This window comes from Papio anubis, chromosome 14 (assembly GCF_008728515.1).
Source record: "Papio anubis isolate 15944 chromosome 14, Panubis1.0, whole genome shotgun sequence".
Lineage (NCBI taxonomy): Eukaryota > Metazoa > Chordata > Mammalia > Primates > Cercopithecidae > Papio > Papio anubis.
In genome coordinates this window covers 35,984,686-36,056,774 of record NC_044989.1, presented here as the reverse complement: position 1 = coordinate 36,056,774, position 72,089 = coordinate 35,984,686, and positions in this window count along the sequence as shown.

Sequence of the window (72,089 nt, the reverse complement as noted above, 5' to 3'; positions counted from 1 at the left end):
AAAATAGGTGGAATAAATGATTTGTGGGCACCAAGGGTTAGAAGCAGGAGTAACTCTACTTACCATCCTTCCAATGGCCCACTTAGGAAATTTGTGCTCCCCATCCTGAAACTCTGAGCTATGCAGGTTTATAAGTGAATATTCATAGAGAGAGGAAAGAATTCTGCCAGCAGTCATAGCAAGGGTTCCATCAAACTATAACTATGGCTGCTACCTATGTACATTGCACTTCTCATGCCAAAGGAGCAGTGACAAAACCGGAGTCCCCATGCTGTAGGAGCAACTGATTGTGATCATTATGGGAAACAGGGCTGCTGTTACTCAGTGGGACAGGGAAGATTACCTCTAGAATCCAAGTGACCACTTGGACATCTCTTGGTAAAACTGACCAATTTTGATGGAAGGACAAATTTAGTAACCATGACCTGAGAAAACATAGTTATTAGGGGCTTAGCAAACCCCATCAGGGATGAAGGTCTAGGTCATGCAGCTACATCAATAAGATCAGCCTTGTGCAGGATGAGAGTGAAGGGAATTTAGACTGGGAGGAAAAGGAAGACAATGTTAGTAGCTGTGGCTCTAAGACCAGATACAGCAACAGGGGCTATAGGCCATTCCACTAAATTTCTCCTTCTACATTTCCCCCAGGAAGGTAAGAGCACTGGAGCCCTGCAGGAGCTGCTCTCAGAAAAGAAGATATGAAAGAAAAGTATCCAGGTAGCACATGGTACGAAGTGTTGTGATTGTGGTGCACTGCCTTGACCTCCCCTCTTTAGAAATTAAGGATCTTTTTAATCAGTTCCTGAGAGTTACTAAAAGACAGCAATCAGTTATCAGACCTCTTTGAGAATTTCTTTTGGAATATTGAGCCAGGAAAAACACTCTCTCACTGAAGGTCTGTGATGGTTAATATTAAGTGTCAACTTAATTGGATTGAAGGATGCAAAGTATTATTTCCAGATATGTCTGTGAGGGTGTTGCCAGAGAAGATTAACATTTGAGTCAGTGGGCTGGGAGAGGAAGACCCACCTTCAATGTGGGTGACCACCATCCAACTGATTGCCAACATGGCTGGAAAAAGCAGGTGGAAGAAGGTGGAATAAGCTGGCTTGCTGAATCTTCCAGCATTCATCTTTCTCCCATGCTGGATGCTTCCCACCCTTCAACATCAGACTCCAGGTTCTTTGGCCTTTGGACTCTTGGACTTTCGTTTTCCAGAAGATCTCAGGCTCTTGGCCACAGACTGAAGGCTACACTGTCGATTTCCCTACTTTTGAGGCTTTGGGACTTTGACTGAGCCACTACTGGCTGCTGTGCTCCTCAGCTTGAAGACAGCCTATCGTGGGACTTCACCTTATGATCATGTGATTCAATTCTCCTTAACAAACTTCCTTGTATGTATACATATATCCTCTTAGTCCTGTCCCTCTGGAGAACACTGATTAATACAGGTTCCTTCCAAGGGCAACTTGTGTCCATTGTCTAAGCAACATGGAGGTATGAGAGTCTGACCCCTTCACCCCTACTGAAGATAACTCTGAAGGAGCATCCTGCACTGGAGTTTTCTATGAGGTTGGCTGAGATTTTAGTGGGGCTGCATTGCCTCTCCACTTCCTTCTGCCCAATTTCTCTTCCTTTTATCTGTACGTTTTAAAAAATTGCCCTCTAGTTAGTAGATAACATTTTCTTAAATTTCTCAGCATTTTCTTAAATATCACACCACTGAAGTCAGAAAACTTATCTTAATATTATCTAGTAAAGTCTGAGACAGCATAAGTCTGTGTTCTCCTATGAGAGAAGGTTCAGGCAATGTTAGGCTGTGCAGGAAGGCAGGAGATGGATGTGCATGAATCTGGCAACAGGTTATACAAGGGCTTCTACATTCCGTTATGTTAGCCAATGCACACTCCTGGTGTGGATAAGTAGTTTTTGGGAATGTTAGGAGTATCTTCTATTGTAACTTGATAGTTTTTTGGGATTTGAAAACTCAACCTCCTACACTGCCAAGCTAAGTGCTTTGTGGAGGTAGGTAACGGATGGAGAAGAAATTTGGGCTTTGGAGGGGGTTACCCAATATCCTTTGGAGAATAAATGCTGAAGGACCAGAAGGGTGTCTTGTTGAGAAGATTCAAAGGAGGGGCTACAAAGAAGAAGGTCACCAATATATTGAGTAAGGTGAGAAGCAGAGGGGTGGAAAGAAAGTAAATCATGAGAAAGAGCTTGGCTAAACGAATGAGGGCTGTTCCTGAAAGCTTGCAGCAGCACAGCCCAGGTAAACTGCTGGGACTGATGGGTGTCAGGGTCAGTCGAGGTGAAAGCAAAGAGAGGCTGGGACGAGGGGTGCAGTGGAATAGTGAAAGAAGCATCTTTATGATCAAGAATGGAATAGTGAGTTATGGAGGAAAGTATTGAGGACAAAGGAGTATATGGGTTGGGCACCACAGGGTGGATAGGCAAAACGAGTTGGCTGATAAGTCGCAGATCCTGAACTAATCTGTAAGACTTGTCTGGTTTTTGTACAGGTAAAATGGAGGAATTGTAAGGAGAGTTTATAGGTTTTAGAAGCCCATGCTGTAGCAGGTGAGTGATAACGGGCTTTAATCCTTTGAAAGCGTGCTGTGGGATGGGATATTGGCGTTGAGCAGGGTAAGGGTGATTAGGTTTTAATGGGATGCTAATGGGCATGTGATCAGCTGCCAGGGAGGGAGTAGAGATGTCTTATACTTGTGGGTTAAGGTCGGGGGATACCAGAGGAAGACGCAAAGGAGGCTTTGGGTTGGGAAGAAGGGCGGCAATGAGATGTGGCTATAGTCCAGGAATAATCAGGGAAGCGGAAAATTTGGTTAAAATATCTCAGCCTAATAAGGGAACTGGGCAGGTGGGGATAACTAAAAAAGAGTGCATAAAAGAATGTTGTCCAAGTTGGCACTAGAGTGGGGGAGTTTTAAGGGGTTTTGAAGCTTGGCTGTCGATACCCACAACAGTTATTGGGGCAAGGGAAACAGGCCCTTGAAAAGAAGGTAATATGGAGTGGGTAGTCCTCGTGTCAATTAAACAGGGGATGGACTTACCCTCCACTGTGAGGGTTACCTGAAGCTTGGCATCTGTGATGGTCCAGGGGGCTTCCGAGGTGATCAGCCAGCATCAATCTTCAGTCGCTAAGCTGAGCAGATCTGGGAAGGAGTCAGTCAGAGAGCCTTGGGCTAGAGCTTTAGGGGCTCTAGGAGTAGCTGCTGGGTGAACGGGGCAATCTGATTTCTACTGGGTCCTTGCACAGATGGGACATGGCTTGGGAGGAATCCCGGGCTATGGGCATTCCTTGGCCTAGTGGCCAGATTTCTGGCACTTGAAGCAAGATCCTGATGGAGGAAGTCTTGTAGGAATGCTTGACTGCTGCTGCTTAGGCATGTGCGGCTTAGGCATTTTGAAGTTCTTGTATGCTGGAGGTGTGGCTGGGTTTTGTCTCACAGCAAAGGCAAGTAATTGTAACTCAGAAATGCGTTGCTGTCTGGCTGCCTCCTCTCTATTATTGTACACCTTGAAGGCGAGGTTGATTAATTCCTGTTGTGGGGTTTGATGGCCAGATTCTAATTTTTGAAGTTTTTTCCTATGTCAGGAGTGGTTTGGGTGATAAAATGCATATTAAGAGTAGGGCGGCCTTCTGGCCTTTCTGGGTCTAGGGCGGTAAAGCGTCTAAGGGTTGCTGCTAAGCGGCCCATGAACTGGGCTGGGTTTTCGTCTTTACCTTGGGTAGTTTGTTTAAGCTTGTCATAATTAACAGCTTTGTAAGCTGCCTTTTTAAGCCCTTCAGCTAGGCAGGAAATCATGTAATCTCGCCTAGCTATACCTGGGGAATCTGCCTGATAGTTCCACTGGGGATCCTCTCGGGGAACTGCTCTAATGCCTTCCTGGAGGTCTGGCTCGTGAAGCTGGTGGTTATCAGCGTGAAATTGGGCTAGAGAAAAAACTCTTTCCCGTTCATCTGGGGAGAGGGTAGAAGTCAGGATGACATTTAAGTTACTCCAGGTTAAATTGTAGGACAGAGTTAGATATTGGAATTCCTGTATATATTTAGTGGGGACTGATGAGAAAGAGCCTAAACGCTGACTGATCTGAGAGAGGTCTGATAGAGAAAAAGGTACATGTACCCTGACTATGCCTTCAGCTCCAGCCACTTCTCTAAGAGGAAATTGTTGGGCAGGTGGGGAAGAGCTAGTTGTGGAACTAAACTGTAAGCCGGACCGGATGTGAGGAGGGGAGGTGATAGAAGGATTATAGAGTGGAGGAGTGGAGGCTGAGGAAGAATTGGGACTTAGCTCGGCCTGGCGACGAGCAGCCTGGGGAGGAGGGGAGAGGTCAGATGGGTCTGTAGAAAAGGAAGACTGGAAAGACTCAGCGATGCTTGGGGTTGGGACTGAGGGGACAGATGGGAAGGAAAGGAGGAGGATTTGGGAGGAATTGCATTGGGAACAGAAACTAGGGAGGGAACGAAGTGTGAAAAATGCCTGGATGTAAGGCACCTCAGACCATTTGTCCATTTTTCGACAAAAATTATTAGGTCTTGTAGGATGGAGAAATCAAAAGTGCTGTTTTCTGGCCATTTAGAGCCATTGTCAAGTTTGTATTGGGGCCAAGCGGTATTGCAGAAGAAAATAAGGCATTTAGGTTTTAGGTCAGGTGTGAGTTGAAGAGATTTTAAGTTTTTGAGAACACAGGTTAAGGGAGAAGAGAGAGGAATAGAGGGTGGAAGGTTGTCCATAGTGAAGGAAGCAAGCCCAGAAAAAAGAGAGTAGAGACACGGAGAAAAAGGGTCAGGGGGTTCTTGCCCTGCAGAAAAGCGGGAAAGCGGTAGAGACGTGGAGATAAGGAGTCGGGGGGTCTTGCCTTCCAGAAAAGTGGGAAAGGGGTAGAGACGTGGAGATAAGGAGTTGGGGGGGTTCTTGCCCCCCAGAAAAGCGGAGAGAAGGGGTCAGGGGGTTCTTGCCCCCCAGTAAAGCAGAAAAGGGGTAGAGACAGGGAGAAAGGGGGTTGGGGGATTCTTGCCCTCCAGAAAAGCGGTACATGCTGCTAAGGGTGAAGGACTAAGGTGTCCCCGCGTGGTCAGACAGGTCTGAAATGTGGGTGAATAATCAGGCAGGCATCCCCATGTGATTAAACACCAAGGGAAGACTGTCTTCCCGAGTCCGTGACTGGCGCCGGAGTTTTGAGTCCATGGATGAAACGTGTCTCTTTTATCTCTACCAGAAAAGGAAAGGAACTGAAATTAAGAGAAGGGAGAGATTGAAGTGTGGTGCCAAGATGGAAAGGAGAAAGAGGTTGAGGGATAGTGAGAGAGGTTGGGGAAGAGAGTAAAAAGAGGCCACCTACTGGATTTAAAATTGGTCAGATGTTCCTTGGGCTGGTCAGTCTGAGGACCTGAGGTCGTAGGTGGATCTTTGTCATGGAGCAAAGAGCAGGAGGACGGGATTGATCTTCTAAGGGCGCTCCTCTGATCCGAGTTATGGCACTAAAATGTCATGTCTATATGAAGAGACTACTAAACAGGCTTTGCGTGAGCAATAAAGCTTTTTAATCACCTGGGTGCAGACGGGCTGAGTCCAAAAAGAGAGTCAGCAAAGGGAGATGGGGTGGGGCTGTTTTATAGGATTTGGGTAGGTATAGGAAAATTACAGGCAAAGGGGGGTCGTTCTCTGGCAGGCAGGAGTTGGGGTCACAAGGTGCTCAGTGGGGGAGCTTTTTTGAGCCAGGATGAGCCAGGAAAAAGGAATTTCACAAGGTAATGTCATCACTTAAGGCAAGGACTGGCCATTTTCACTTCTTTTGTGGTGGAACATCGGTTAAGGCAAGGACTGGCCATTTTCACTTCTTTTGTGATTCTTAGGTTACTTGAGGCCATCTAGGCGATATATGTGCAAGTCACAGGGGATGCGATGGCTTAGGTTAGGCTCAGAAGCCTGACACTTTGTATTTAGTAGCCCCTTTGAAAATGTTGGCTAAATGCATACATGCATGATTGTAAGTGAGTAATTAAATGATTATAAAGAAATTGTGTTAAAATCAGTGTCACAATATACTTTCTTCCTTGAAAAATGATTCATGCTAATTAAATAAAAAATAATTAATTTTGTTTAATTCAATTTGGTGACTTGCTTCTCAAGAATTCATTATTTAGTTCCTAGCAACTCCACTTATTAGTTTTATATTCTTGAGAAAATAGTCTAACCTCCCTGAGCTTCACTACTCTCATCTAGAAATTAGAATAACAATAGGATCTTCCTTAATAATGTGAGATTTGAATGCAATAAAGCCATCAGCACAATGCCCCTTGTGGAGCAGGCATTTTATAAGGGCTTACTATTGATTTTATTAGTGTTAAAACAGTGTTAAGTGCTTACTCTTGCTACGATTAGTGTTAAACAGAGGTAGAGGCCACTGTAAGGCCAGTGACTCCTTCAATGGCACCCTTCTGTCATGACCTCATCCCCATGTCTCTTGCTCTTTCTCTGCCCTTGAGCTGGTAGCTCAACACCCTGTCCAGTGTGTGGTTCCTCTGAGATGATTGGTCTTGCCCTTTTCTAAGGATTGCTTTTCTCTTAGTGTGACATATTAAGCTCTTCTCTGAGGGCAATGGGTTCTTCCCAAAGGGCTCAGTCTGCTTTATTTTTATATCCTATAATGTCATAATACCAGTTTCTAAACTGTACTGTTGTTTTCATAAGAGCCTTTTGTCATTAAAAAAAAGAAAAAAAAAAAGGCCGGCTGGGCGCAGTGGCTCACGCCTGTAATCCCAGCACTTTGGGAGGCCCAGGAGGGTGGATCACATGAGGTTGGGAGTTCGAGACCAGCCTGACCAACATGGAGAAACCACATCGCTACTAAAAATACAAAATTAGCTGGGCATGGTGTAATCCCAGCTATGCGGGAGGCTGAGGCAGGAGAATCACTTGAACCTGGGAGGCAGAGGTTGCGGTGAGCCGAGATTGTGCCATTGCACTCCAGCCTGGGCAACAAGAGTGAAACTCTGTCTCAAGAAAAAAAAAAAAAGGTGCCAAAGTGCCAGGATAAGTGACACTCAGCTCAAAGTTTTTGCATTGTCCCAAGGGGACTAAGTTGAATTGGGTTATTTGGACTAACGGATTCAGACACTTTTTCTTTTTTTTTTTTTTTTTTTTTTTTTTTTGAGACGGAGTCTCGCTCTGTCACCCATTTTTCTAAGGAGGCAGCACAAGTAGAACTGAAAAGTTCTGGAGTCGGAATTACCTGAGTTCAAGTTATAGTTGACTTGTAATGATTTCTAAATGATGATTCTTTTCTTCTTTATATCTTCACAACTGCATGTGTGTGCACACGCTTCAGGGAGGGAATTAGGAGTACTCCTATTATGTCCATTTAAAAAATAAGGAAATAAAGGTTCAGTGATCAGTCACCATTGTTATTATGATTATTATAGCTATATTATAAAGGGTTTATTGATTTGAATTAACTGTAACAAGGAAATGTGAGTGTAGGGATTACTGAGCACTTTTTACATACCTGACACTATTCTCAGCCCTTTTTTACCATATATATTATTTAATCCCAACAACAACTCCCTAAGGTAAATCCTATCACAGTCTTTATTACACAGACAAGAAAACTGAGGGCCACAGAAGTTCAGGAATTTGCTTGAGGTCCTATAGCTAGTATCTCTGACTGATGAATTTAGGGTTCCAAGCCAGATGCCCTGATCCCACACCTCTCATTCTTAACTAATATACTGCTTTCTCTCATGGTCACTTCTACTTCTCACCAGTAAAGTGCAGTTGCTGAGAGATCTTATTCTTAACACCTTAAGAATCAAAGTTAGAAATAAAGAAAAAAGAAAAAGGAAACAAAGAGCTCTTATTGGTTGGGAAGCTTTCCCTGCAGCCTTGCTTTTCTTTGCAACACAACATGGGGGCAAGGCTTCAAGTAGAAGAGACGATAAGCTTACTTTAGAATATAGGCACTATGAAAGCAGATATTAGAGTCTGTTTTGTTCCCTTTTATCCCTGGCACTAGAAAGTGCCTGGCATGCTGTATCTCGTAAGTGAGTAAATGAATGAAGTCATGTAGTATATGCGTCTGTTAAAGCCCGCCACTACAACCTGGGGGATACTTCTGGGATATTTCCCACGGAAATATTGCAACCACAAGTGCATTAAAGCGTAACTAAAGAAGGCCCTTGACTGACATGTCTTGAGGTAGAGAAGGAAATGGCTAAGTGAGCCAATCCTCAGTTATCCTCAGAAGCTGGAAACCTGATCTCCTCTCTGAATTTGTAAAAAGTTCTTCTGTATTTGAGGCACACACTCCAGAGCGTGAACCGTGAATCTGAAGTCCTTACCAATTTTTTACTTTCATGTCTTTAGTGTTTTAATTTTTTTCTATTTCAAAGAACAGAATGTGTTTCCTAAACTCAGACTTATGCCAACATCTTCTTAAAAGTTTGTCACTGGATTTTAAGCCTCCGTTTTCTTCTTGAGCTACTTTAAAAAATGTGTTTTTCTATCATCTAAGTACATCTTCAGATATTTGTATCCTGGAAGGGTAAGCAGTTAGTGTACTATTGGGTCGTTAAACATTGGCAACTCTTTCTGTTTCTCTGACCTGCAAGGCATGGCTTAGCTAGATCCCCAACTTGTAAAAATGGAGATATTGCTCTATCGTCCTCTGGTAATTAATATAACAAAAAATAAGTCTTATGTGAATATCATTTCTATTTTTCTTTAGGATGTAAACATTTTTTTCCTCTGAATGTTTAAAAAAGAAGAAGCAGAAACAGCAGCAGCAGTAGCAACAGAGACTGTTGCATAGAATCCACAGTTTAAAATATTTACTAGCTTATCCCTTATAGGCAAAGTTTGATTATTCCTGTTTCTGAATCAAATATTTGTTTTGCTACAGTATCCACTGTGTTCTTTACTGCCTCAACTCAAGTTTTTAGTTTAGTTATCATATTTTTTTCATCTGAAAAACTTCTTTCCTTGTCTTTGGTTTATCTTTTTTATGGATGCAATAATTGTTATATTTTTCTAGATGTAGTTCTTCTTTCCCTGGGTACAATACAAACTAGATGGCCAGTTTTAGGTAGAAAATAAAATAAGCTTATTTTAGAATACAAGCATGAAAGAGTGGGAATTTGTATCTATTTTGTTTCCTGTATTATCCTTAGTGCCAGAAACTGGGAATTAGGATGTTGGCTACAAGAAAGGAACTTTTTTATTTTGGCAGGAAAATTAGCTTTGCTGCAAAGGTTGTGTGTATGTGTCCATATTCATACTTGCAGTTCCTGAAGTTGTTTCAGTGATTTGTTTCCTGCCACCTGATCTATGGCCTATCTCCACCCACTACCCTAAGAAATGGAAGGTTGGGATGCCTGTAATCCATCAAAAAGTCTTGTTCAAGGGAAGAATGGAAAGAGCTATCAGAGAAGCTGGAATTTGGCCTAACTCCCCTACCATTTATGCGTGTGTGTGAGATCTCACACCTTCTCTAACTGGCATGGCTGTGTTTGTATGAGTCTGGAGTGTCAAGGCCCAGTGCTTTCCTGTGGGCTGGCCACATTAGTTGGAAGGATGACAGTGAGTGCTGCAGTCAGTTTCTATATATCTGGGTGGGCACTGGGACAGTTTCTGAAATCTTTTCATTTCTTGAATTCGCACAGCTCCTGGCAGTTTTAGCTCAGTAGTTTCCAGAGCTCTGTTGGAAAGCCCTGCCCACTTAGTACCCAATAGGGTCCCTTCTTTACCTCCATCACTTTGATCGATTTGACAAATGGTTATTATTTTCCATAACCTGATCTTACCTTTACTACATCTTAAATAAATCCTTTAAAAATATTTATATTAAAGACAACTATCTTTCCTGTTTTTCAGCACTAATAAGGTTTTAAAATACAATTTAAGTTTTTATTTTAGTCATTTCAGAGAAATTTGGGGAGGAAGAAGAATTGGTTGATTGGCTTTAAATGGCCATCCTTAGACATACACATTTCAGTGTATTTTTGCAGAATTAATTCTTTCAACCCTCAGACAACCTTGTATTATATTTATTTACATTTTTACATTCCTTTGATATGGCTTTGTCAGGTTCACATGGCTGTAAATGACCTTGGCTCACACTCTGTCCTCTACTCAGATTTATGCAGAGGTGGCGCAGGTCCACCCACCTGCTGTATTGGGACTCATCCTAGGAATGTCCCTTACCTGAAGCATCCACTGCATGACCTTTCCTTACACTATCATTATAAAACCATTGGATATGAGAATCCAGTTCTTACAATTTAGTGAGAACATTAATTTTCTTTACTGCAACCAATTTAAGAAAATTGATACAGACTACATTGGGGTATGTACCTTCTATTCTGCTGGTATCCAACATTCATCCGTTTGATCCCCCTACAGCTCAAATGCATCCTAGTTTTGCAACTTGGAGTTTAAAAGGTGAGTGATTTGTATCCATCAGCTCAGCAGTGACAACAGGGCTAAATCCATCACTTGGTATTACTTGGTCTTCCTGCACAGGCTGCCAAATGCCTTCCAAAGTCACTGAAATGGATGGTGACAATTTTCCACATCCTTCATTTGTGGTTTACACTGTGACTCTCTTCAACTTCAATCTCTCAAGGGACTAAATTCTGTCTGTTTTGTGTTAGATTTTGCAATTATAACCTATTTCATCATTTGAAGTTGCACCTTCAAAGAGTCTTTTCTTGTATCTGAGAATTGGCCAAACCATTTCCATAGAGTAATACTTTCTTTTTAGATTCTGTTGCTGTCTATTGTTTTCTTTAAACCGACCAGGCGGGGTGTATGATAATTTGGTAGTGTCAAATGCTTTCAGTGTGTCTGCTTTGATTTGATCATCTCCCCATTTGTTTGGGTTTTATTTTACAGTGACTTACGTTTCCAATAAGTTGCTACATGTATATAAAATCCTGGGCCAACACTGCTCTTTTGGATTGGTTATGTTGAAAGCATGTCTGGCAGTAGGACATCAAGTAGCACCTGCCTGGTTAACAGGAGTAGGTTGGTCACAAAGAGAGGAAGCAGAGATGCCTGAGTACAAGACACTAAGGAGAATGTTAGCCTTTAATATCGATGCAGGCAGCTATTGTCTGTGGCACTAATGAGAGATGCACTGTTTATTTTCAGCAAAAACCTCACACAGTTCATGAAGCAAAGAGGGAAGAAACTCCAAAAAGGCAGAAGCTACTGAGACTAGTTAAGGTTTTCAGCTAAAAGCATGTCCTTAGTGTGAGATGCCTTCAGTTTACTTATCCAGTACCATACAGAATAAGACCTTTCGTTTTGTTTTTAACTTATACACATTAAAGTGGCCCTGAAGTTGTATGGTTGAATGTGGAAAATATTTTTAAACTTGCCATTATTTTTCATAAGATTTTTGATTGCTTTTGAATTTGTTGTATAAGGTTAATTCATAACTAGGGTTTTAAACTTTAAAATCTGTGAAGCTTTTTCTATTCTATTTACCTTATTGATGCCCCATTTCTCTGACTATACATAGGAGTAATGAAGGTAATATAGTAGGTAAAACTATGCATGTCAAATTCCAATAGCATCAATTAGAATTTTTACTATCTATGTTACTGGAAGCACGTATCTTTTATTAAAAGTCTTCTTTATCCAAAATTCTTAGAAATCCACTTCCTGGTCAAGGTGATACTAACATGAATAAAATCTGTGCCTAACTATGAGGGACAGTTCTTCTTAAAGGGGGAAATGTGTATAAATGATCAAAGCATGAAATCCAGTGTTTCATAACATTTTAGTTTGAATATATTTTATAGATAAAATTTATAGAGACATATAGGGAGAGAAGACAGACTATAATGGGATGATTGTGTAGAAAGTGAACTTCACTCAATGAACAAAAAAGCATCTTAGGTATGTTTCTCATTTGTGACAGTGGAGTTGGCTTCAGGCAACAGACCCACAAACCCTATGGACACTTATTTCATGCCAAGTTTTTATTCTGTCTCCATTCTCCTCCCTGTCTCCAAGTCCAGCTCCTGAGGTAAGTTGTACCAGGCACATAACATCCCATAAAAGCAGTGATCAAGAAGAAGTTTTCAGCTCACAGATAGCCTTGTATCTGCAGCTATTGCTGCTTCACACTGACTCTGGTGGTAATTTCTTATGAATTTCATCAGAGTTGCTTAGGAACCCTTATTGGGAGGTTGATTCTGAAGCTACTTGCTTCGCTGGCTATATCTTTGTTATTCTCCACTTGAAAATATCTGGCACAAATAAAGCATTTGACAGTGATAGAAGAGGAAGCCTTTTTTCACCCGCACATCTACATTGCTATTGCTAATCCTAAATTCCTCCCTTGTAGTTTTTCATACAGCTTTTTATTGTTTAATTATTTTTTTTGAGATGAGGTCTCATTCTGTTATCCAGGATGGAGTGCAGTGGCACAATTGTAGTTCACTGCAGCCTCAAACTCTTGGACTCAAAGTGTCCTCCTGCCTCAGCCTCTCGAGGAGTAGCTGTACAGATAAGCACCACACTATCCAGCTAATTAACAATTTTTTTTTTTTTTTTAACAATGAGGGGTCTTACTGTATTGCCTCATGCAATCCTCGTGCCTCAGCCTCCCAAGTAGCTAGGATTATAGGTGTGATTATAGGTGTGAGCGGTCACACCTGGCTCATATCTTATTTTTTGTATGAGAATTTTCTCACTGAATACTTTTCATTACTCAGTAAGGTGTGATGCTTGGGGTGATTTTTCCCATTATGGCTCCTTCTGCAGACACATTTGCTTTGGACTACTCCAAATTTAAAAAATCTCTGAGCAGCTTCTGTGGAAGGAGAAGCAATTCTAATTTTTAAAATATCAAGACATCAAAATTGAAACCCTGTGTGGTTAATGGAAGTGGAGTGGCTACACATAGAGCATGTAGAAAGTTCTTAGTAAGAACTCACTGAGGACAAATTTCAAGTCATATACTATATATGTTGATAGTGATCCATGCTCAGGCTCTGGGTACAATCTTTCAGTGGTTCCAGGCATCTTGCAGAGTAAAGGTAAGGTTTCTTGTTGTGACATTTAAGAGCCTCCACGATGCAGCTCTGGCCATCCCTTCTGCCAACACATTTGAGAACTAGTTTCCTACATGCCAGGCTATTTCATATTTTTGTATCTTTCCCTATGTTGTCCCTTTACCTGGGAATATACCTTTCTTCCATATTTTGCATTCATCAAATCAGCTTAGGTATGATCTTTTTAGAAAGAAACATTCGCCAGACATCCTCTGGACCAAGACGGACTAAGTAACCCTTGTTTCTATCCCCCACCCCAGACAGCATCCGATTTCTCCTTCTTAAATGGGAATCATGCACAGTATTACATAAGAATTGTTTGCACTGTTTGTTTCCATTCCTCCTTTGTGTTTCTGGAAATCAACCCCATGTCTGACACAGGGTACGTTTAGATATGCATTTGTTGCAACAGCACACACAGAGCAACAAACAGATGAACAACAGCCACAAATAGACAAATGCCAGTGTAATCAGAAAGAGTGCAAGGATTGAAAACTCATTTCAACTTTAGTGTAGATAAAAATTCCATCATGCCTACCACTACAAGACTTCTCTTCCATACACATGGATTTTGGCCATTTCTCTCCTCAAAAGTGGCATTTCTGTGCTCTTCTTTGCCTACTGGATAAAATCAAAATGCTTTAGGAAGGCACAGAAAATCTTCTGAGTTACAGCCTTTCATCTTCCTGTCTCGTTTTCTTCTACTTATTCTGTGCCTTCAAGTTTTAACCGCTTCCTAGCTGTGTGATTTTGAGGTAATTACTTCTTTCGGTGTCTCAGTTTTTCATTTATAAAATGGGAATAAATTGTATCTATTTTGTAATATTAAGTGATATTATTATATAAAATACTTGCTCCAGAACCTTTGTTCAAAATGTTAACTATTATTAGTGTTAAGATTATATATATAAGTAAATATACATTAAAAACATAAATAAATATTTAATATATAAATACATATTTATAAATAAATATTTATAAATAAAAATACATAATATATAAATATATATTATATATTTATCTGTGTGTATAATATATATTTATTAAAAATGCATATAATATATATGTTTATGAATAAATATATATAGTACTTCCAAAACATTTTACTTCATGCAAACATATTTATAAGCAGTTCTTGGATGTATTTGTGCTTTTATGCCTCTACATTTCAATTATTTTTATTTTCCTATTCAAATAATAATTAGCATTCAAGATTCAGGCCTCTAGACTTAATTTAGAATCTAACTGCTTTGTAATGTATTCTCTGACCATCCAACCTGATATAATCTTTCTCTCATTTTTAAAGAAATTATGTTTACAATAGATATAAAAATTATTAAACTCATTCATGTACTTATCCAAAAATATTCACTGAGCACTTGTTGTGTATAAGTCACTGGATTAGCAGTAGAGATAGGTGGAAAATAAAATACCACCATTGCTGTTTCTAGGGAATTCGTGGTATAGTGGTGTATAGAATGGAATCTGGAACCAGACTGCTTAGATCGTGTCTAGGCTTCACCACTTACTAACTATATGACCTGGGGCAGGTTATTTAGGCTCTCTGAGTCTTACAAATAGAAATTGCTTAGAAGATTGTCTAGTTCAGGGTAAGCATAAATAAATGTTAATTATTGTCAGTATATTACTGTTGTGGTTATCTAATGGCTTTAAACAATTATACAATTCATTTTGATTACAATTGTGATTATAAAACTATATTTTAGTATTTAAAAGAGAATTCAAAAAATCTGAGAATATGCCTGAGACTCAACTGACAGCTCAGAGAAGGTGGTTGGAGAATATACATGATGATGAAATATTTTCAGTGGTCTTGGAGAAAAACTGGAGACTTTAAGTTATTGAAATAAAAGCTGACTATAAGAGTTTCATTTCCAGTAATGACTAACTAGATATTGGAGTAATCCTTACAATAATGAAAACTAAAAGACTTGATTAAAAATAAAAAAAAATTCTTTGTATTAAAAAAATCTGCAAGATAGTAAGGTATTACCAGGCCAAGAAAAGAGGGTTAATAATAGCCAACAAATTAAAGCAGAGCTGCTTTTCTCCAGGGGGCATTTTTCCAATGCAGGTTAGTACTAGGGTTTCATGAGAGATAACTAAGGAACTAAGGAGTCATAGTCCTGGGGCCACCAGGAGCAAAGGTTCCAGAAAATCACCTGTTCCCTCTCTTCATCTGCCATTCTTAGGAAAGTTGCTAACAGGCACCAGAACTTTGAGACAAACTCTTAGAACTGAAAGAAAGGGATCACATTTTAGTCCCTTCAAAAGTTTGACATCTTATGTTAGAGGGCCCCTGTTCTGGGTAAGGACCTAAAATGTTATGCCATAGAGTGGGAATAGGAATGGTGTCCTGGTCATCGAGGTATCCCATAAAATTATGATGTCTTGAGCTTGGGTAGTTAGCTTCCCAGGAATCTAGACAAAAAATAGCTAAAATGGTTTCTGATACAAGATAATACTCTAGGCCTTAAATTAACTTTCAATATAACTTATCAAATCCAGCATCCAGCAACCAGTTAAACTTTATGAGGCACAGAAGGCAATGAAATATCAACTAAAATCAGCAGAAACAATCACCAACAGAAACTCACAAGAACAAAAACATGGAAATTATCCACACAGAATGTAACAGCACTATGTTTATTATATTCTTGGAAATAAAAACTAAATACGAAAAGTTTCTGCAAGGCATTGGAAACAACGAAACATGACATTGCAGATTTGAAAAGAATCTAACTGGAAATGATGTAACTGAAAAATATGACTGATATTAACCTCTCAGAGATGACCCTTGTGGCAAATGAGACACAGGTGAAAAGAGTATTAATGAATGAGAAAATAGGTAAGAAATTCAGAATGAAACATGGAGAATTAAAAAGACATAAATACAGCTGAGGAGGTACTTATAATGGATAAAGTAAGACTGTCTAAAATGTATTCATTAGTTAGATTCCCAGAGTAGAGGAGAAGGAAGGTGAGGAAGAAGCAACAGATGATGAGATGGTAGTGGCCAAGCTTTGAAAAGTGATTAATAAGCCCCCAAAAGTCAAATGGGATAATACAATTTCTACATCTGGATACATATAGTATGAGTGCAGAAAACAAAACAAAGATAACAATCTTTAAAAAAACATACAACAGAGAGAAATGTAGACTATTTTCATGGGGATAACAATTAGACCAAGTTTGACTAATTTATCAACATTTTTAAAAAGTGAAATTATAATTTCTCTCATGAATTACATAGAAAGAAAATCTTTATCAAGAAAAACTGCAAAAATTCATAATTTGCAAACTCACATTAAAATAAATTCTAAAGAGTGTTCTTCAGATAGAAAGAAAATATTCCCAGATAGGAACTTAGGATGCAGGGAGAAATGAAGAGGAACAAAATGGTAAATTTTAGTGAAATCTAATCTAGCACTGACTTACTTGTGAATTTTAATAGAGAGAGAATGAAAATGTACCACAACAATAGCATACATGTTGGAGGGGGTAAATGGAGTTAAAATATGGAGCATTAACTGGGATCAGCGTACAAGTAAAAATAATATTAGCCTTTCAAAATAAAGTAGTCATCCAAACTACTTTATTTTAATTGTTAGGGTAGTCATTAAAGACATATACATGTGTGTGTAATTCCAAAATATAGAATACATGAAATAATATAAAACAGTTGTGGTGACTTTGCAATGTGTCACTTGGCCAGGGTAAACTACATTTCCCAGTGTTCCTATGAGTTTCTGGTTAGGATATCCCATAAGAGAAATTCTGGTGAGGGATTTGGAAGGGGGAGCAAAGCACCAGACTTTATGTAGCTCACACATGTTGCCCTTTACCTGTTGTTCTACCCCATTGGTTTTACTCAGTGATCAGGCCTGAAATTGCTCCAGCTTTCTTTGGATCCTCCTTCAGCTTCTCTGACTCTTGAGCAAGGAGTGTGTGTAGTTAGCTCCATAATGAAGGTCCCTGGCTTCTGCAGGACACTATCAAGGCTCTAGACAACGAGAATTGAGAGAGGTTTCAGTCTTTGCTGTGGACTCTAGCTTATGATTGTTGGCCCTAACTTGTTCTTGCTCTCTCTACTTTACTTCCGTATTTCCTTCTCAACTGCCTGCTGCATAGATTTCAAGCTCCAGCATCAAGTGTGAAGATGACAGCCTCATAGAGACTACTTCACCAACTCTCATAATTATAGAAGGGCAAGTCTATATAACAAATTCCTTTAACTCTATAATACATCTATCTATATCATCATCTCTTCTAATGGTACTGACTCTCTAATGGAGCCCTAACTAGAATAGTAGTCAATTATATGCCAAAAAGAGGAAAATAAACATAGAACAATAATTACATATAGAGGTTACATTGTAAGATGGTAAGTATAAACTCAAATATACTTGTATACTCAAAATACATTGCACAAAATATTAATAGTCTAAATGTTCTATATAAAAGGGAAAAGTTATTACACTGGGTTTAAAAACACAAAACTCAAAACAGACAGTGTTCACAAGAGACACATGTGAAAGACAGGATATGGAAAGACTGAAAGCAAACAGATGGAAAGAGATTTGCTTATTAAAAGGAAGCTGGTTTGATGCAATTATATCAGACAAAATAGAGCAAACAAATTTAAAGAATACTAGAGGTAATGAGAGATACTTTATAATGATAAAAGATTCAATTTACAAGGAGATGTGATGATTAAATTGTATGGCAAAAAATACATATAAAAATAATTAACATAATTGAAGGAAAATACACAAATCAATAATCATTATAGGAGATTTTAATATAACTTTTTCCATAACTCATAGAATAAGCAGACAAGAAAAGATATTCATTAACACATACACTGAGTAATACACTTAACAAACTTGATCAAATTTACATACACAGAATCTTATATGCAACAATCAGAAAACATGTAGTAATTTTAAGCATACACAGATATTTGCAGAAATTGATAGCATGCTATCCCACTTGGATAAAAAGAGGGACTGAAATTCTACAGAGTATATTTTCTCATCACAAAACAATTCATCTAGAAATCAAAAAGCAAAAGGATATATAGGAAACCCCAACATATTTGAAAGTAAGCAATTTTTAGATAACTCATGGATTGTAAAAGAAATTAAAATGGAAATTAGATAACATATTGAAATAAAAATCAAAATACTAAATCTCAAGCTTTGTGGGGTGCAATTAAGTAGAAAGTGATAGCATAAGGAATAATAAACTTATAGAAAGTAAAAGGAAGGAAACAGTAGAGAAAACAACACAACTTACTCCATATAATACAATCATAAAATAGATTTTAAAGGGGGCTATCACCAGAACTACTAAAGAAATTTCATAGAAAACATAAGAATCTTATGCAAAACAATGCTAATAAATATTAACATTTATATGAAATGAACATATTCTAAGAAAAATATGACTTAACTCTGACACAATAAAAATAAATATTTTTAATATATTTTTTAAAGAACTCTGATTTAAAATCCTTCACACACACACATACACACACACACACACACACACACACACACACACACTCCTCAACACAGAGAGGCCCCAAAGCTTCACCAGAAAATTCTAACAACTATTTTAGAAGTATTTCTAATTCTTATACAAATTCTTCCGGGATTAAAAAACAGATGAAAGTTCCTCAATTCATATTTTGAAGGCTACATAACCTTATTTCCAAAACCTGGAACATTTTACAAGCAAAGAGAATTATCGGCCAATAATTTCTATCATGAACGTAGATATTAAAACCCTAAATAAAATATGAGTAAGCCAAGTCTATTTATAAATAAAAATAATAATAAATCACAACTAAGTTCAGTTTGTTTCAGGGTGCAAAGTCGGTTTTACAGCATATGAAAAAACATAATTTATCGTATTATCCTAACAATGAAGAAAATCAAGAGATTATCTCATTAGCTACAAAAGGAATATTTGTTATCATTGAATATCCAGTTATGATTGAAATTCACGAACCAGGAAAGCAAGAGAACTTTAATAAAACGTGTCTTACAGAAAATTTAGAGATAACATTATATTTAATTGCACAACCTGGGAAACATTTTCTTGGTGGCCAGAAAACAGAAGACTGCATACTATCATCATTTAAACTTCCAATGTTGCATTAGAGGAAACTAAATGTGTAACTAACTGTGAAAGAAGAACTAAAAATGTAAAACAAAAACAAAAAACCTAAATACCACTCTACAACTTACAACTTGGAAAATTTTAAAGTTGAAAACATCAAATATTGGTGAATTTGTACAGCAAGAGCTTTCATAAATTAATAATGAGGATATGAAATGGTAATGGTCACTTTGGAAAGCAGCTTGACACTATCTGGAAGACATTAAAAACACACACATTGTATGATCTCCGTTCCATGTATGTATAAGAACTAGGAAACATGGACAAGAATGTTCAGAGCAAGGCTGTTCATTATACTCTCAAAATGGAAATGCCCAAATGTTCATCAACATTAGACTGGGTAAACAAACTATTGAATATTCATTCATAAAAATACTAGACTTCAATATATACAGTTACATGCAAAAGATGAATAAACCTTTATATAATATAAAGTAAAAGAAGCCAGACTTTAAAAAGTTTACTGTATGATTTAATATACAGATTTCAAAGACAGGCAACAAATTAAACCGTGGTGTTTTGAGATCTACAACTAGATAGTGACAGTGTAAAAAAAGTGAATTTCAGAATATTTAGTAGTATAGTTACCATGGGGGGTAGGGAGGACATTATGACGAAGGAGGACCACCGAGGGGGCTTCCAGATGGTGGCCAGGCACTGGTTCTTGATATTGGTGGGGCAACCAGGGTGTTTATTTTTACAATTTGTTATTTTGTGTATGTGTCTTTTTGAATTTTCTGTCTGTCTGTTACATAATTATAATTTTAAAAATAAAGCTGTGTAGAAAGACCAAAGACATAAAATAAATAACAACTGACAAGAAATAATAATCTCTGTATTAGAGAATAATGTATGGTTATGTATGTTGAATATTTTTAGAAATCTAAGTAGTCTCTAGCTCCTGGAGTGGCTAGGAGGGCAACTGAAGAGGTAAGCAGAAGGCAAGTACAGTGGAATGTTATTGAAGGACTTTCATTGGGAAAGTGACTTGAGCAAACTTAGAATTAGCCTGAAAATGCTGTTTTAAATTTGGCTTGAGGTGCCAAGACTTTTCTCCTTAACTGGATGTTAAATGCTTCTCGTTTCTCTCTGGCTACAGTCCCTAGTAAAGGGGACTTTTTCATGGTATGGTCTCAATAACCATTTGTAAATTGAGTTTACTAAGAAACGGGAGAAAGGTGAAGCAAGATGGCTGAATAGAAGCCTCTAGCAATCGTCCCCCACAATCCCCACAGAACACCAAATTGAACAAGTAGCCACACAAGAAAGTACCTTCATAAGAACCCAAAGTCAGGTGAGTGATCATAGTACCTGGTTTTAATACCATATTAAGGTCAGAGGCACTGAAGAAGGTAGGAAAGACAGTCTTGAATCCCCTACAACATCCCTTCTCCACCTTCTGGCAGCATCTTTGTGGCATAGGAAGATAATCTGTGTGCTTGGGGGAGGCACAGTGCAGTGACTGTGAGACTTTGTGTTGGAACTCAGTGGTTCCCTATCACAGCAGAAAGCAGCATGGGGCAAAACTCATCTAGTGCCCACGGAGGGAGCATCTAGAACTTCCCTAGCCAGAGGTGAATCATCCATCCCAGCAGTGGAAACCTGAGTTTCAGCAAGCCTCACCATCATGGGCTAGAGCGCTATGGGGTCCTACGTAAACTTGAAAGGCAGTCTAGGCCACAAGGACTGCAAATCCTGGGCAAGTCCTAGTGCTGTGGGTTCGGAGCCAGTGGGCTTAGGCTGCATGCAACCTAGTGAGACTCCAGCTGGGGTGGTCAAAGGAGTGCTTGTGTACCTTCCCCCAAGCCCAGGTAGTACAGTTCACGGCTCCGGGAGAGATTCCTTCCCTCTCATTGAGGAAAGGGGAGGGGAGAGTAAAGAGGACGTTGTCTTGCAACCTGGATACCAACTGAGCCACAGTAGGATAGGGCACCCAGCAGAGCCCAGAGGCCCCCACTGCAAGCCCTAGCTCTGGGACTACATTTCTAAATGTAGTCCTATCCCCCTGGGATAGGGATAGAAGGGGATCCTCTGCCTTGAAGGGAAGGGACCCAGTCCTGGTAGGATTTGTCACCTGCTGTGTAAAGAGCCTTTGGACCCTAAATAATCAGCGGTGGTAGCCAGGCAGTACTCAACGTGGGCCTTGGGTGAGACTCAGAGGTGTGCTGGCTTCAGGTGTGATCCAACACATTCCCAGCTGTGGTGCTATGGGGAGAGTCTCCATTTGGTTGAGGAAATAAGAGGAAAGAGTAAAGAAGACTTTGTCTTCAGCTTGCGTACCAGCTTGGTCACAGTGGGGTAGAGCATCAAGCAGCTTCCTGGGGTCCCCAATTCTAGGCTGTGGCTATTGGATGGCATTTCTGGGCCTGCCCTGGGACAGAGGGGGAGCTCACACTTCCCTGAAGAAAGAGACTCAGGCCTGGAAGCATTCACCACAAACTGACTGATGAGCCCTTTGGCCTTGAGTGAACATTGACTGTAAACCAGGCAGTATTAGCTGTGGGCCAGAGCCAGTGGTGGCCACAGGGAGAGATTTTTCTGCTCGAGGAAAGGTGAGGAAATAGTCAGAAGGACTTTGTCTTGTAGCTTGGGTGCCAGGGAGTAGAGTAGCTTGGGTGCCAGGGAGTAGAGCACCAGGGAGATTCCTAAGGTTCCTGATTTCAGGCCTTGGTTTCCAGATGGCATCCTCAGACTTGCCTGAGGCTGGGGAAACTCACTGCCCTGAAGGGAAGAACATAAGCCTGCCTGTATTTGCCGCCTGATCACCGTAAAGCCCTTGGGCCACAAGTGAACACTGGCAGTAGCCAGGCTGTGGTTACTGCGGGCCTTGGGTGAGACATACACACACACACACACACACAATTTGTTTGGGGGAAAGTATGGGAAGACAAGAGTCTTTGCTTGGTAATCCAGGGAATACTTCCAGATCTTACCCAGGACCACCAAGCCAGTACATCTGTGAGGCTGGAAGAACCACAGCATTACTGAGCTTGGAGTGCCCCCTAAAGCAAATATAGCCACAGTGACGAAATATTTAGATCACAATGCTCAAGTCCCTTCAAATACCTGGAAAGCCTTCCCAGGGAGGTTGGGTAAAAACATCCCAGACCGTGAAGACTACAATACATACATAACTCTTCAGTGCCCAGACACTGACAAATATTTAAAAGCATCAAGACCATCCAAGAAAACACGACCTAACCGAATGTACTCAGTAAGTCACGAGTGACTAATCTTAGAGAGACAGAAATGTAACTCTTGAGATGGAGAATTCAAAATAGCTGTTTTGGGAAAGTTTCACAAAATTTAATACACCAAAGAGAAGAAACTCAGAATTCCACCAGATAAATTTAACATCAAGGTTCAAATTATTAAAAGGAATCGAATAGAAATTCTGGAGCTGAAAAATGCAATCGACAGGCTCAAGAATGCATTAGAATCTCTTGATAGCAGAATTGATCAAGCATAAGAAAGAATTAGTGAACTTTAAGACAGGCTATTTGAAAGTACACAGTCATAGGAGACAAAAGAAAAAAATAAAAGGAATCAAGCATGCCTATAAGATCTAGAAAATCTTAGATGAAAAGGGCAACTCTAAGAAGTATTGACCTTAAAGAGAAGGTAGAGAGAGAAATCGGGTTACAGAGTTTATTCAAAGGGATAATCACAGAAAACTTGGCAAACCTAGATAAAAATGCCAATGTTCAAGTACAAGAAGATTGCATAACACCAAGCCATTTAATAATCAAACTTCCAAAGGTCAAGAATAATGAAAGGATCCTAAACACAGCAAGAGAAAAGAAACAAATAACATACAATGGAGCTCCAATATGTCTGGCAGCTGACTACTCAGTGGAAACCATATAGGCCAGGAGAAAATGACATGTTACATTGAAAGTGTAGAAGGAGAAAAACTGTTATTCTTATAGTACACTAGCAAATATATTATATATATTTGCTTATAGTACACTAGCAAATATATATATTTGCTAATAGTACATTAGCAAAAATATTCTTCAAACATGAAGGAGAAAGAAAGACTTTCCCAAAAAAACAAAAGCCAAGAAATTTCCTCAACACTGGGTCTGTCCCACAAGAAATGCTAAAGGGAATTCCTCAAGCTGAAAGAAATGGACATTAATGAGCAAAAAAAATCATCTGAAGGTACACAACTCACTGGTAATAGTAAGTGCACAGAAAAACACAAAATTGTATAACACTGTCATTGTGGTAAATAAACTACTCAAATCATTAGTAGAAATTCTACAAATATGTATAATATAAAAAAATTTTCAGTATAGTAAAATATAAGTAAAAGCAACAAAGTGTTAAAAATCAGGAATGAAGTTAAAGTATGCAGTTTTTATTAGTTTTCTCTTTACCTTTTTTTTTTTGTTACCCAATTAGTGATACATTTGCCATCAGTTTAAACTAAGGGATTATATGATATTATTTGCAAGCCTCATAGTTACCTTAAATCAAAAAACATGCAACAGATCCACAAAATATATAAAACATGAAATTAAAACATGCCATTTGAGAATATCACTTTCACTAAAAGGAAGTGAGAAAGGAAAGAAAGAAGTAACAGAAGACCACATGACAATCAGAAAACAAATAACAAAATGGCAGGAGTAAGTCCTTACTTATTAATAACAACATGGAATGTAAATGGAATAAACTCTCCAATTAAAAAAATAGAGTAGTTGAATGAATAAAAAAATAAGACCTAAACATCTGTTGCTTACAAGAAACACACTTCACCTATGAAGAGACACACAGACTAAAAATAAAGACTTGGAAAAGGATATTCCATGCCAATAGAAACAAAAACGAAGAAAGAGTAGCTGTACTTATATTATACAAAATAGATTTCAACGCAAAAGCTAGAAAAAAGAAATAAAGTAGGTCATTGTACAGTAATAAAGGAGTCAATTTAGCAAGAAGATATAGCAATTGTAAATATATATGTGCTCAAATCTTGAGCACCAGGTATGTAAAGCAAATATTATTGGGGCTAAAGAGAATGACAGACCCCAATGCAATACTAGCTGGAGACTTTAACAACTCACATTCAACATTGGACAGACCAGTCTGATGGAAAATCAACAAATAAACATCAGACTTAATCTGCACTATAGGCCAAATGGACCTAATAGATATTTATAGAACATTTCATCCAATGGGTACAGAACACACATTCTTTTCCTCAGCATAGATTATTCTCAAGAATAGATTATATGTTAGGTCACAAAACAAATCTTAAAATTTTTTAAAAATTGAAGTCATATCAAATATCTTCTCTGTCCACAATGGAATAAAACTAGAAATCAATAATCAAAGGAATTTTGGAAACCATACAAACACAATAGTTAAATGATGTGTTCCTGAATGACCAGTGGGTTAATGAAGAAGTTAATGAAGTTGAAAAATTTCTTGAAACAAACGAAAATGGAAACACAACATTCCAAGAGGTATGGGTATGGGATACAGTGAAAGCAATACTAAGAAGAAGGCTTATAGCAATAACTGTCTACATAAAAAAGCAGAGAAACTTCAAATAAAACAACCTAATGATAAATCTTAAATAACTAGAAAAGCAAGAACCAACCAAATTGAAAATTAGAAGAAAAGATAATAATGATCACAGCAGAAATGAAAGTGAAACAAAGAAATCAGTACAAAAGATCAACAAAATGAAGAGTTGGGTTTTATGAAATCGAGAAACCTTTAGCCAGACTGAGAAAAAAAGAGAGAAGACCCCAATAAATAAAATCAGAGATGTAAAAGGAGACATTACAACCAATACCACAGAAATTCAAAAGATCATTAGTGGCTACTATGAGTAATTTTATGTCAATACATAGAAAAATCTAGAAGAAATGGATTAATTCCTGAACACATACAACCTACCAACGTTGAACCATGAATAAATCCACAACTTAAGTAGACCAATAGCAAGTGATGAGATGAAAGCCATAATAAAAGTTCTCCCAGCAAAGACCAGGACACAATGACTTAACTGCTGAATTTTTCAAACATTTAAAGAAGAGCTAATACCAGCTCTACTCTAAGTATTCTGAAAAACAGAGCGAGTGGAAATACTTCTGAACGCATTCTATGAGGCGAATATTAGCATGATACCAAAACCAGACAGACACAACTCAAAAAAGAAAAGTACAGGCCATTTTCCCTGATGAACATTGATGCAAATATCCTCAATAAAATATTGGCAAACTGAATTCAACAACACATTAAAAAGACAATTTATTATGACAAAGTGGGATTTATCTCAGGGATGCAAGGACAATTCACCATATGCAAATCAATCAATGTAATATATCAACAGAACAAAAGACAAAAGCACATGATATTTTTGATTGATGCTGAAAAAGCATTTAATAAAATTCAACATCCCTTCATGATAAAAACTCTTAAAAAATTGGATATAGAAGGAATATACCTCAACAAGATAAAAGCTGTATATGACAGACCCTCAGCTAGTTTCATACTGAATGGGGAAAAACTGAAAGCCTTTGCTCTAAGATCTGGAACAAGACAAGGATGCCTACTTTCACCACTGTTATTCAGCATAGTACTGGAAGTCCTAGCCACAGCAACCAGACAAGAGAAAGAAATAAAGGACATCTACATTTGAAAGGTGGAAGTCAAATAATCCTTGTTTGTAGAAGGTAAAATCTTAGATATGTAAAACCCTAAAGACTCCCCCAGATAACTATTAGAACTGATAAGGAATTTCAGTAAAAGTTGCAAAATCAACCTACAAAAATCAGTAGCATTTTTTTTTTTTTTTTTGAGACAGAGTCTCGCTCTGTCGCCCAGGCTGGAGTGCAGTGGCCGGATCGCAGCTCACTGCAAGCTCCGCCTCCCGGGTTTATGCCATTCTCCTGCCTCAGCCTCCCGAGTGGCTGGGACTACAGGCGCCCGCCACCTCGCCCGGCTAGTTTTTTGTATTTTTTAGTAGAGACGGGATTTCACTGTGTTAGCCAGGATGGTCTCGATCTCCTGACCTCGTGATCCGCCCGTCTCGGCCTCCCAAAGTGCTGGGATTACAGGCTTGAGCCACCGCGCCCGGCCTCAGTAGCATTTTTATACGCCAACAGTGAACAATCTGAAAAATCAGGAAAATAATCTCATTTATAATAGCTACAAATAAAATAAAACACAGAAATAAATTTGACAAAGAAGTAAAAGATCTCTATAATAAAAACTGTAAAGTATTGATGAATGAAATTGAAGATGACATACAAAAAATGGAAAGATATTGCATGTTCATGGATTAGAAGAATCAATATTGTTAAAATGTCTATACTACTCCAAGCAATATACAGCATCAATGCAATCCCTCTAAAAATACTAACGACATTCTTCACAAAAATTTAATAAGTAATCTTAAAGTTATGTAGAACCACAAAAGACCCAGGATAGCCAAAGCCACCTTGAATAAAAAGAACAAAACTGGAGGAATCACACTACCTGACTTTAAATTATACTACAGATCTATAGTAACCCAAACAACATAGTACTGGTGTAAAAACAGATACGGAGACAGAGAGACCAATGGAACAGAACAGAGAACCTAGAAATTAATCCATGCATCTACAGTGAATTTATTTTTAACAAAGATGTCAAGAACATACACTGGGGAAAGGACAGTCTTGTTAACAACTGGTGCTGGAAGTACTGGATATCCATGTGCGGAAGAACGAAACTAGACCTCTATCTCTAACCATACACAAAAATAAAATCAAAATATATTAAAGACTTAAATCTAATACCTGAAACTATGAAACTACTAAAAGAAAACATTGTGGAAACTCTCTAGGATATTGGTCTGGGCAGAGATTTCTGGAGTGATATTCCAAAAACACAGGCAACCAAAGCAAAAATGGACAAATGGGATTTCATCAAGGTAAAAAGCTTCTAAACAACAAAGGGGACAACAAAGTGAAGAGAAAATCCACAAAATTTGAGAAAATATTTGCAAACTATTCATTTGACAAAAGATTAATAAATAACCAGAATACATAAAGAGCCCAAACAAGCCAAAGGGAAAAATAATTGAATAATCTGATTTAAAAATGGGTAAAAAATCTGAATAGACATCTCTTAAAAGAAGACATACAAATGGGAAACAGGTATATGAAAAGGTGCACAACATCTTGGATTATCAGAGAAATGCAAATCAAAACTACAACGGGATATCATCTCATCCCAGTTAAAATGGCCCTTATCCAAAAGACAGGTAATAATGAATGCTGGTGAGGATGTGGAGAAAGAGAACCCTCATGCAATGTTGGTAAGAATGTAAATTAGTACAATCACTATGGAGAAGACTTTATAGGTTCATCAAAAAAACCAAAAATAGAATTACCATGTGATCTAGCAATCCCAGTGCTAGGTAAATATCCAAAAGAAAGGAAATCAGTATGTCAAAGATATATTTGTATTCCCATGTCATTGTGACACTGTTTACAATAGCTAAGATCTGGAAGCAACGTAAGTATCCATCAACAGGTGAATTAATAAAAAAATGTGGTATACATTGGTATATACAATAGAGTACTATTCAGCCCTAAAAAAGAATGAGTTCCTGTCACTTGCAACAAATGGATGGAACCAGAGGTCATTATGTTAAGTTTAATAAGCCAGCCACAGAAAAACAAACTCTGCATGTTCTTATTTATTTGTGGGAACTAAAAAAATGAAAACAATTGAATTCATGGAGATAGAGCCAAGAATGATGGTTACCAGAGGCTGAGAAGGACAGTGGTGGGGCAGGGGAAGTAGGTATGGTAAGAGGTACGAAAATGTAGTTAGATAGAATGAATAAGTTCTAGAACGCGGTGGCAAGAGTTAACAATTTGTTGCATATTTAAAAATAACTAAAAGAGTATGATTGGATTGTTTATAACAGAAAAAGAAGATACATTCTTGAGGTGATGAATACCCCATTTACCCTGATGTGATTATTATACATCATATGCCTGTATCAAAATCTCATGTATCCCATAAATAAATACACCCACTCCGTACCCACAAAAATTAGAAATTTAAAAAAAATTTTAAATAGGTCCACTGTAACCATCGTATTTGTTTAAAGAAAGTCTTTTTTTCTTTGATATTGTAATATAGGTACAATAATAAGAGTCTTCTGGAAATTACCGAGATTATACTTATAACTTTTTCTGTTTACACAAAAACATAATTAGCATAGATATCATGTCTACATATCTTATGCAAAGTGCTAACTATAGATTAATACCTTTGTGGTATTCAGGCTACATGTAATTTTAGCACAAAAAATAACCAAATAACCAAACAAGCTAAATAAATGAACAAAAAAAAGATCTTAAAGTTTTGCCTGAATAATTTAGAAAATTGCTTTTATTCTTCATTTCATACTGCATGTATATAGACACAGAGTTAATTGATTATAAAGTGGTTTTGAGTCAGTCCTAAGCACTCTTGTTGAGTAAATTACTTCAAACCAGTTATTTCCAACCTAAGATTTTAGCATCACTCTTGTGCTTTTCTAAAGAAGAGATGCATGAAAATTCATAGTGATGTTTATAATGTACACTAAATATTACTAGAATGTTAATGAAATATTAAGGATGTGACCTGAAATAAAAATAACACAAGAAGTACTAAAGTGCTAAATTAGCATTGCAATATTGTCTTAACAGTTGTTGAATATTCTATGTAACAAAACACATTTAGCACTAGAAGTTGTAGCTATAATACTTAATAAAAATATTTTTATATGTTTGAAAACTCATTTATAAAGTTGCAGAGTTACAATCTGTATTATTTTCCTTCCAATTTATTTTCCACAGAGAAGGTAAGATCATTGTAATAGTGGAAGGAAAAGAATAGCTTACTAAATCAAATACTTGCTTTATAGAATTATGGGCAATTTAAAGTAATCCATAAAAAGCATACATTTTTGCCTAGTATTACTTAAAATTCACCATTAAAAACACATGTACATAGATATATAGTCACAGCTAATTGAAGTGTTGTATATAATGGCTTCATAATGCTCCATTTCCTACTTGGGCATTTAAAACAGCAGATTTCTACAGAGATCTGCACTGGAGATCAGAGTTTTGTAATTCTGAAGGAGGAGTAGTTGATTGTCTGAAGATATGCCCAACAGATTTCACTTAACACTAGGCCATGTATGAGTTTCTTGAGGTAAATTATTCTGTTGTGGGTTGTGGCTCAAGACAGGGAAACTGAAATCAGATCACTTTCCAGAAATATTGTAAAGGGCCTAATGATAACTTTTTGATGTCATTTTCAAGTGTCTGTGAGAATTAATTGGTAAAACTCAACATTGATGTTCTATAGTTTGGAATCAAAGGCACTGTACAATTGCTCTTGGCCTTTACTTCCAGTTTTCATATCCTCTCTTATTTGAAGCCTTCACTCTCACATGTTTACCTATGTTTACCTCCTAGGTTGTAACTTTTCTTATGAAGCAGCATTGTCTGGGGTAAATACATGAGGTTCATTGCTTCATGCCAAGGAAATCAAGGACAGGGACACACACAAGGAGTGAGTTTAAGAGTGGAGGTTTAACAGTCAAAAGAAAGAGAAAGGAGCATAGCTCTCTCTTCTGTGAGAGAGAGAGGGCACCCCTGTGGGGGCTCTAGCCGGCAGCCGAGTGCACTGGATTATATGGGCAGGCTTGAGGAGCCTCTGTGTCTGATTTACATTGGCTCACAGATTGGTTGAACCAGGTGTGACATTTACATAGCTGTGGGGAAACTGGCCACCCCACCCTAATCTTCTTATTATGCAAAGAGGTTTTCTACTTGACTGGTGCCATATTGTCTTCTCCCTACTGCACACATAGTTGGAAAGGAAAAGGGAAGATGGAGCCGCCATTTTGAACATGCCTAGTCCCAGGTAGACTTTACCTACTGGCACAAACGCTAGCATTTACCTGTGCAATCTTCCAGCTTGCTTGTCTATATCTGAAGCTTCATTTTACAGGCTGCTTTTTGTTAGAAAAGAAAATGATTTGGGGGCTGCTTTTCATTAAAAGAAAAACCTTACCAAGGACTTCCTTACCCTCACTATCTGCCTAAATAATTTATTTTTAACTCATATATCACTTATGTACTCACAGTCACAGGAATGTGGGTATTTCTCCTATTCACCTACAGGAGTTGATTCTGCCCTCCTTCGAAGTTCACATTAAATTCTAATTTTCCTGTAAAACATCTCACAATTTCTCTCTGAAGAGAGTAAGCCCTAAAGTTTTCTGGTATTTTATTCCTTCATGTTGCAGTCTTTATTCACAGCCTAGTGAAATCATAAAATTCTCCCAAATGAAAGATATACTCCCTAAAAGCAAAAACAACCACCTTTCTTTCAAGCCTCTGCACAAAGCCTTGCTCTTGCTTGTCCAGACCTGACTTCTTAAAGATTCCAATCCTGACTTGGTGAAGTTCTCTAGATTACACACAAAAACAGTAGTCCTGGTAGATGCACAATGCATCAGTTTGCTTCCACTGGGTAAGTCTGCAGTAACAATCTTCAAATCTCATTGACTCACAGCATAGGTGTATTTCTCATGAATGGTATTTGTTGACTACAGGAGCTGCAGTGGTCACAGGTCGGATGGCTCTTGTGTGTTCCTCATTCCAATATCCAGGTTGAAGAAGCAGCCCCTAATTTTGATTTATCCGTCTGGTAGCAGAGAGAAAAAAGCAATTGTGCTAACAGAAGCATGGAATGGTTTATAAATCCTATGCTCAGAATGGGCAAATGTTTCTTCTTCTCCCATTTCACTGACCAATGCAAGTCAAATGGCCTAGCTTTTCAATGAGGCAGGAAGTAAATTCTGCCTACAGAGATGCACTGAAAGCTCACGGCAACCTGTGGGGATGTATAGTCCTCTCATAGGACAGGGGAGCAATTGTACAGTCTACATCATTTTACAGTGATATTCTTCTTGTTCTCTCCCTGCTTCTGGACTTCTTAAATGTTGGCCTTCACTTCTTATCTAGGTCTTATACTCATTTTGACTATTTTTATTAGCTGTTGATTTTTGAACCAATTTTTGGATTTATATTCTGCCTCTCCATCTGGCTCTGTTTCTGCTAGGTGATCACAGGTTAAGATACCTGTATTTGGCCTGGCTGTAAAGTATTTATTACTTGTACACTAAATACTTTATCAGTAACTACTGCATAAACTCCAGACAATGTTCAATAAATACGTATTAAATCATTGGGTAACAATCAAATTATTGTTTATCCATTGACGTTAATTTTACTTTTGGACCTAATGCCATGAGACTTAAGGGCCCATCTTTGCCTATGAGGACTAAGCTTAGAGCACCTGCTTCTGACAAGGGTAACCTTTGGAAGTGTTGAGGTTGGCAACTATGAGATTCTAACTGAACCAAACTAAGCAAAAAAATTTACCTCTACCACTATCCTGGGAGTTTTCCTCTACTCACAGAGCTTGAGAGAAAAAACTAACCAGAACATGTATTTTATATTTGGTAGCTCTTTCAAAAAGTTTTCTTGATCAAGAGATAAATTCTGGACAGAATGAATTTTTAAAGTTCATAGTGGGGAGAAAAAACTGAGAGTTAAGCTAAGTGCCTGCCGAACTTAAAGTAGGCATAATTGTTTTGTGTGTGCCTAGATTTTCACTAAATTTTTCTGCAATTTTAAAATGTTTATGTCATAGGTACAGTAAAAATAATCTATACTTATGACAGTAAAGTTATCATTGGTTCTGAAGTTATTATTAGCTCCATCTTTATGAGTTACAGGTTTACATCTACATTTCTATAGTTGCTTTGCCTAATTAACAGGATCTAAACAATATTATGTTATATAGCATGGCACAAGATGGGATATTGGTATGTAATTATACATATTATCAACGTATTTTCTTTTAAATACCATTTACTGATGTTCTACAAATGAAAATATTGTAATTTAAAAGCAAATCAGAACCTTGTCAATAAGAACCTAAACATCAGAGATATACAGTGAGTAAAATCAGAAATTCTGCTTTCCTGGAACTTACAGGGTATCAAGGAAGTTGACCATTAAAAATATGACCCCAAAACAAACATATGATAAGACATTTTGATAGGTTTTCTGAAGGAAAGAAACAGTCCTGCATGAGTGTATAACCAAGGAATATCACACAGACATGATTGTCAGGGAAATTTCTCCAAGGGAGAGTCTCAAGCTATGATCTAGAGAGTGAGTTAGAGTTAAACAAGAAATTTGTAGGGTGGGTGTGAAGACGGCATGTCTCTTTACACATAGGAATAGCATGTGAAATGACCCTGTGCCTGGTGCTTGCATGGTGAGCTCTAGGAATCAAAAGGCCACGATGGCTGAAGAATAGAAGGGAGAAGTGTAGAGTGTGACGTGAAGCTGAAAAAGTTGTCTGGAATGAGCAGAGACTAGAGCCTGTTTTGAGGATTCTGGTTTTCGTCCTATGTTCAATAGGGAACCATTGAAGATTTTAGGCGGGAGTCTTACCAGGTCACCTTTAAATTATTAGGTTTGCTTCAGCTGTAGGGTAAAAAGTTTCTGAGGAATGGTGGGATGAGTCAAGTGGATAGAATGACACCATTAAGGAGTCGAACATGGTAGTGTAGGTGAGACTAGAGGATGTAGAGTAGAAGTAGGAGGGAGTGAATTAATTAAAGAGATAGAGGGAGAATTCAAAGATGATTCCTGTAATCTAGACTTGCTCAATCAGATGAATGATAGGCCTCTTTGGTGAGATATGGAACACTAAAGGATAACAAGATTTTATTTGAGATGGAGGATTTTAAAACTTTCTCTCAGAAATGTTGAATTTGTGGTATTATTTTGATACATCCAAGAGCAAAAGTGTGAGTAAGCTGCTTGATGTAAGTTTCTGGTCTCAGAGGTACAAACTTGGAAATCATCAACGTAGGCCTTAAGGAGTTCCCATATATACAGTCCCGTTACAGAATGACAAATCTGCAAAGAAGTATGAATCTTAGTGGCTAGAGAGATGGAAGGCAAACCTAGAGAATGAGATATCATGGAAGTCAAGTGGAGAGATCACTCGGAATAAGAGAAGCCTGCTCAATAGTGTCAAATGTCATATAGGGATCAAGTGTTACGTGAATAGAAAATTTCATTGGATTGCACAATTTGAAAATCATTAATTTTATGAGAGTAGTTTTGATATGGTGAACTGAGTATGACAGATTTGAGTGGCTGAAGAGTGAATTATAGGTAAAGAAATGGTTACAGTGAGTTTAGATAAATCAAGAGAGAAAAAAAAACTTTTCATTGTAGCTAGAGGGGAATACTAGGATCAGGGATTTGGTCTCATTCTCTTAAATGGTAAGAGAGTCTTGAACATATTTAAATACTTTTGTAATAATTCATTTAACTGTTATTGAAAGGGTAGAAGGGATACTTAATCATAAAATTCATTTGTTTCCAGAGTAGAAAACATGCATCCCACAGAGTGAAGGTATATTAGAAACTACCATTGTATTCAATTTATATCTATATCTGTAAATTTAATATAAATTCACGGTACATTCTCAAATTTATTTTAAATTTATGGTGCATGCAGACAAATTTTTCATTATTTCCATTGTACATTTGTGAGGTTTCTGAGAAATCTGGAGGGAACAAAGCTTTTCTCAAATTCATTATAGAAGTTTTATATGTCAAAGTAAGCCATCTAAAATTGCAAATTGGCCAGCTTAGGGGCTCACACCTGTAATCCCAGCACTTTGAGAGGCTGAGGCAGGTGGATTGCTTGAGCCTAGGAGTTCATAACCAGCCTGGGCAACATGGTGAAACCCTGTCTCTCCAAAGAAAAAAAAAAAAAAAGAAATAAAAGAATTATCCAGGTGTGGTCACATGCACCTGTAGTCCCAGCTACTCAGGAGGCTAAGGTGGAAGGATCACCCGAGCCTGGGAAGGTCGGAGCTGCAGTGAGCCATGATCACACCACTGTACTCCAACCTGGGCAACAGAGTAGGACCCTGTCTCATATATGTATGTGTGTGTGTGTGTGTGTGTGTGTATGTATGTGTATATGTGTATATATATATATATATATATATATGTGTGTATATATGTGTGTGTGTATATATATGTGTGTGTGTGTATATATATATAAAATTGCAGTTTAAGAAGTAATTAACTATTCTATTTTATTTATCCCAAATTATTCCCCAAATATTCAAGGACATGACCTCATCTGATTTTTTTCTTAGCTCTTGACATTTTTCTACATCATAAAAGCTGGTTAGTTAAGAAAGCAGATTTCACTTTATTCTTGCTAATAGAGACAATGAAGTAAGTGAAAGAGGCAAATGTTGATTTCAGCTTGCTGGAATATGAAGGGACAAAGTAATCATCATTCATTTTGTTACATGACCTCTCAGACACTCTTCACTTTCTAATTGTTGTAAGTCTCTTAATCCTCCTCATGCAGTGGACATATCTTTTGACTTCACCAGTACAATACCTGCCCTATGAAAAGAAGAGAAAAAAGGCCTGGATCTGCACATGCTGCTTAGTTCTTTCTCTTCAGGAGGAAAAAAATATTTAAGAATGAAGCTTGATAGAAACAACTAAAAATAAACACCACCTTGATATCACTTGGTTGAGTATCGTCACACTTTTCTATTTTATTTTTGTGTCTTATCTCTTGCTCTTTTTTACACATGCATAGCTTTTATTAAAAATTGTTCACATTCTAAGAAGTGAGATTTTCTTACTAGAGAGCTTTAGATCTAATCCTAGATCTTTAACTTTTGTTATTCTTTTCTTGTATCCCTTTGAATGAGATTTTCAACCTCAAAGAAATTATAGTTTTCAGACTAATGGCAGACTACATACCAAATACACACACACACTACTTGTATCTTGTTTTAGAGTAGATATGCAAATAAAAATATATGTAACTTATATGATTAAATAATATTCTGATTTTAGTAATACTAATTGATAATTAAAGTGCACTTTATGTTTTCATTGACAGAATGCACATAATACATTTCTACAAGATTGCTTCATTTACTTGTGATGGAAACAGTATAATAAAATTAGCAAATATGTGATTAGCTATGAAGTGTCATTTTATGGATAATTTACCTCTGGCTATTTTTTTCACTAATATTTATATTTCAAACAGCATCTGTAGGGTAAAGAAAGGAAGATGCTTCATTGCCATTTTAATCAACTGTAGAGGATGATGAGTGAGAGCTTCTTAGCTAAATATTAAAAGAATTAGGACTCTCAGATGGGGAAATATGAAGTGCAAAACAAGTGGCTATATATGTGTACTTGGAAAACTTACAGGAAGAAACTATGTACAGGTGCCTCTATACTAAATAATTTTGAGCTAATGGATACTAAATTGAGATACATTTACATAGAAGATACGTTTAAACATTCTTGGGAGAAATAGAGTCAATTAAAGTTGCCACATTGCAAACACCCATTTATCTCTCATGACAGCAGCTTCTGTAGAATAAAAGGTGAATGGTGCCCTCTAGATTGGGCCACAGCATTGCAACAGCAGCATTCCCTGCATGACAAGTTGAATTTAGGGCATTCTTTATAACACAAATATAGTGCTTATACACGTAAGAATTGGTCCTAAAGAAGACCAAGGGGAAGTCTCTGCAATCATTGCTTCTAAGCATCAGAAAGTTTCATCTTACTTTCAGGACTGAAAGCTGGTGTTGAGTTAATGAGTAACTCATTGCCTGCATTTTGGGTCAAAGTTCTGTTAACTAATGGGTTCTGACGGGATCCCATTGCATCCTGTAAAAAATTGTTGTAAGATATTCAAAAAGAAAGATAGTATCTCAATATGCCGAAAAAAAAAAAAGAATTTAGGCAGTTTTTCTATGCATCTTTTTTTCCCTTCATTATATTGATAGATGTACCTGCACGATGTAAATTCTTTGTGTCAGTGTGGTGGTAGCTATCTCCTGGAGTAGAGTGATGATTTCAAAATTCAATTATATGTCTGGCATTCAATTGATTTGGAAACAAATATAGCAAGTAGCTCATATGAGTGAAATTATATATGCCCCTTCTAAACAATGAAAGGTCTGAATCAGTTTTCTGTTGAAAATGTGACTATATCAGTTTAAAATATTTCAAATGGCATTATTTACATACTGAAATTCATATCTTTTACTATGGAAGTGGAAAAGAATACTTTTGCCAGGTTTCTACAGCTCCTAATTTAAAAAAAAATTTCAAGACCTAATTTAATTTGTCTTGATGGAAATTTAAGCTTTAGCCCTTTAAAAACATTGAGACATGATGAGATATATAATAATGAGATATACACTAAGGTAGAGTTGAGGGGACCTTAGTCATTATCTAGATCTGTACTGTCTATTACAGGAGTCACTACCATCTGTGGCCTTCAAGCACTTAAAATGTGACTAATCAAAATTGAAGCATGCTGTAAATACAAAATACATATCAGATGTCAAATGTTTTGCATAAGAAATATAAAATTTCTCAATAATAATTTTATATTATATTTTGACATGATATTTTTGATACATTGATTAAATAATTATTAAAATTAATTTTATCTTTTTCAATTTAGGTTCTAGGATATTTAAAGTTGCATATGTGGCTCACATTATATTTCTGTTAGAGATCACTGCTGTAGATCAACCTTCTCACTGAACAAGAAAATCAATTTAGGTACTAATTGACTAGATTCCCTAATATTCACAATGTACTGCATTTGTTCAGGGCTTCAATATGTTTCATATATATTGTATCACTTGATTTTGATAGCAGCCTGGTAAGGAACATGGATTAGGAATGATAAGCTCCAATTTATATAGCAGGCACAGAAGTTCAAGTAAATTGGTGGAGGTCACATGCTTATTAAATAAAAGGCATGAGTCTGGACTTAATTTTGTATAATTCCCAGGTCATGTAGTTTATTATCACCAGTCATTATGAGTGCAGGGATCACTAGAGGTGGAACAGACAATTTCATTTATTGTAACCTGTCATAAGTGAGGAATTAGCTAAAAGAGCATCCAGAGATGCCTTATAAAGTCCCTACTTTTATAGTCACTAGCAGTGACTGTAAAAAACTTTTATTTTCTTTTATGTTGCAGATAAGACATTATCTTAATTTCATAAAAATTATGATTGTATCGTTTATTTCATTTCAGGATAATAGTGGGAGTATCATAAAATATTTGTTATGTAAAAAGGCATGACATCTGATAGGCCTGAGATTCAAAACTCAGATGTAAAAGGAATTTCCAAATCAATCTCTCTCAGTACTATATAACGTACCTTTCTTTCAGAATACATATAAAACTTATACTAAATTAATACATGCTTATTTCAAGCTATTTTGACATATTTTAGTTGGTTTTAATGGGAATGTACATTCTGTCTCATACCATTTTTGATACATTGTAAAAACTAGAAGAGGCGAAAAAGGCTTTATTTCAACAAATTATATGATAAAATTTCCAAAATATCTTTGAGGGTAACATGGTGGGATGTGAATTATTTGATTAAAATCTGAATTTCTGGCTTTTCTTTAAAAGTCAGAATAACTACTAACGTTCAAGTAGCGTAATCATGGAATACTTGCCTGGAGCAGAGTCACAGCTGTCCTCTATGAACATTCTCATTTGATGCTCTCTCTACTACTGGCTACTGCGTTGCAAGTATTCTACTTCCTTGTCTGCCTGATCCCATAATGCTTGGGTTTGTAATCCCCAAAAAATGCTCTTAAAAGCACTTTCTAACTCCTAGTACCCATGATCCATTTATGATCTTGCAATTCTCTAATTGGCTTGCTCGCCTCATAATTGAAAGCTGTTCAATGACTAGTTAGATAATACTGTCATTTTTTTTCACATCATGCATATAACCCAGTGTGCTTTTTCCAGCTTCAGATTTATTACTTTTAGGTGTTTACTGAATGCATTATACTTACATTTTCATGTTTATTAATGCTGTTTATACTCTTCCACTGATGCTGCATTTCAATATATTTAATTCTTTTGTAGAATACATAGTTGCCTATTGACCATTTTATAAAAGTGATGTGTATTAGCCTGGCTTTCAAGGTTCTGTCTAAATAGTCCCTGACTCACTGTTCTTCCTAGCTTTCTCTCCATACTTCGACACAGAGATTTGAGTATAGCCATATAGGTCTCCTTCTTGTAGCTCCCAACTGAGTTGTGGTTTAGTGCTGTGGTTCTCAAATACCAGACAGTGCCCTTCTCACTATATGTAAAAGTCTTATTCACTTACACATATCTTTCTTTGTCCCTACCCCAGATTTGCTGAATCAAAATGATTGGGGATGGGGATCTAGACTGCTGCTGCGTCCAAATGCTCCTTAGCAGGTACCCTGAAACCACAACACTTAGATTTTAACCTTGTCTTCTATATTTATTAGCTTTGTGACCAGGGTAAATCACTTGATCTTTCAATGCCCCTGGTTCTTAATCTATAAAATGGAAGCAATAATAGAACCTATGTTAAACGGTTGTTAAGTGGATTAAATGAGGTAATATCTGTAGAGTGTTTGTAACACTTTCAGGCATAGTAAGCAGGATGTAAGCATGTGTTATGTAGATAAATCAGAAGTTCTCTCATATGATTTTGAAACAAATAAGGGTTGGAAACCAATGAAATTGAAACAAGAAGGCTCTGTAATGCTTGGCCTATTGTTCATTAAAGATCTGTTTTCCTACTTCCCATTATTCTCAACAGGAGAAGTGTCATCTGACACTGTTGTCGTCTAGTGTGCACGTCTGACCAGTTTTATTTTGAAATACATGTTATCTGATAATGAATTATTTTTGTTTTATAATCTTTTATGTAGCATTATGTTAATTTCATTAAAATTATGTTCATTGTTAGATTTTATCATTTATTAATTTCATTTCAGGATAATAATGGGAGTATCATAAAATATTTGTTATGTAAAAAGGCATGACATCTGATAGGCTTGAGATTCAAAACTCAGATGTAAAAGGAATTTCCAAATCAATCTCTCTCAGTACTACATAACATAGCATTCTTTCAGAATACATATAACACTTATACTAAATTAATACTTGCTTATTTCAAGCTATTTTGGCATGTTTCAGTCTATTTTAATGGGAATGTATAGTCTGTCTCATCAAGTAGATTGTACATTCTCCTAGAAAAAGAAAATGTTGTCTTGATTCCTTTTGTATCTTTTTCACAGCAGGCATTCAGTAAGTGGTGTTGACAGCTTGACTCAAGTTTAAAGAGAAGCAGGAAAATTCAGAGAGTAGAGTCAGAAGTTTAAAGTACATTGAAAATAGAGCGCCTGAAAAATCTTAGTTCACCGGAAGAAAACTAGCAAAGCTAAAGGAAACAGAGAAACAGAGAATGCCTTCAGGGCTATAATAGGAAATGTGATGTTGAGGCAAGTGGAAAATTTGGCTGTTAAAAGATATATGCAGGTGTGTCTTACCTTTGGAAAACCTAATGTAAGCATCTAAAATTTAAAAATAACAAAAAGAAAAACCAGGTAAATTAGAAGTTTTTTTGCTGGGCAGGGGAGGGGGAATATCAATCATATAAATGTTATGATAGGGTATCTACTATGTGTCCACAACTTTGCATTAAAAAGTATAAATGTTTTATTAGCTTTAAATATATTCACTTGAATGAACTTGGTTATACTTAAAGTGGGATTCAGTTTACAAAGCATTTATTTTATTCAAGATTTTTTGGTAGCACAGTTATTTTTAAAGTTAAATGAACTACTGTGTTAAATAAAGCTAGATAATGACTTAATTAGAAGACCTGAACCTCAGAAAATATCAAATTTACCATAATAAATAGACACCACCCTATCTTTCATGAGTCCATCTAAAACAAGTATTTAGGCAAACAAACATGCAAACAAAAAGAGAAAATAAACACACTGCAGATTATTTTTGTTGAAAGCAAATGAGGAGCTATGTGGCCTAAGTTTGGATGGAATGTTTATTTAGTTGGTTGACAATGAATGTAGCTTCAAAGCAACCTGACTATATCAATCATGATAATAGCCTCCTATCAGTGCAATAAGATGGGATACCATGGCCTTTGCTTGTTTTCTATCTCATCCTCATTAAGTTAGAAACTCTATGGGTCTTCAAATGATCTATGTAGTTTACATACACATATGCATGTATATACATACACATATATAAACAAAATTTTAACTATACTTATATAGCAGTTTTATTTTTAGAAATGAAACAGGAAAAATCATATACAAAATAAAATAACTTTTAGTTCAATATGGCTTCCTAAATAATAAGATTTACTCTTCCTACCAGCCCAAATCTCATGAAAGCATATAAAAAAGAAAATGGAATACATAGGAATTTTAGAAACCTGGGCATGAACACCAAAAAAGTAAAAGGGTGACACATTTTTAAAGAAACAGAACACTTGATATCAGGTGGACAATGAAATGCAAGATTGCTGAAAAATGCACATGGAGGAAAGAGAGGTGCTCAAAAAACTACTTTTTCTTAGAGGTAATAAGCTTTAGAGAAGGAGACCATGTGAGGTCTGCTTGGTAATTCATTTAAAGGCTGTGCAATAGTTGTCCAATTGTATTAATCAGGTTCCTAAGTGTAAGCAATAAATGCCTATTTCGAGTGAAGCATATAATTGTTTGGATGGCTAATAGAATTGTAGAAGGATAGAGGACCTGGCTGGGAACTAGGCTGCCAGGAGCAACAACCAAGTATAAGCCATAGAAGTGACCTTATCATGAAATTTCTGGTACCTCATTCCTCATTCAGGTAGAATTACAACAATTTGCCACTGAATCACTTGTAATCCAGGACAGTAATTTTACAGACATGGGCACAGGTCTTCCCTTTCAGATTATCAAATCTCTAAAATATCAAGGGGGGGGGGAAGAATAAAAATGTAATCAATCTAGGTGGGGAAATGCGGAGAAAGATGGTGGAATACAAGGTTCCACTGGTCTCACCACCCACAAGGACACCAATTTAACAACAATGTACACAGAAAAAAGCATCTTTATAAGAACCAAAAAATCAGTGAGCCCTTGTGGTACCTGGTTTTATCTTCATATCCCTGAAAGAGGCACTGAAGAGATAGAAAAAACAGTCTGGAATCACTGAAGCCACTGCTCCCCCCAACGTCCTCTGCAACAGTGGTGAGGTATAGAGACCCTCTCTGGCACTGCAGGAGGGAGAACACAGCAATTCTGAGGCATTGAACTCAGTGCTGTCCTGTTAGAGCAGAAAGGTGAACTCGACCAAACTCAGCTGACGCCCGCCCACAGAGGGAGCATTTGAACTAGCCCTAGACAGAGGAGAATGGCCTATCCCAACGGTCTGAATTTGAGTGCCCCCAAAGCCCACCACTGGGGGCCAAAGTGCTCTTGGTCTCTAAGTACACTTGTAAGGCATTCTAGACCATAAGGATTGCAACTCGTAGGTGAGCCCTAGGGCTGAGGTAGGCCCAGAGACAGTTGACTGCAGGGGCACTTGACATACTGAGACACTAGCTGGGGCAGCCAAGAAAGTGCTGGTATCTCCTGTCCCCTAATCCCACAGTGCACAGCTGAAGGCTCCAGATTAGACCTCTTCCTGCCACCTGAGGAGAGGAGAGGAAAGAGGGGAAGGACTTTGTCTTGCATCTTGGATAGCAGCTCAGCCACAGCAGGACACGGCACCAGTCAGAGCGGTGAGGTCCCCATTACAGGCCCCAGCTCCTGCACATTTCCAGACACACCCTGGGCCAGAAGGGAACCCATTGCCTTCAAGGGAAGGTCCCAGTCTTGGCAGCATTCATCACCTACTAACTGAAGAGCCCTTGGGCTGCAAATAACAAGCAGTGATACCCAGGCACTATGTTGAGGGCCTTGGGTGAACCTCTGAGACTTGCTGATTTCAGGTACCAGCGTGGACACAGGAGGCATACAGTACCAAGCAGACTGTTGGGGCCCCTGATTCCAAGATTTGACTCTTGGAATTTCTGGACCTGCCCTGTAGAAGAGGAGAGCCAACTGCCCCAAAGTTTGAGTCCCAGGCCAGGCAGCATTCACAACAAACTGACGTAAGAGCTCTTGGAACAAAAGGGAACATCAGTGGTAGTCTGACGGTACTCCTAATGGCCTGTGGTGACAGTGGCTATGGTGTGAGTCCCCTCAGCCTTTGGAAAGGGGAGGGAAGAGTGAGAAGGACTTCAAATTGTGGTTCGAGTGCCAGATCAGCATCAGTAAAACAGAAAACCACGTAGACTAAGATTTTTGACTTTAGTCTCTGAGTCCTTGGTGGCACATTTAAACCCACCAAGGACCTGGGGGACCTTGCCACCCTGAAGGGAAGGACACAGGCCTGGCTGACTCTGCCACCTGCTGATTGTAGAGCCTCAGGGTCTTGAGTGAATATAGGCAGTAGCCAAGAGGTTATTACAGAAGGCCTTGGGTAAGACCTAGTGCTGTGCTGGCTTCAGGTCTGACTCAGTGCAGACACAGTGGTGGTGGCCACTGGGGTGCCTGTCACTCCACCCCCAGCTTTAGTTGGCTCAGAACAGAGAGAGAGACTTCATTTGTTTTGGAGAAAGTGAGGGAAGAGAACAATAGTCTCTGCCTGATAATCCAGCGAATTCTCCTGGAACATGTCCAAGATTGTCAAGGCAGTACCTCCACAAGTCTAAAAGAACCACAGTCTTACTACTGGGTTTGGGGTGCCCCCGATATGGTTTGGCTGTGTTCCCACCCAAATCTCATCTTGAATTGTAGTTCCCATAATCCCTGTGTGTGGTGGGAGGGACCCGGTGGGAGGTAGTTGAATCATGGGTGCGGTTTTCTCCGTGTAATTCTCATGATAGTGAGTAAGTTCTCACAAGATCTGATGGTTCTATAAGGGGCTGCCCCCCTCACTCGGCTCTCAGTCTTCTCTCTCCTGCCACCTTGTAAAGAAGGACATGTTTGTTTCTCCTTTAAGAAAGTGTTCCAATTTGGTCTCAGTTGCTTCTCTATTAAAACAATGGTTGGACTAATTTTTCTGTAATATTTCTTATGGTATTTACCTTGCCTGATGCAGAAGTCATCTTACCTTCCCATGTCATCTTATTCAGTTGCACTGTGATGTTATTTTGTTAATAGAGAAGGCATTTTGTTATTAATTCAATGCTGGCACATGATTTTCCGCTGCCTTGTCTAAGGACTCCTGTGCCATTAAGAACTTTCATTAAGAACTTCTTAATTTGGTTTTATCCCCAGGGACTTATTTTACTTAAAATTCACTTGGCCTTTGATTCATTTCTAATTGATTATGATCACTCTTTTTTTCTTTTATTATTTAAAAAATCTGCCCCTATGTGAAATTGTTTTCTTCCTGTATTTTTCATTCAACACATTGATTAGGATTAAAGCATGTGAGTCCTTCAACTGACTTCTGTAGACTAGAGAAAACAGGGGTGGTTCTTTTAGGATGATCTATTTTGTGGCAGAAACAAAATACATAATATATTAAGTTTGCCCTCAGTTTTTACAGCACTGTTAAGACTGTGAATTCAGAGGACAGAAACAAGATTTTCCATAGTCCTTTGAGCAACTTCAACAATTTCACTTCACTATATATTGTCGTACTCTTAACATTATAAAATGAAACTCTTTAACTTATATAATTTAACTTATAACTAAAACAAAGGCATTGTAAGGTATATTTTAATAAAGTTACTTGATTATTAGAAAGCTGACAATACACATTAAATAAATGCATTATATTTTATGATCACTGTAATGAGAAAACGTTGCATCTATTAGAAAGAACAGAATGTCATATATAAACAATAACCATTAGAAAGAAAAGAAAAATGATAGAATGTGTAAATTAATGGAAAAGCAATATTTTGAAAAAGGTATCAGCAGACATGAATCTTCAACATAAAAGACCCATTGAGTCTTTAGCACAATAAATGAAAAATAATCCATACAAAAGCATATATGAAATTTCAGAACAACAGAGACACAGGGAAGACCTTAAAAGCTTCCAAAAAGGGAAGAAGAAAGCACATCACATAGAGAAGGTGAATATTTACTTTTGGCCAGTACATTCCACAGCTTGGAAATGTGACTTAATTCCATGTTCCATTTCATGGAGGAAAGGAGGGGAGGAATTATTGACACATAAACTTTCTCTCCTAGGTTGGCTCAATATTCAAGGCAAGTCTGAGCCTACAAGTAAGGGTCAGAGAGTGTTAAAAGCTTCATGAAATGAGTCAAAAAGGCAGAAACACCTACTAAGCACAGGGCTGACCTGGGAGCACGGAAACACGAAATACAAACACAAAGCAGAGTGAAGCAAATTTTATGAATGAAGTTCTAGCTAATATTGAAGGGGCAAAGAGAAAGGTGCTGTTTAAGTCAAACCACAGTAAAGCGAAGCCTCGGTTCGTTTAGTGTATTTCTAAAGTGTGTGTGTATGTGTGGGGTGTGTGTATGTGTGTGTGTGTGGTGTTTGGGTATGTGTTTGGGTGTATGTGTTGGTGTTTTGTTGGATGATGAAACCTGTTGAAGAAATGAGTATGAAGCAGGGTTTGTCCCTTGGTTGTGTTTGAAGAAAGCTGTAAATCTTCAGAGCAACTTAGAAAGGATGGGGAGTAGGGATTTCCAGTACTAAAATTGGGACCATCTCTGGAAAGAAGGGATGATTTGGTCACTCCAAGTGAAGTTCCAGGGAATCTGAGGATGAACAGATAAATGCAGGGCTGAGACTAGGACAGGAAGGAAAAGAACAGAGGGAGAAGAATAAAAGTAAAATTGGACGAGCTCCAGAGGTGGGAAGCACAGTTCAGGAGAAGCTGGTCATTCAGTGAGCCCTTTAGTTCAAGGGGTGAAAGGCTGAGCATGGAGCTGACATGGGCAGACACAATATGGAGTATGCTCAAAAGAGTGTGGAAAGCTCATGTCTGCCCTTTCTCAGGTTTAAATATGTCTGTATATAAAATAAAATAGATACCATTTCATATCTACATTTTCTCAGAATTACTTGGTGGCACACTTGAGTTTTGCCAAAAATTAGGTTGTTCTAGATATTAGAATTCATGAGGTTTGCATTTCGATTCAGCCTCTTTGGACCTATGTACCACAGAGAACCATCACCATCATTAGAAACCCCATTCCCCCATCACGCTGCTGCAACGACATATGCGCTCTGTGCTCTGTCTCCCTCTGGTGCCCTTCTCCGGTCCATGCTTCATTACCTTTTGAAATTCCCAAGGACGCAGTTCATTTTCATAAGTACAAGATGTGACAGAAATTTAACAAAGGCCCCACAACATTGGCTGCTGTCAGAAAATGCCTAATTGGTCTATCTGCCCTAAAGAGCATGCTCAGAATGCAGCCCTAGACTGAAATCTCAAAGGCTGGGTTTGAAAGATCTGCTGAGCTAGGAAGTCTGGCATTCTATGTCCTAAGAAGAGAATGTTAAACTAGAAATTAAAGCTCAATTTGAAACTAGATTTTAGTTTTTCCCTTTTTTTCCCTCACATAAAGTATGAGCTGTTTTTGAATATGACTGCTACATTTCCATCGTCAACACCGTGAGATCTGATGACATATTACTTCATCATTGAATTTACCCCAGCAGTTCTGCGTTTTGAAATATAGAGTAATTACTCTGTACACAGGGTTTTCATTTCATGTCCCACATGGCATTAACTGGAAATCATATTTTTAAAATTTAGGTATCTGGAAAAGTAACAAAGGAAATGAAATATGGCTTAGAAAATCAGGTTAATGCCAAGCAGGTTAATACCTTTGAGGGGAAATAAATGATAAAAAAAATTAAGTACTCAATGGAAAAGTAGAAGTTGCAGAGAAAGAATACTGCCAGGTATAGATAAATGAGAAATAATAAACCAGAAACTAAAATAAAACACTTTTAACAAAGGGCAACTTTAAGTTAGAGTATGTTTCGTATCTCTCTTTACGGTTGAGCCTATTGTTTTCAAAGTCACAGATAAAACTTAAAACAGACTACCATTTCTTGAAATAGATTCTAGTCTGGATAACCTTGGAGCTCTTAATCCATTTGCATTTTGCCATCTGCTTTGCATGCTTCTTAACTTAATATGCATATCTCAGAATTGATTCAATTTACAAGCTCCTTCAGGAAGACGTGTGCTACTATTGTATTGCAGAACTGATGATATTCAACAGTCTGTACAGCATAAATCTAAAAGGACACCATGGAAAGAATGCTAGACAAAGAGTTAGGTGACTTCAATTCAATCAGACCATAATTACTCACTCTGTGACCTTGAACATCTAAACACTCCAGGCTTCAGTTTTCTCACATGTAAAACGAATGTCAGTCTCTCTAAGTTTCCTTCTAGATCCATAATTCTCACAAATATGTCATCTTCCTATTGGAAGAAAGGCTGGTAATTTCAATTAAGAAACAGACATTAACTAGTGCCTTTTTACCCTTCTTTTGATATGTATTTTTAGAAAAGACTTTTTAAGAGCTTCAAATGAAAAATCACAGTTCTGTAACAAATACAACTAGAGATAAATATTACAAACTAAAGACAGTATATATTTAAAAAGGGAATTAAACATTTAAAAGAAAAATAAATTTAAATATAACAGTAATCACACAATTGTAAATAAAAGAATCTTTCATGTTGAGAGTTTCTTCCTGAGAGAGAGAGAGAGAGAGAGAGAGAGAGAGAAAGACTACAAAAGCAAAAATCAAATCCAGCTATAAGCATTTTGCAAGATATGTCTCTTTAATATAATGGTATAGAAAGTTGAAAGGGAAGTGAATGAAAAAGAAAAAATCCAATCCAAAAAAAGTTGATGTAGCAATATTATCAGAATGGATGGACTTCAAAGACAAATGTATTGCTGAAAATAATGAGGATTATCACTTCATAAAAATAACAATTCTCTATGAAGTTATAACAATCTTGAATCCTGAATTTATTAATCTAACAATGTAGCCTCAAACATATGAGGCAAAAATTGGCAGAATTACCCAAACTTTCCCAAACTGAATTCTGATAGGAATATTTTTTAATACATTTTGATCAAGCAGACAATCTAATAAACATTCTGAACTCATAGACATATAAAGAACTCGGCAGCCAACATTGTAAACATACTTATCCTTTTCCAAGGCAACATAACCTATTCACAAAAACCTATATAGAATCCTTGCATGCCCTAATGTTTAATAGAAATGGTGAATGTGGATATCTATGACTTAGTCCTGATTTTCAGAGGGAAAGCATTCAGTTTTTCACTGTTAATAATGCAATTAGATAATAATGAAAATAGCTTTTTCATTGATCTCTTCATTGGTTGAAGAAGTTCTTTCTCTCTTATTACTGTTTTCCTGACAGTCTCCATGAAGTTGTCTTGAAATTTATTAAGTACTTTTTATGTATCTTTTGAGATGATGATATATTTCTTCATTTTTTAATGTGGTGAATTATATTATTTGGTTTTTGAATGATATAGCATCTTTTCATTCCCAGAACAAACCCCTTATGTTATCCTTATACATTGTTGGATTTTATTTACAATAAATTGTTAATGGGATTTTGCATGTGTATTCATTTAATGCATAGATATTGGTCTATGGTTCTTTCATTTGTAATGTCTCTGTCTGATTTTGTATCAGGGTGATGATAGCTTCACAAAGTGATTTGGGACATATTCTCTCCTTCTCTGTTTCCTAAAAGTGTATGGTTGGTATTATTTCTTCCATAAATGTCTGACAGAATTGACTATTGAAGCCATAAGATCCTTAGTTTTTTACTGGAAAGATTTAAGTTTTTAAAATTGCATATATTTAAGTTATACAACATGATGTCTTGATATATTTATACCCAGCAAAACAGTTACTATAGTCAATCAAATTAACATACTAATTATCTCACATATTTACCTCTCCCTTTTTTTGATGGTAAGAGTACCCAAAATCTACTAACTGTTTTAGCAAATTTCCACATTGTAACAATACAATATTATTAATTTAATCTTCATGTTATACATTAACTCTCTAGGCTTATTCATCCTTTGACCTACATCTTCCCATCCCTCCCTGCCTTCCTGGTAATCATCCTTCTACTCTATGTTTCTATGTATTCAGCTTTTCAATACCTTCCTTTCTTCCTTCCTTCTCCCCTTCCTTCCCTTCCTTCCCTCACTCCCTTTCTTTCACATATAAGTGAGATCATGCAGTATTTGTCTATCTGTGTCTGGCTTATTTCACCTAGCATAATGTCTTCTAGGTTCATCCATTTTGTTGTCAATGACAGGATTTCTTTCTTTTTAAAAGGCTGACTAATATTCCATCGTAATATATGTACCAAAATTTCTGTATCTGTTCATCCATCAATGAACACTTAGGTTGTTTCCATATCTTGGCTATTGTGAATTACGTTTCAGTGAACATGACAGCACAGATATCTCTATAAGTTCCTAATCAAATCAAATTTTAAAACTTCTATGCAGTAAAGAAAATTGACAAAATGAAAGCCAATGTGTTGGGAGAAAGTATTTGCTAACCGTATTTCTGATAAGGGGTTAATATCCAAAATATATAAGTAGCACATACAACTCAATCGCAAAAAATCAAACAACCTGATTTTATAATGGGTAAAATATCTGAATAGACTTTTTTTTTTTTTTTTTTTTTTTGAGATGGAGTCTGGCTCTGTCACCCAGGCTGGAGTGCAGTGATGCGATCTTGGCTCACTGCAAGCCCCGCCTCCCAGGTTCACGCCATTCTCCTGCCTCAGCCTCCCAAGTAGCTGGGACTACAGGTGTGCACCACCACGCGCAGCTAATTTTTTTTTTTAGTAGAGATGGAGTTTCACCGTGTTAGCCAGGATGGTCTTGATCTCCTGACCTCGCGATCCGACCACCTCGGTGTCCCAAAGTGCTGAGATTACAGGCGTGAGCCACCACGCCCGACCATGAATAGACGTTTCTTCAAAGAACATATAAAAATGGTCAAGGTGTATGAAAAGGTGCTCAACATCACTAATCATCAGGAAAACACAAATCAAAGCCACAATGAGGTATGCCTTTACACCTGGTAGAATAGCTATTTCAAAAAAGACAAGAGACATCAAGTGTTGGAAAGGGTGTGGAGAAAATATACTCTTGTACACTCTTGGTGTGAATGTAAATTGGTGCAGCTATGTGAAAAACCATATGAAGTTTCCTCAAAAATATTAAAAATAGAACTACTAAATGACATAGCAGTCCCTCTTCTGGGAATATACTTAAAGAAAATGAAATCAGCACCTTGTAGAGATATCTGCAGATACATATTTGATGGACAAATCAATGTTTTCAATGAATATTAGACTAATTAGATTTTCTATATCCTCCTGTGTGACTTTTGATTTGTTGTGATTTTCTAGTAATTTGTGTTTTTCTTGAAGGTAGAATATTATATCACATAGTCATTGAAATTGTCATGTGTGGCAGGCATGACGGCTCACTCCTTTAATCCCAGCACTTTGGGAGGCCAAGGCGGGTGGATCATCTGAGGACAGGAGTTCAAGACCAGCCTGGTCAATATGGTGAAACACCGTATCTACTAAAAATACAGAAATTAGCTGAGTGTGGTGGCGCCTGCCTGTAATCCCAGTTAGTAGGAAGACTGAGGCAGGAGAATAACTTGAATCCGGAAGGCGGAGGTTGCGATGAGCTGAGATCACACCATTGCACTCCAGCCTGGGTGACAAGAGCAAAATTCAGAATAAAAAAAAAAAAAAAGTTGTCATGTATTATACTTTAACATCTGTAAGATCTTTAGCAATGACTCTTCTTTAATTTCTCATAATTTGTATCTTTTCCCTTTTTTATTCGTGATCAAGCTAGTATGAAAGTTGTCAGTTTTTTGGTCCTCTCAAAGAAACACCTTGGGTTTTAACTGATTTTTCTCTATTTTTATTTGTTTTCTATTTTATTGATTTTTAATTGTTTATTATTAATTTCGTTATACTAATTTGTGTTTCTTTTCCCTCTTCCTAGTTTCTTAAATTAAAAGCTTACCTTATTCATTTTTAGAACTTTATTCTTTTCTAATATAAGTATTTAAGGCTATAAATGTCTCTCTAAGAACTGTTTTAGCTGCATCTTAGAAATCTTGATGTTTTGATGATTTCATTTTTGTGAAGTTTTAGGTATTTTCTAATTCTTTTTGTGATTCTTTCTTTGACATATTTATTTAGAGGTGTATTGTTTAATGTCCAGCTCTTTGGGATTTTTCCAGAGAGCTTTCTCTTGTTGATTTCTGCGTTAATGCTATTGCTGTCAGAGAACATACTGTGAATTTGAATCTTTTTAAATTGAATGAGTCTTGTTTTATGACGGAACATATGGTCTATTTTGGTGAATGTGCCATGTTCAATAAAAATAATGTATATTCTGCTGTTCTTTGGTAAAGTGTTCTATAAATAAGTGTCAATTAGGTCAAGTTGTTTGTGCTGCTCAGTCTTCTGTATCTTCACTGATATTCCGTCTACATGCTTTATCATTATTAAGATATGATTGTTGATGTCTCCAACTATAATGGTAAGTTTTTCTCTTTCTCCTCTCAGTTTTGCCAGTTTTTGCTTCATGCATTTTGAAATTCTGTTTAGGCATTTACAATGTAGGACTGTTATATCTTCATTAGGAATTGACCTATTTGTCATTATAAAATGCCTCTTTATTGCCCTGTTAATTCTTTATTTGAAGTTTATTTTACCTAACTGTAGTCACTATGGCTTTTTAATATTAGTGTTTGCATCATATGCTTTTTACAATCCTTTTACTTTTATCCTATTGATACCTTTATACTTAAAATGGGTATACTTAAAATGTAGACATGTTATATATAGTTCATCATTGCTTTTTTGTCCAGTCTGGTAATCTGATTATTAGAGTGCGTAGGCCATTTACACTTAGATAATTTTTGACACAGTTAGATTTAAATCTATCGTCATGCTGCTTGATTTTATTTCCTTTCTCTTCTTTTTCTTCTTTCTGCTGGATTAATCAAGGTTCATTTTATTTATTAATCAAGTTTGTTTTGTTAATACTCTATTTTATCTCTACTATTGGCTTAATCATTTCCCTTCCAATCCATTGTGCTTTAGATGAGGTGCATTTTGTTGAGGTACATTTGTTTTGTGTGTGTGTGTCTGTGTGTGTATATCATATATATGTGTATGCGTGCATGTTTGTGTGTATTTAAAACCTTGCTTTAAAAGATCAATTATTTTAAAAAGCTTTTTAAAAATAAAATAAACATACTTTTATATTTGTAATTTTTGGTGCTTTTTTTGGTTATCTCTTTTCCAACTGGTATCATTTTTATTGTATCTGCAGCACTTCCTTCAACATTTATTTTAGTACACACTTGCTGGCAAAACATTCTTTCTGATTTGTTTGTTTGAAATGTCTTCATCGCTTAATTTTTGTAAGATATTTCTACTGACTGTATTCTAGTTGACAGTTGTTTTGTATTTCATCATTTTAAAGATTATATTTCACTGACTCTGGCTCACTGAGTTTTTGATGTGTCTGTGGGTCATTTTTTTCCGCTCTGTAGAAAATGTGTCTTCTTTTCTCCATATGCCTTTAAGATTTTTCTCTTTATCTCTAGTTTTCAGTAGTTTGGTTATAATGCAATTTGGTGTGGTTTTCTTTCTGTTCATGTTCTTTGCTGTTCATTGATTTTTCTTGAATCTGTGACTTCATAGTTTTCACCAAATTTGAAAAATTTTGGATAATTGTAGAATTTTAAATTTCTGAATATATTTTTCTTTCCTTTTTTTCTGGTATTCCAGTTACATGTTTGTTATGTGGCTTACTGTTAACTCACATGTCCCTGAGATTCCTCTTTTTAAAAGTCTTTCTTTTCTTTTTCTCAGTGCTCTGGGTCTCTTCAATTTCAGGACCTTTCTTTCTGCAGTGTCAGAGCTGCTGTTAATTCCTTCTAGTGATAGGTTCATTTCAGGTATTAAACATTTTATTTCTGGAAGTGTCTTCTGAGTCTTTTCTTATATTTTCTATTTTTTTCTGATGTTTTTCTTTAAATCTTTGAGCATGTTGAACATAATGACAATGGTTTTAGTGTCATTTTCTGCTAATTCCATTATCTTTATCATTTATGATAAAGACATCACTATGTCTGCCTGTTAATTGATTTTTTCTCCTGGTTTAGGTTACCTTTTCTCACCTCTTCACAATTTAGTAGTTTTAATTAGTTGTTAAGCACTATGATTTCACATTTTTGAGTACTGAGTGTGTTGAATTTATTTGAAGAGTGATAAAATTTGTGCTGACAAACAATACAATTACTTGCAGATCATTTTGATGCCTTCGTGGTTTTTTCTTTTTCGAGCTTTATGGGTCAGGGATGTTATAGAGTAGCCTCCATTTTAAGGCTTGTTTAGCTTTATCATTAAAGCGTAAGTTTTCTGGGACATCTACTGAATGTCCCATGTATTAACAGAGGGGTCTTTCCATTCTGGCTTGTAGAAATTCAAGTGATTTCTTGCCCTGCATGAGCTCTGGGAATTATTTGCCGTACTGATCCTCAATAATTGATCTTTTCCTGAAAGTTGTTCTTTGCCTGGCCCATAATGAATGTGTCTATCCCTCTCCCTGCCAAAATTTTAGCTGCCTTGGCTTCACTGAACATATATCTCTGTCTCCTCAACTGAGAGAGAGCGTAGACTCTGTTTGGATTTCTCCTCCCTTTGTCCAGTCCTGAAACTGCCCACTGGCAGAAAGCCAAGGGCTACTTTTGTCAGTGACCAAAGCTCTGTAATATGTGTTTTCCAGTGACCGAAAACAGTAGCTTCATCTATTCTGTTCACTCTTTGAATTGTTTATAATGAAAAAAGTATTCTTAGCATTATTAGTACACCATAGCCAGGCAGGAGTTGAATTTCTTTTTAAAATACATTTAAATGTGTTTTTCTGATGAGTAACAATTCTGTTTATTCCAAAATGTCAGACATAGCAGATTTACTACACATGGAAATAATTTTATCCTATAAAAAATCATTTCCAAAACTCTATAAGAAATCTAAAGGTCAGGTCGTAAATATAAATGTGCTTTGAAATACAGCCCGTTTTTTTCCTTGCCAGCTCCATTTTGATTGCCTATCACAATCTATGATTTCTCAGTCAATCAATGGACTATGTCAGGCCCCATATGGGCACAATGAGTTTGAAAATATTTTAAAATATCATTATTACCTTTAAGTAGGTTATTATCTAATTTTGTAAAACCCAAGACGTAAAACTAAGTATCAATTTAATTAACTTAGTCATTAACAAGGTATAAAACATGAAGGACTCGAATTTTTTAGAGTTTAAAGAGGGCACCGTTGGCTAGCATGGGCAGAGAATTCCAATAACCTGTTCTTAACACTGGCCAGTTCCGACAGAAGTTCTAGGGACAAACCACTTTACATTTACAGGTTACATCCTAGTAAAGACTCACTCAGAAGTGCTAAAGAGCAAGTGAGCCCTTAGGCAAAACCCATATCCTAGATCGATTGCATTCTTCCAGAATAACAGACTTTTCTTTTTTTTTATAGTCCTCTCATATTCTTTTCTATCCATGGACATTTGTATGCTAGCTATAATTGTGTGTAGTTCATGTTTTAAATTAATATATAGTGCTTATACTTTGCACATCCTTTGGTTACTAAGTTCTGATAACTACTATTAATATAGGATTCCATGATTGTTCTTTTGATGACAGTGCTTTACTGGGTTTTGACTGGTTACTTTTACATGGGATTTGATATGTCCAAATATCAGTGAGTGAAATAAAATTGCAACATCCTTGCAGTGAGCTGATGTACAACATACATCTTACATGGTAAATAATAGTCTTATTTCTTTTCAGTAAGTATCTGAGACCATCCACTTCAATGGAGTCTACAGAAGGAATACCAAATAGCACAATTCTCTGTAAAAAAATGAAAATATGTGCATCCACATTAATAAAGAGGGAACATGCTCACGAGCTATCACTGAGTGATTCCATCTTCTCAGGATAGCCCGGGAGGGATGCTTACTGTGGTTTAGTCCAAGGTCAGTGACTTTGGGAGGTGTGTACACAGGCAAAGCCTTAGTAGCCATATCATTTACTTTCTGTATTAACTGCTCACTAGGATGAGTATTGCAAATCAGTGAGACGTGGATGATGTTGATTTCCATAATTTCAAGTTCTTTTAACAGAATACATCTCACTTAGAGGTTTTTGCTTTATTTCAAGCTTCAACACTGAGAACTGAAGAAGTTAGTCAGTAAATTAAATTTCTGTGAATTTCAAGGCATATGCTAGAAGAGGTAGAAGGGATTCCTTAAACTACAACCAAAAAATTAATTTTCTAATTGAGGAAGGAACCACAGTGATTCTTGCTCTGGGTGTATATCTTGATAGCCTCTAAGACCCTCTATTATGTCCTATATTTTTATTTATAGTTTGCCATGAGTAGAGAAGGAAGTCAATGCCATCATGTATGAACTTTGGAGAATTCTCTAGCTGGGAGTTAGAAGAACTGATGGTCTTTCTTATTCTTCTATCAATCAACCTGAGGTTTGTCAATATGACTCTGGGACTCAAGTGGTTTGAGACCAGCCTGGCCAATATGGTGAAACCCCATCTCTAAAGAAATACAAAAATTAGCTGGGTGTGGTGACATGCACCTGTAGTCCCAGCTACTCAGGAGGCTGAAGAAGGAGAATTTCTTGAACCCAGGAGGCAGAGGCTGCAGTGAGCTGAGATCACGCCACTGGACTCCAGCCTGGGTGACAAAGAGACTCTGTCTCAAAAAATAAATTAAAAAAACCTTGGAAATAACCATGACTAGTTTGAATTAATGTTTCATTCAGCTCCCAAATCTGTGCAAACTATGGCCATAGGGAGTGAACCATCAGTGGATGTAATTTTTCATCCTGACATCAACCTTGCAGGTAGAGCACGCATCAGCTCCTTGTAATCTCCACTGATGGTACTGTAGTATGTAAGGCCAGCCAATCCCCTTTAAAATCCACTTAAATTTGCTGTCATTGCCTACCTCTTGGGGGTTAAGAGTTTCAGAAGATTGTTATCCTCTGTATAAGAAGTACTTCCTTTCCCTGCTCTCTTTTGTCCTAAGTTTACCTTGCTCAATTTTAAAAAGGATCTCTTTTAAAGGAAACACACCCTACTATTTCAGATTTTGAAAGTTAAGTCTATGCTTGTTTTAGTCACTTCAATCATCACATTTTTATATTTTTAAGATTTTAATCTACTTAGCATCCTGATTTTGTCTTTCTACTCCTTTCAGTCCCTTCTTGTCTTGCTGGCTGTCTTCCCTAGCACTAGTCCCACTCTGAGTCCTTGTGATTGCCTTAGTTTTCCTTTTTTGGAATTTTACCAGTTCCATTTTGCATTCCTGAAGGTATAGCAATAAAGAAGTATAAATAGGATTCTAGAGGAAGAAGTAGAAGGGAAGGATGATGTATTTTCTTGTATTTTTACAAACAATTCATGCCTTGCTGAACTTTGGTTTACAGAAGCACGATAAGTCTCTGTTCTCAAAGCCAACCTCTACTCACCTAATTGAAATTAGATTTTTAAAATGTGTATTGTATTCATTCTTTCGGCCTTTTTTTCTCTCTCTCTCCCTCGTTCTCTCTCTCCTTTCATCTCTTTGTTTTCCTTTCTCTTTTTCTTCTCCCTCATTCTAACTTCAGTAAGGCAGCCATTTGGGCTACGGCATTGTTTTAGTCTGTTTGGGCTCCTGTAACAAAATATCATCAACTGGGTGGCTTAAACACAGAAAATTATTTCTCATAAGTCCAGAGGTGAGGTCAGGGTGCCAGCATGGTTGGTTGAGTTCTGGGGAGAGACCTCTTTCGAGTTGCAGATTGTTGACTTCTCACTATGTTCTCATTTGGCAGAAGGGACAATGGACTCACTTGGTCCTCTTTTATAAGGGCACTAATCTATTCCAGAGGGTTCTGTTCTCGTGACCTAATTACCTCCAAAAGGCCCTGCGTCCTAATATCATCACCTTAGGGGTTAGGATGTCAACATATGAATTTTGGGAGACACATTTAGACCATAGCAAGCATTCTAAAATAGAAAATTTCATCTTCTAATTACCCCTAAGACACTAAGCAATAAAAAAGATTGTTATGTACAGCTGTAAATTCATATCTTTTAAATTATTGGAAACATCATAAAGACAAGAATTTTCCTGGAAATTGAGGGAGAATATTGCAGAGACTATAGACTCAGGAGAAACTAAAAAAAGCTCTCAGATTCAAACTAGGAAATAAGGACATCTAAGCTTGAGCTATTTTATTACTCATTTGAGATGTATTCCTTTGTTGCCATCTCTTCCCTTTACTTCCTTTAGACTTAGTCCCTTTTCAAGTTCAATCACTTTAAATTTATGTTTGTTTTTCCTGTTGATTTTATCTCACCTGAAATCAACATGCATTTCATTTGTTCTTCTTTGTGTTAATCAGCTTGATGGTCATTAGGGATACAAGAAACAGCGCAAGAAGGCAGGGTACTAAAATGTATTGAGCATCTGCTATGTGTCAGGCATTTTAGTAGGCACTGTTCTTTTATCGTTTCCTGAAATCCTTACAACATCCCTGTGAAAGGATTGTTAAATTTTCCCTTTTACGCACGAGTTATCTGAGACCCATGAAATCATTTTCCCTAGGACACGTGGCTTTACCCTTCCGTTAAGTAGCTTTCAAACACTTCCATTAACCACAGCATTAAGAGATTTTTAAAGAGTTTTCATTGTTTAGTTAACCTTTGTTTGACCATTACAATATAGAGGGAATCTCTGTTTTTCTCTCTTCATTCTTATTTTCAGCAGAGCAAAATTTACTACAGAATTTTGTAGATCAAGCAGAATAGTTCAAATTGTCTTTTCATAAAATGAATCTTCAGGGATATGGAGCTCATGTTTATGCTCCTATCAGCTATTCTTCCTTTATACAGTATTCATTGCCCTCATACAACCAAGAACTAAGGATTGTGCCTTCCTATGTTAAGAAGGCAGTCAGAAGTGGTCTTTCTTTATCTGGGCTGCTTTCTGTTGTAGTATTGCTGATGATTTTCAATATTCTTAGAATAATGCCAAGGATTAAATGGTAATTGCAGGAAACTTCAGAGATCTCATAGTGGGTGCCTTCCTTTACTTATGCTTAAACTTCTAAAAGAGACTAGAACTAATCAGAGATAAAGTTAATGCAAAGGATGAAATAGAAAATTAATTAAAACAAAGTTTCTTGATAGGTCCCATTTAAAATATTCATTTGGAATTGGAACAGAAATGGATTTTAAAAGTCTATCTACTAATGAACATGCATGCTTCTAATGTTAATAAGTTATCAATTAGCTAATTTTATAATTGTGCATGGTCTACTGAACACTGAGTTTCCTCAGTAGGAAAATGCTATGCTTTTCTTCTCAGGGGCCCTCAAGGGGAAATGAAGTAATTACTGTTGATGGTCCTTCACTCCCTAAGTGCCATAAGTTCCAAACCCACTCATTTGTAATTCTAGTCACAAATTCAGTTTCTCAGATTAGTTTAGGTGATAACTGGGGGCTGACAAAACACTTATTTAAAATCATAACTAGACTATGTATAAACATAGGTTTTTAAGTTATGAAAAAATGATTTTAACATTTCTTTATAAGAGAAAATAAATAATGGATGTGATAAGGTTTACTTTTTTTTCATTATTTCTTCCAAATCCAAATCCGTTTATGTTCTTTAACAGGTAGTCCACTTGAGTGATTTGACTCGGTATAATAACAACCTGATGTCTCATTAGCTGTAGCACACAGAGACTTAAACTGTAGCAGAAACAATATGCTTCATCTTTTATATTAGTTGCTAAGATCCTTCAAAGGTACAGTCAAATGTTTAACACAGTAGGTATAAAAAGTCCAAATATGGGCATAAGAAATACAGTAACTCTAAGAAATTTAGGAGTCTGGTTCTGCCTGGTTTTCCCCTGGTTTCTATTGATTTGATTCTTTAGTTCCTCATAATCAAATTACCTAATTCTCCCCTGTCTTTAGTATCTGCAGTAGGGGTTCTCTTATGTGCCCTGCACCTATTTGAAAATCTGGTGAAGGTTTTCTTAGAATAATGTTTTAACATTTATATAATAAAATACATAGGATTACAAAGCAAGCCAATTATATTGAAATGTAGATTCAAAGTATTAAACAATTTTGTGATATAATAATTATGTGCTTCCTTATCTACGCATTAACTAACACTATTTAATAGTGGGTCTAATACCTACCTACCATCATTAAGTTGTGATCTACCTAAATAATAGGTCAAGATTTCAAGAACAATCATAATGAGATATGAAAATGTCTGATTTCGATTGATGACGAAGTTACAGTTATTCCTTTAAATTACTGATTATTTTCCTACATCCATAATTGAAGGAAATTGCCATTTTTTAGATAGAGGTTGATAAAGCTAAGGGTATCTTTTTTCCTGTCCGAGTTCATGAACTACCTGAATTCTATCCATGGCCCCACTAGGAAGTTATGAAGATTTAACACTCCTGCCTTGGAATAAAACAAATGCTTTCTGGTAGGTGGTGCTAAATGCAATCTCTTCTTACCACTTAAAATTTCCAAAGTGCCTTCCTTTATCCTTTAGTCTCTGTTGGAGAATCCTGCTCATGCCATATAGTACATTAGAATTTAGCATAAAAATAACCAGACTTTGGGGAAACAGCATGTCTTACTAGAGATACATTTCATAAATTCTGTACTTCAAAATAAGTCAGACACAATTTGCTTTAAGCGTAAAAGAATTATTTAATTGTAATAAACCCAAGAATGGAATAGGAAGTCTTTGGTCATCAAGAAGTCAGTCATTCTACTTCTCTCTCTTGGCCTCTCTCCCACTTCCTGCCTGGCTTCCCATTTTGCACTGTCTTTGTGATAACCCTATTCTTTGTGCTTTGTAACTTTTTCCCCATTTTAGTGCATATGGTCACCCACACAGCTGCTGAGTTTATTTCCCTTCAATTCAAACGAACAGCAAATACTATCTCCAGTGAATCCTAATTCCAAATTTTCTTGAGATAAATCCTAATTGATCTCATTTGTATCTGGTGTCTCCCTTTACAGTAGCAGAGTCATGTCTTCTTGCTCTTTCCCTACCACAAATCATGTCCTGGAACTACAGATCTATCAACATTCAGGCCAATGAACAACAGTCAAAAAACCATCAGGGCGTTCCATTCTATTATCTTCCCTTCCGTTCCATTTCAATAACTATGAATCAACTGCCAGATATCACGCCAAGCTTTGAGACGAAGCAGCTAAATGAGGCAGGTCCCTTTTCTGAAGATCCAGAGTCTAGTATTAGAGAGAATTACTTACACAGAAGAAGTTACTTACCTTGCATTTATCCTGTAGCTAATTTGTATAGCTGAGTGACTGTTGTAAGATTGCACATCTCAAAGAAGGAGGCATGTGGATGTGAGGGTATGTGGTAGTGTTCCAGAGGGTGTAGAGTGGTGCGAATAAACTTGGCACATTATTCTCAAATCCCTTTGAGAATTCTGAGATACAAAAATCAAGTTTATCTATGCATGCTGTTTTAAGAGGCCCATGCTCATTGCGATCTAAATCAGCCGGTGAGCATTTCTATCTCAAAGAATTCCTGGCTCGTTTTTTACCTTGAATCTCTTCCACATATGTGGGGGCAAGCCCACTGCATGTGATAGCACACTATGTATACGTGGGAAAAACAAAACCAGTGGATCTTTGGAGTTTGTTAGTCGCTGAGACCATTTGTACCATAAACAAATTTGCAGGCAAAAATCTTGGACATACTTTTTTTTTTTTTTTTGCGATGGAGTCTCGCTCTGTCACCATTTTAGATACAGGGGGTACAAGTATAGGTGTGTTACCTGGGCATATTGCACCAGGGTATGAACGCAGAATTTGACCTTATTCTGATTCCTTCTGTCAGAAGGAATGGAATCGGTTATTTTGAAATAAAAAACAACTTCCAAAAATCAATGGCTTATATATTATTTTTCTATTGCCGCATGACAAATTACCATAAGCTTGGTGTCCTAAAACACACCCGTTAATTATCTCACAGTTTCTTCTGGTCAGAAGTCAGGGTTCTACATGGACACATGGTGGGGAAACAGCACACAAGGGGGCCTGTCGGGGGTGGCATTGGGGGAGGGAGAGCATCAGGAAGACCCTAGCTAATAGATGCTGCACTTAATACCTTGGTAATGGGTTGAACCGTGCAGCAAACCACGATGCCACACGTTTACCTCTGTAACAAACCTACACATCCTGCACTTGTACCCTAGAACTTAAAAGTTGAAGGAAAAAAAGTTGGGGTTTTGAGTTCTGAGTATCATCAGGTGGTAATTAAAATGTTAGTTGGGGCTGTAGTTTCATCAGAGGCTCGATTAAAGAAAGATCCATTTCTAAGGTCCCCAGTTTTGTTTTGTTTTGTTTTGTGTTTTGTTTGTTTGTTTTTTGAGATGAAGTCCTGCTCTGCCACCCAGGCTGGAGTGCCCTGGCGTGATCTCGGCTCACTGCAACCTCCACCTCCTGAGTTTAAGTGATTCTCCTGACTCAGCCTCCCAAGTAGCTGAGATTACAGGTGTGTGACACTATGCCCGGCTAATTTTTGTAATTTTAGTAGAGATGGGGCTTCACCATTTTGGCCAGGCCAGTCTCTAACTCCAGACCTCAAGTGATCCACCCACCTCAGCCTCCCAAAGGGCTGGGATTACAGACGTGAACCACTGTGCCTGGCCCCAGCTCCCCAGTTTTGTTGGCAATGTTTATCTCATTGTGCCTGTGGAACTTAGGCTTTGGTTTTAAGCTTGAGGCCACTCTTAGTCCCTACATGCTGTCTCCAATAATTGCCAACAGGCTTCTCCAGCACAGACCCTTATTTCATGGCAGCTTACTTCTTCAAGGTCAGGGAGGGAAGTCTCTGGTGCATTTGATAGCAAGACAGAGTTATATACATGTTGTAACATAATCACAGAAATGACCTCCTCCCATTATCTTTACCAAATTGTATTGATTATAAGCAAATCATAGAAGCAAATTCCATCCACATTCAAGGGGAGAGACATTATGGAAAATCATAAACACCAGGAGGTCCACAGTGCTGAGTGTCACCTTGGGGTGTGTCTAACAGAGCTTACAAAAATGTAGGTTTAGTTTTCAATCATATTATATGTCTATGTTCATTGAGGACAACCAGAGACTGAGGCTGATGGAGACTTTATCTTTTGTTTAAAGCTTTTTAATTTCAGGGGCACAAGTGCAGTTTTGTTACATAGGTAAACTTGTGTCATGGGAATTTTTGGAAAGATTATTTCGTCACCCAGGGATTAAGCCTAGTACCTATTAGTTATTTTTCCTGATCTCCTTTCTCCCACCTTGCTCCCTCAGAAAGTCCTCCACGTATGTTGTTCCCCTCTATGTCTCCATGTGTTCTCATCATTTAGCTCCACTTACAAGTAGGAACATGTGGTATTTGCTTTTCTGTTTGATATTGTCTGGCTATGTCCCCACCCAAATATCGTCTTGAATTGTAGTTCCCATAATCCCCATGTGTTGTGGGAGGGACCCAGTGGGAGGTAATTTAATCATGGGAGCAGTTTTTTTTTTTTTTTTCTGTGCTGTTTTCATGATGGTGAATAAGTCTCACGAGATCTGATGGTATTATAAAGGGCAGTTCCCCTGCATATACTCTCTTGCCCACCACCATGAAGTACGTGCCTTTGCTCCTCTCTTGCCTTCTGCCATGATTGTTAGGCCTCCCTAGCTATGTGGAACTGTAAGTCCATTAAACCTTTTTTTCTTTATAAATTACCCAGTCTCAGGTATTTCTTCACAGCAGTATGAAAATGGACTTATATATCACTGTTCCTGTATTAGTTTGCTAGGGAGAATGACCTTCAGCTCCATCTATATCCCTGCAAGGGACATGTTCTTGTCCTTTTCTGTGGCTGCAGAGCATTCCATGCAGAGCATTCCATGGTATATGTATTTTATGTATTGTATATAAATATACTACATTTTCTTTATCTAGTCTATCACTGATGAGCATTTAGGTTGATTCCATGACTTCATGTTGACATGTGCTTTCTTGATTTACTGCAGCAGTGGGAAACGGGAATGACAACTTATGTACTGATTCTGAATGTCTTTGACTTGTAAGTGTCTCCATCATTTCTACTCTAAATTTTATTAGTTGAAGCAAGTTAGGTGGCAATGTCAAACAGCAAAGGAGATGGAGGACAGCAATATTACCATGTGCTAAGAAGAGACAAAGGAGGGAAGTACTCACTATGTACTACTCATGACTGCTATGCCATCTTACTAAGGATGAAGGACTAGCTTAAGCTCACCTTTTAGCAGCTGCACCATACTTGCCTCAGTTAAAATTCCCCACATGTTCAGTCTGGCAAACTGACCTTTTTCTTAGTCCCATAGAATAGCTAATGCCACATCATTCTAATTTTTCTGAATTACAGTCACTAATTCTAAGAATTTGTGGCCTCTAAACCTGCTCATGTTGTCCATGATTTTTCTATTAAAGAATTACTATAAATTGCTCTCTGGGACTAATTTTTCAAAATGACTTCCAAGTATTTTGCTGAATGGCTTACTTAAAAAAACCCATATGTCTTTAAATGTTTCTGGTCTATTCTCTTACTGATGGTAGTATGAAATTTGACCTTCAATCCTGGAATTTCTCTACTTTCCTGAACACCCATTTTAGCATTATAAGATATTTTGTTTGCACAGTATTTCTACTGGTGGCTTTGGGACCATATGCTGTATCTTCCCAGTTTTCTGTTAATTGCTATCACTTCTTCATTCTCAAGACCAGTGGCTATATTGCAACTTTTCAGGGGTTTGTTCTGTCTACAACACCAGATTCTCCTCTGCATCCTCTAAGTATATGTTGCTTTAAAATGTCCTTTTTTTTTTTTTTTTGAGACAGAGTTTTGTTCTTGTTGGCCAAGCTGGAGTACAATGGTGTGACCTTGGCTCACTGCAACCTCTGCCTCCTGGGTTCAAGCAATTCTCCTGCCTCAGCCTCCTGAGTAGCTGGGATTACAGGTGCCCGCCACCACGCCTGGCTAATTTTTTGGATTTTTCGTAGAGACAGGGATTTCGCCATGTTAGTCAGGCTGGTCTTGAACTCCTGACCTCAGGTGATCCATCTGCCTCGGCCTCCCAAAGTTCTGGGATTACAGGCATGAGCTACCGCACCCGGCCCAAATGTCCGTTATTTAAAGTAGCTATAGCCTTGTTTAGGGATTCCAATACCTGCGTGATAAGCAATGATATAGTAGCAGTCTAAGTGCTGGGGATTTCTCTCTCAATAGGGAAAACAGGAGAGAAACTTAACAGTTTAAATGCATTTGCAACAAACTTTTATCCCTCTTCTAGGAAATATTTCTTCAATCTTCTTAAAACATGGTGTGTCAATTAAGCTGTGTTGAAAGCAACTTGCAGTCAGCAACTGATGTGGGAATTACTTAGAATTACTCAGTCTACCAAGTTCACATGCCACTTTCTATGTGCCTAGCTTGACACCATGCAACAGGGTAAGCATAATTTCCAAAACTGTGTTTCTACTTTGAAATGTATTCCAAGAGCAATCAGGACTTACGCTTGGTCAGGCTGCTCTATATCCTTATACAATTTTTTCAACAGTTTGGAGTCAAGGAAAGAACATCCACAACCTTGATTGCATTTGAGAGTAGATGATTACATACAAGTGGTAGCTCGCTAATACATGCTAGATCGTAAGGTCTAAGACAGGGAACCTAAAATGAAACTTCAGTGATCACAGGCTGTTAGAAGTTTGTATAAAATTGCTTCAAATCCCCCAAACTTTACTACTTTAATTTTTATATACTTTTTCTTAGTTATTCCCTAATTGCTTCTATCCTTTCTGTCATAATTTTACTTCTGTCACCTGAGTGGAAAATTCCAAAGTTCACCATTGTTTCACAAAATCTCTGTTATGCAAATGTTTCGTGAATTTATAATTTAGATAGTGGAAAATTCCAGAGTTCACCATTGTTTCACAAAATATCTGTCATGCAAACATTTCATAGATTTATAATGTAGTTATGTAGCAACACATGGTGGAATCACATTTTAAATCGTGAGCTTTTCATCATCCATCACCATTTCCTTTGTCTCTTGCCCTGCTCCTTCCTATCCCAGAGAAAAAACCAGCAAATTATTTTTTCTTCTGCAGAAAAGATTGTGTAATTTTTCTGCTCATGCCCAGGCTCCTCAAGGTTTGCCTTTCTATCTGAAATGAGCTTGCATATTAATTTATAACAAACACAGCGTAGTTCTAAAACAATAGTATGGCGGGAAACATTCTTTTCGCTAGGTGTAATTATATTTATGTTTATCACAAATAACATATAGTAGACATAGTGATGTAGTTTAGACTTTTGGAACACAGAGGAAAGGATGATTGATTCTCATGTGGAGAGTTGAGATAAAAGAAGTATAAGTGAGGGAGGACGTTCAAAACACAGGCTTAGCAGATGTGAAGGCATTAGTGATTATGATGTATTTAAAAAAAATGAACAGAATGGTACTGGCACAAAGGATAGGAGAAAGAGAGGAGGACTGGTGTGAAATGCTAGAGAGGTAAAAAGATAGTCTGCTTTTGCACATGTAAGTATCTTGAAGGGCCTTCTGAAAGACTTGGATAGACTGCAGAACTGAGGCATTATCCTCAAACCTCTCCTGTCCTTAAAATTTCTGCTTCAAGAGACAAGGATGAGTTGAAAATTTGAGAACAAAGTAACCAAGCAACAAAATAAAAAATGTGAAGTCAAGAAAGAGTGGTGTTTTGTTTAATATTTCTTAATAGTGTATATTGTACTTAGGCCTATATGGAACATACAAAAGTAACAGAATCTCATATTCTGAAAATTCTTTCAACCTGGATGTAGCCTTAGTAAACCAATAGGAGTTTGCTTAAGAATTACTTGACAACCAAGAAGAATGATTTTTTTTCCTCTTTTTCTTAAACTTGAATGCAAAGCTTAAATTATATGGGGTGTAACTGAATTGAAAAGGTGCTTATATTTTAATATATTTCACTGTGAAAATTTTGATATCTTGGAGAGGTTAAAAATAATGCAGGATATTTGAAAGTGCATTACTCAAAAGTAGAGAAGGACTCCTTCCTTCCTTCCTTCCCCCACCCTGTCTTTCTCCATCTTTCCCACTCCTCTTCCTTCCATCCTTGCTCTTTCTTGCCACAAATATTTCTTGAGTGCCTGCTGTGTACTAGAAACTGTGCTAGGTACTGGGAGACAAATTGCTAATAACAGTACTGTGGGATAAATATTCTTAGAAAAGGGTATTCTAGAGGCATATACAAGAAGCCTTAACTCAGACTTAAGGGATTAAAAAATATATGCCAAAGAAGTTAATTTTAAGTGGAAATGTGAAGGATGAGGGATGTCAAAGAAGATCTAAGAGAGGATTTTGGACATTTACATAATTATTTACAGTTAGTTGACTTTTAAATAAGTAGAGAATTTATAAAATGAAACATGTATTAAGCCTTTGAATTCAACTTACAGATTTTGAAATAGTATTTAGAAATGTGTTAAAAATCAACAGTCATGTTGACTTGTAATGGCTAATTTAGATAAACTCAAATTGAACACATTAAACCCCCTTAAGAAATCAGTCCTGATGATTAATTAAATATCCTTAAATATAAACATGTTATGTTGAAAGATAAAGCAAGGTACAGAAGATAGTGAGTTCAGAGAGGTGGGTTATAATTTTGTGTACAAGAGACATGGAAGGCTTTTCTGAGTAAATGATTTCTGAGCAGTGATCTGAAGAAAGTGAGAAGAGTCTTGAAAATGTCTGTGGAAAGAACATTCCAAGAAAAGGGAACCGAGTGTGCAAATATAAAGCTGTTTGGGCATGTGCAAAGACATACTTTTTCTTCCGTATTCTAAAAATTGATACATAAAGGTTGTACATAGTTATGGAGTACATGTGATATTTTGATACAAGCATGCAATGTGCAATGAGCAACTCGCGGTAACTGGAATACCCATCACCTCAAACATTTATCATTTCTTTGTGTTGGGAACATTTCAAATCTTTACTAGCTATTTTGAATTATACTATCATTTCTTGTTAACTATAGTGGAACTACTGTCAACACTAGAACTTATTTGTTCTATCAGCTGTATTTTTGTACCTACTAATCAATTTCTCTTCTTCCCTCCCTCCACCCTTGCTGGCCTCACAGAAAGACAAATATCATATGGTCTCCCTCATATTAGGAGCTAAAAATATTGATCTCGTAGATTTAATGATGAAAGACAAGATTTTTAAAGGTAAACTGAAAGTTAAAAGATGGATATTGTAATCTGTCCAGTAAACACCAAAAATAAAAACAAGTCATATTTAAAACGTCAATAGAGGACATAAAATGGAATATTAGAAGACACTTAATTCAATGCCTCCTACAGCACTCCCCAAAACAGGCATGGAAGGAAGAATAAAGGAACAGAGAGCTCCAAGATACATAATAAATATCAAGATCATAGACTTAAACACAGACATCTCAATAGTTAGATTAAATATACATAAAGAACCCAAATAAATGATTGAGATTATCTGGTAGGATTTCTAAAAAGTAAGAATAATCTTAAATGTTGTTTGCAAGAAATACTTTAAAGACAAAGATACAGAGACACAGCCAGGGTGTTAGTTAAAGGACAGACACATATGCATTCCTTGCTGAGACTGGGCATTAGAAAGCAAATGCAATTGTGTCACTATAAAAGGGCCAAATACTCAAGAAAACATATTAATCTTACATTTGTTATGAATCAAACATAAAAGATTCAAAATTTGTTAATCAAAAATTGTCAGAACTGGCCAAGTGCAGAGGCTTGCCCCTGTAGTCCCAGCACTTTGGGAGGCTGAGGCAGGTGGATCACCTGAGGTCAGGAGTTAGAGACCAACATGGCCAACATGGTGAAATCCCGTCTCTACTAAAAATACAAAAATAAGCCGGGCGTGGTGGCACACACCTGTAATCCCAGCTACTCGGGAGGCTGAGGCAGGAGAATCGCTTGAACCTGGAAGGCATAGGCTGCAGTGAGCTGAGATCGTGTCACTGCACTTTAGCCTGGAAGACAGAGGGAGACTCCATCTCAAAATAAATAAATAAATAAATAAATAAATAATAATTGTCTGAACCAAAGGGAAAAAAATATAAATTTGCAATCATATTTGGAGATTTTTTAAAACTCTCTCTCAGTAGTTAGTAGGATGACTTCACAAAGATCGGTTTGTGTATAGAAGAGTTGATTAACACTATCAATCCAATTAATCTAACTGACAGCAGAATACTACAATCTAAAACAACAAAGTACACATTCTTCTTTAGTAAATATGGAATTTTCATAAAAATAGACCACATCCTGGACCATGTGAAAAGACTTAATATATTTTAAAGACTCAAAAATAGTACAAAGTAAGTTATCTGCCCATAAATAAATTCTCTGCCTCTAAACTAGAAATCAACAGCAATAAAGACTTGATAAACTTGCCCAAATATTCCAAAATTAAACACAATACTTCCAAATAATTCATGTTAAGCAAATAGATAAAAATACAAATTTGAAAGTCAAGAAATTGACCCACTAGTAACAATTCAAATAATTGTTTATAAAAGTAGCAAAGCAATTTAAAGGAGAAATTTTTTTTTTCAGCAAAAGTAGTAACTTTTTTTGCTGTATCAATTGGATAGAGGACAAAAACCAAACAACAATAAAATATACCTCAAGTTCATATAATACAGAGAAATCAAGCCAGGCATAGAAATACAAATATTGCATGTTCCCCTTAACGTATGGGAGCTGAAAAAAAAATTCAACTATGGAGATAGAGAGTAAAATGATGGTTACCAGAGGCTAGGAAGGGTACTGGGATAGGAGGTTAAGAAAAAAAGGTTGGCTGGGCGCAGTGGCTCATGCTGTAATCCCAGGACTTTGGGAGACCTAGGCGGGCCAATTGCCTGAGCTCGGGAGTTTGAGACCAGCCTGAGCAACAAGGTGAAACCCCATCTATACTAAACTACAAAAAATCTATACTAAACTACAGGCATGGCATCATGCACCTGTAATCCCAGCTACTTGGGAGACTGCGACAGGAGAATTGCTTGAACCTGGGAGGTGGAGGTTGCAGTGAGCTGAGATTGTGCCACTGCATTCCAGCCTGGGTGACAGAGTGAGACTCTGTCTTCACAAAAAAAAAAAAAAAAAAAAAAAAAAAAAAAGAAAGAAAGAGAGAAAAACAATGAAAAAAGAAAAACTAGTTAATGGATACAAAAGAAAAAGTAAGATCTAGTGTTATGTAGCACAAGAAGGCAACTACAGCTAACAATAACTTATTGTGTATTTAAAAATAACTAAAAGAGTGGATTTGGAATGTTCCTAACACAAATAAATTATCTGATAAATCCTTGAGGTAATGGAATTACCAGTTACCCTGATTTGATTACTACACATTGTATCCTTGTATCAAAATATCATGTGTACTATATAAATATGTACAACCAGTATGTATCCATAATAATTAGAAATAAAAAATTCTTAATCAATTTGGATTGCATCATACACTGAAACATTCAAGTTAAAACTCTAATGCTTCAGATGTCCATGTGAAATTCACAAAAATTAACTAAAAATGAATCACAAACCTAAATGTAAAACACAAAACTCCTAGATATTAACATAAGAAAAATGCTACATGACCTTGGGTTTAGTGATGACTTTTTAGATATGACTTTGGAGGCACAATCTATGAATTATTAAGAGAATAAAAAGACAAGCCATAGACTTGGAGAAAATATTTGCAAAAGACATATGTTAAAGGTCTGTTATCCAAAATATACAAAGAACTCTTAAAATTCAACAACAACAACAACAAACTCAAGCAACCTGATTAAAAATTGGGCCAAATACCTTAACAGACCCTTCACTAAAGAAGATATATGGATGGCAATACTTATATGAAAAGACACTCTACAACCTATGAGAAATACACATTAAAACTGTGATGTGTGGGAAACATATCAGGAAAATACAAATTAAAACTGCAATGAGACACCAGTAAACGCCTATTAGAATGGCCAATATCTAGAACACTGCCAACACCAATGCTGGCGAGGATGTGGAGCAACAGGAACTCTTTTGCATTGCTAGTGAGAATTCAAAATGGTATAGCCACTTTGGAAGACAGTTTGATGGTTTCTTATAAAACTAAATATATTTCTACCATACAATCTCAGGAATTACATTCCTTGATATTTACTAAAAAGAATTGAAAATTTATGTTCACACAAAATCCTGCACGTGGGTGTTAACGGCAGCTATATTCATAATTGCCAAAACTTAGAATAAACCAAAATGCCCTTCAGTTGGTGAATGGGTAGATGAACTGTGGTATATACAGATAATGGAATTTATTCAGTGCTATGAAGAAATGCACTATATAATAATAATAATAATAATAATAATAATAAAAAGACATGGGGAAACTTAAATGCCCATTACCTAAGTGAAAGAAGTCAATCTGAAAAGGCTACGTCTGTATGTCTTCAACAACATGACATTCCGCAAAACTATGGAGAGAGTACAAAGATCAGTGGTTGCCACAGGTAGGGAAGAAAGATGAATAGTTGGAGCACAGAGGATGTTGAAACTCATCTGGTACTATAATGGTAGATACATATCATTATATATTTGCCCAAACCCATAAAATGTACAATTCCAAGAGTGAACCATAATGTAAACTATGGACTTTGGGTGATAAGGATGTGTCAATATAGGTCTATCAATTGTAACAAAACTAGTGAAAGACATTAATGGGAGAGGCTATTCCTATGTGGAGGCAGGGAGCATATGGGATATCTCTGTATTTTCCTCTCAATTTTTCTGTGAATTTAAAACTGCTGTTAAAAAATTCCAATATTAAAAAAAAAAACAAAACAAAACAAAACCATAATGGCTCTAAAAGAAAACATAGGCAATGGCTCATACCTGTAATCCCAGCACTTTGGGAGGCTGAGGCAGGTGGATCACTTGAGGTCAGGAGTTAGAGACTGGCCTGGCCAAAATGGTCTCTACTAAACTTACAAAAATTAGTCAGGCGTAGTGACACATGCCTTTAATCCCAGCTACTTTGGGAGGCTGAGGCATGAGAATGGCTTGAACCCTGGAGGCAGAGATTGCAATGAGCCGAGATCATGCCACTACACTTCAGCCTGGGCAACAGAGGGAGACCCTGTAGAGTCTCAAAAACAATACAAAACAAAACAAAACAAAAACAAAAACAAAAAACAAAGCATACGAGAATATTTTCCCAACCATCCTTGGGACTAAGTAAAGATTTCTTAGAGTCCACACAGAGAGTAATAATTACATTTTTAAAAAGTTAAATTAGACTTCATAAAAATAATAGAAATTTTGCTCAATCTAAACAAAATAATAGTATTGTAGTGTTGTAGTGTAACCCAAATAAATAAATATTCATGAATCAATATCAATACAAGTAAATAACACATTAAAGAAACGGGGGAGAAGTAATAGCGCTTTCTTACCGAAGAATTACAATTCATAAATGTAAAGGAATGAAGAAAATAGAAAATAATTATTAAAACGCCCAAGTAATAATTGCCACAGTTAAGTTCCACTAATGGATGTCAAAATTATTGGGTAAACGTTTAAGTGGAAGACATCTGGATATCCTCAAAGTATCTCCCCTCAAATGTTTATAAATTTCAAAGCAAAACGTAGTAACTGTACAATGGAGAATTCTGAAAGACACTACCCTAAGCTAGGTGATCAACGTTAACATCAATAAAAATATATATCAACATCATTTACCCCCTGACATAATGTACTGAAAAGGTTACACTGCCCTGTGGAATTCTTTTTCATAATGTTGATTTATTATAAGAAAACATGAGATTAATCCAAATAAAGGGAAATTCTACAAAATATGTAACCAGTATCCTATAAAAGTATCAACGTCATGAAAGACAAAGACTGAGGAACTCTCACAGATTGGAGGAAACTGAGGGGACTTGACAACTGCGTGCGACATAGGAGCCTCGATTAGATTCTCGAACAGAAAAATTACATTGATGGAAAAACTGGTGAAATCAGAATGAATTCTATACTTTGGTTGCAATTATATCAAGGTTACCTTCATAGATGTGATTAATCATCTATGAGTATATAAGATGTTAACATAGGGGAAATTGGGCAAATGGTATACAGGAACCCTCTGTGCTATTTTTTTCAACTGTACTATGAGTCTGACAGTATCTCAAAAGAAAATTTTAAAAACAAAGATGACCAGAACCGAACACTTATTTCAAAGTCCCTCCTCATATGAGTTAGCTCACATTTTTCTGGTCTCTTCGTGCATTTGAATTTGTTAATGTACCTGGGTATCTATAGGACATTATTAGTGTATACCACACTCACATCATTTTTAGAGGAAAGTAGCTGAAGGAATTTCTCCGTATATAAAGTTGCTATGGTTTGGACCATATGGCATTTAACTTTGTAAACTTACTGAAAA